At 43.0% G+C, this 72,089-nt stretch overlaps 1 protein-coding gene across 1 annotated transcript; it reads left to right on the top strand.

Moving 5' to 3' along the window:
* Positions 1 to 14,391: 14,391 nt before the first annotated feature.
* LOC134339284 (C-type lectin domain family 4 member G-like) lies at positions 14,392 to 63,581 on the top strand. Its single transcript, XM_063035661.1, is given in 13 exon segments — positions 14,392 to 14,482; positions 15,585 to 15,704; positions 27,013 to 27,084; positions 30,920 to 30,979; positions 30,982 to 31,017; positions 38,887 to 38,958; positions 48,256 to 48,312; positions 51,088 to 51,153; positions 51,480 to 51,485; positions 52,236 to 52,381; positions 54,409 to 54,518; positions 60,330 to 60,431; positions 63,521 to 63,581. Coding segments are annotated over 13 exon segments (999 nt in total).
* Positions 63,582 to 72,089: the final 8,508 nt, after the last annotated feature.

The following is a 72,089-nucleotide window of genomic DNA, read 5'->3' as shown; positions in this document are numbered from 1 at the left end:
AAATCCAGGACTCATCGTTAACACGACACTAACATGAGACAGGAGAGAACATAGACATAGAGCCGGGACTTATACTTAGACAAGACGGGACTCAACCACTCCACATCAAGGTGGGACAGGTCCACCTGTTGGGTAACAGCAGAATGGCCAGACTTACCCAACAGAGGCAAAGACAAAACAAGACATGAACCCCGCAGGGAAACGGGAGAACGGCCTGACTTACCCCACGGAGTTGACGTCAAGACAAGACAGATCCCCCCGCAGGCCAACGGCAAAACAGACTGACTTACCCCATGGAGGCGATGACAAGAAGAGACAAACACCAAAGAACAACAGACAGTTCCATGTCTGCTCCGGCATAGCTCCGAGTCGCAGTTACAGCCAGCAACCTCCACTGGCTGCAGAAACAGCGAGCCCAGGAAACAGGCAAATCCATACCGCAATGACTACTCCAACGAGTGGCAACAAGGCTCCATGAAGCAGTGATCCTCCAACCAGGCCTAGAGATCACAAATGGTTTCATTAGCCTTCCATCAGCAGGTTGCTCCAAGGGGGACGAACAAGAAAAAGACAGCAGCCCACATTCAACCCCAAGGCTACTTATATTCCAAACACCAATATGTGAATCAGGTATCTATGCTTAACTCAGTCAAACGAGGGACAGCTGGCAGACCCGGAGCCCTGAGTCCAGGGACTGGACCATGAACTAGAATGCGGACTTCACGGACCGGACCATGACAGTTGCATCTTAGTATGTTTGGACATGAGAGTGCTAATTACAAGTCTAGGAGGTTAGGGAGTGATTGAGTGGGGAAGAGACAATACTTTTCTGAAGTTAGGGTCACTGAGAGAAATTGTGTGTCCAGCAGATTAGGGAGTAAAAGGCACGAGGAATGGGTAAAATGCAAACTTAGATTAGAGTAGAGGAGAGTATAGAAGTTTGACTTGGTAGATTAAGGAAAAGAAGAGGAACAACAGTGATGATTCGGATTGTAAAAAATGCAAAATTATTGGGATTTACATTTGGAGGCAGATTATTTGTGTTGGATTCCTGTGTGCAAATTGACTGCTGTCTGTGTTGCAACAGTGGCTTCACTTCAAAATTATTGCATTATTAGCAAGCAAAGCACACTAGAATCTACTTAAAGGAACGTGCAAGATACTGTAGAGGAGCAGACAGTAATTATTCAGACAAGGGCATTCTAATCCAGGGCCTCATCCCATCTGAGCAGAAAATTTAAGTCTTGAAAGACACGAGACTTACTGTTCCACTCATTTGAATTTGTTTTCATTATGTTTGAATTCAGAGTTTTTTGTGGCTCAATTCCATTCATCTGCCTTTGGACCTTTTCCTTTGATAAACTTTTCTAATATCAGTCTATCTCTTTGATGTGAAGAATATCACGCATCCCTAGAGTCAAGGAGTGTTCAAGATTTCTACCATGATCATGGTTTTTTCCAGGATATAAAATTACCCTCCTTCCAGCTACCCCTCTCTTTGGAAATGGTTCTTCTTTTTGATCAACCAGAACAGACCAACCCTTATTATGCTTTTAAAATCAGTGCTTTGACCAGCCTGGAATATAATGGAAATGCTATAGTCATACTTTATTGATCCCGAGGGAAATTGGTTTTCGTTACAGTTGCACCATAAATAATTAAATAGCAATAAAACCATATATAATTAAATAGTAATATGTAAATTATGCCAGGAAATAATTCCACGACCAGCCTATTGGCTCAGGGTGTCTGACGTCCAAGGGAGGAGTTGTAAAGTTTGATGGCCACAGGCAGGAATGACTTCCTATGACATTCTGTATTGCATTACGGTGGAATGAGTCTCTGGGTCAATCTATCCAGATAATTTAATACCGTAAACCCTAGTATCAGTCCAGTGAGTTAACGTTCTGCTCTTTTACGTGGACACAGTGCCCAAAACTGAACGCAGTGCTGCAGCTGAGGTCTGTCAAAGCTTTTACCACCTGTGTATTACTTGTACACATTTGGGATTATGTAATGTCATGAAAACTGCTATGTAAATGCAGTTTGGTTTTCTTCATTCTTTGTTCTAAACAGATTCTTAATATTCATTTGGTACACTTTATTTGTTAAGCAGCTATTGGTTTTGAAATTGTAAAGATTGCAGCCACTGTCAGCACTGTCATCGTGTCATAAAGCACTGAAACAAGGTCATTGTGCCACCATCAAGTACCTCAGCAATGGTAGTATTGTTGACCAGCTCTTAGCCCCTAAGCTTCTTTGTCTTGGTGTATCAAAAAGATTTTTTTTTATTCTTCAAAACACTTGTTGTACTTCCTCCTGAGGTGAGGCAAAAGGTTGGGAATCTAATACAATATACTTGTGTTGATCATTAAGTTATTTTTCCCCTTTTTGCATAGAAAGTGAAAGTTGAATTGCTTTGCTAAACCATTTGATTGGGCACAAGTTTGCAAAACCTGCTTTTTAAATGTGTGTTTTAAAAACGCAAACAACAGGAATTCTGCAGATGCTGGAAATTCAAGCAACACACATCAAAGTTGCTGGTGAATGCAGCAGGCCAGGCAGCATCTCTAGGAGGAGGTACAGTCGACATTTCAGGCCGAGACTCTTAGGGGGTGCTAGAGATGCTGCCTGGCCTGCTGCGTTCACCAGCAACTTTGATGTGTGTTGTTTTAGATATGTGTATCTTCTCTTTTACATGTCACAGTGTCAGCATCATCATAAAGAGGAATATATGATGGAAGTCGAACAATCACAACTGAGAGAAGCAGAGGCATTGACTGCACTCAAAGAGATACATTGTAACGTCCTGGAAATGGAAAAGGTGAGAACACCATGGTGCAGCTACATATTTCAGTTCTGAAAATTGGAAGTGCTCTTTGTTTTGCATTGTGATTTCATCATCTCTTCTGCAGAACTGTAAATCTGAAAGTCAGAATAGAATAAGAGAAACAGTGCTCCAGGCAGTTGTGCAGTGCGGAAACTCTGTTAAGATTGGCATTTCAGATTTGCAACCTGTTCGGGAATATATGTATGTTTTTATAGAGGAACGACATTCCACAACCTGAGAGTGCACTGACCCAGGTAAATTAGAGCCAAAAGGGGACAGGCAAAGTGTAGTAAAACAATGCTTTTCATTATAGAAGAGGTGGTTAAGGTATAGCTGTGGCACATTCCGAGTTGAAGCAAAGAAAGAATAAACAATTCCAGAGCTGCCTGTTTGGTGAAAAAAGATGCAGTAGGAGGGGCGCAAAAAAAGACTGCTTGTGGAGCAAAAAAACACTGTCTAATTACAAATGCAAAGACGAATCGGGTGTTCACCAAAACATAAAAATATCAGAGGGTGGAGAAAACTAAAATACGGAGGCTCAGAGAATGTGCACATGAATAACTGCAAACATAGGTTGGAATCCAAGAGTTTACAATGAGCTTATAATGGTACCTGGAGGGAATTTATGCATGGATGCTGAAGACAGCGTTAAGGAACAAAGTGAGTACTTTGCACCTTCTTCAGCAAGGAAATAGATGCTTTTGAAGTAATAGCGAAGAATAAGGTAGTTGATATATAAGTTACTTTGTATTTTCACCATGGAGTTATAAATCACCAAGACGCGTTGAGATATATCCTTGGATCTTGATAGAAGTAACAGAGAAAATTGTGGATGCACTTACTGTGAACTCTTTGGCTATTGTGCTGTCAGGCGGCTGGAGGCTGATGGATGTTACTCCGTTCTTCAGAAAAGCCAGTCAAGATAAAACTAATCCATTTACTGTTTATCCTGGGAAATCTTTCAGAAACATTGATCAGCGACAGAATTTATAGTCACCTACTGGCTAATGGGTTAAATAAGAGAAGCCAGCACATATTTATTGAGGATAAATAATGTTTCTCAACTTGATGCAACACACATAAAAGTTGCTAGTGAGCGCAGCAGGCCAGGCAGCATCTCTAGGAAGAGGTACAGTCGACGTTTCGGGTTGAGACACTTCATCAGGACTAACTGAAAGAAGAGCTAGTAAGAGATTGGAAAGTGCAAGGGGGAGGAGGAGATCCGAAATGATAAGAGAAGACAGGAGGGGGAGGGATGGAACCAAGAGTAGAAGTTGATTGGCAAAAGGGATATGAGAGGATCATGGGACAGGAGGCCAAGGGAGAAAGAAAAGGGAGTGGGGGGAAAAACCCAGAGGATGGGCAAGAAGGATAGTGAGAGGGACAGGGGGAGTAAAAGGAGAGAGAAAAAGAATGTGTGTATATAGATAAATAACGGCTTGGGTACGAGGGGGAGGTGGGGTATTAGCGGAAGTTTGAGTAGTCAATGTTCATGCCATCAGGTTGGAGGCTACCCAGACGGAATAAAAGGTGTTGTAGAGAAAGCAGAATCTCTCAGTGGCCACACATTTTAATTCCACGTCCCATTCCCATTCTGATATGTCTGTCTACCGCCTCCTCTACTGTAAAGATGAAGCGTCACTCAGGTTGGAGGAACAACACCTTATATTCCGCACTGGTTAAAATATATTGACTCTACCTTATCTATGCTTCTCATAATTAAATATACTTGTGTTAGGTCACCCCTCAGCTTCCAGTGCTCCACAGAGAGCAATCTACATCAGGGGTCCCCAACCTTTTTTGCACTGCGGACCGGTTTAATATTGACAATATTCTTGCAGACCGGCCGACGCGGGGGGGGGGGGGTGGTGGTAGTTTTGCCAACGAACAAGAGTAACAGTCAAATGCGTTGTTTATCATTAGACTACAATGACCATGAAGCCTTGCGCGGGCACCAATGCGCATGCGCGTCGTGACCTGCCGATTCCTTCCCCTATCCCCCCCCACCACCAGCAAATCCTTTTTGGCGATTCTCCCCGTGGGGTTGGGTGTTAATCACTACCGGAATATAGGTGATAAGTGGGTAATACACTCAATTTTGTTTCTAAAAGGGTTTATCTAATTAATTTTATATTTAACACACAGCGCATATTTTCCTCGCATGGATATAATGATAAGTCAATTATGCGGGGAGCTTTAAGTGTTGAACAAACTTCCAGTAGCAGTGGTAGAAGCAGGTTCGATATGATCATTTAAAAAAAAATTGGATAGGTATCTGGACAGGAAGGGAATGGAGGGTTATGGGCTGAGTGCAGGTCGGCGGGACTAGGTGAGAGTAACGTTCGGCACGGACTAGAAGGGCAGAGATGGCCCGTTTCCGTGCTGTAATTGTTATATGGTTATATAAGTCACTAGCATCATAACATTTTAAGCAATATTTGGATATTAAACGCACAGCACATATTTTCCCCGTATGAATATATAAAATCACTGCAACACACCAATATCGCTGAATCAGCGGGAGCCCTGGGCTTGTTTTCCTGCAACAAGACTGTACCATCGAGGGGTGATGCGATACAGTGATACTCGAAGGGGGTTCCTGACGTCCGGTCTATTCCGCAATTTAGTTTTTGTTGCATTCATTGCAGAAAACTCCGCTTCGCAGAAAAATGTTGGAAATGGAAGCGACGTTTTCAGTGCTTTCGTGGCTATCTCAGGATATTTAGCCTTGATTTTGATCCAAAATGCCGGCAGAGATGTTATGTCAAACATACTTCTCAGCCCGTTGTTATTTGCAAGCTCGTGGAGTTGATCGCCTTCCCGCTCTGACACGGATGACGCGCGGGTCATGACCTCGCATGCGTAATGGCTGATCAGTGGCCGTGACAGGGAATGAGGAAAAGTGCAGCAAAATCATATCGCAGCCTCGCGGCCCGGTAGCGCATGCTCTGCGGCCCGGTACCGGTCCGCGGCTCGGTGGTTGGGGACCGCTGATCTACATCGTCCAGCATCTCCTTGTAGCCAATCGTGCTGCACAAGGAATTCAAGGTGGCAGGATAAGTTGAGAAAGCAATTGTAACACACAATGTGGTCTTTATCTATAGAGCTCCAGATTATCAACGCTGGGAAATTATGTTGAACTCTTATAAAATTCTGTTCCAGCTTCAGAAGTGTTGTTTCCACATTGTGGGAAGGATATAAGGGCATTAGGGAGAGGTGGCAAAGTTATTGCTCCTGTGCCCACATTAGCCAATGCCACACTGTGATAATCCCGATTTCCAATGATTGAAATGAATGATAACATTGCAATTGCCTTCCTTACCACAGACTCAACCTGAACATTGACTTTTAGGGAATCCTACACAAGCACTCCTTTCTCCATTGCAACTCATATCTTTGTATTTTCCCTCCATCCAGAAAATTGTTCACACTTTTATTTCTTCTACCAAATTGCATGATTGTACCAATCGGAAAACTGTATTCCATCTGCCACGTATTTGTCCATTCTAATTTGTCTTTCTGTAGCTTCTCTACTTCCTGAAAAGTACCTGCCCTTTCACCTGCCTTCCTATCATCCTCACACTTTGCTACTAAGCCACCATCAATTCCATCACCCAATACATTGACTTATGATGTAGAAAGAAGCAATCCCAACACAGACTGCTGTGGAACACCACTAGTAACCTGCAGCCAACCATAAAAGGCTCCCTTATTCCCACTCTTTGCCTCCTGCCAATCAGCCACTATTTTATCCCTGCCTCCATTTTTTCTGTAACACCATGACCTCTTAACTTATTCAGCATCCTCATGGCAAAGGCCTTCTGAAAATCTAAGTACACAACATCAAACGTTTCTCTTTTGTCTGCCCGGCTTGTTACTCCTTTAAGGAATTTCAACAGATCCGTCAAACAAGATTTTCCCTTACTGAAACCATGCTGACTGCGGCCTATTTTATCAAGTACCCCTAAACCAAAATAACAGGGAGAGATTTCCCCTTATGCTACCACCCCACAATCTTCGACATTCTGCATTTCATTTTTTGTAATCTTCACCATCTTGCCAGGGCTACCACTAAACACTTCTTTCCCTACCCCATCACCCTCCAGTTTCTAAAGGGATCATACTGTCTGTTGTTTGCTCATATTCTTCATTCCTTCCCACTGATAAACCTCCTGGAACTTATCCCTGTAGGCAGTACAAATGCTACACCTGTCCATTCACCTCCTCCCTTATGACCATTCAGGGCACCATACAGTCTTTCCAGGAGAGCATCATTTCACCTGCTGGTGTCCTCTACTGTATCTGGACCTTTCTGTGTGATTTGCTGTCTGCATGAGTGAGACCCAAAATAAAAATGGGGACCACTTTGTTGAATGCTTTCGTTCTATCTGCAACAGGTAGGAGTTCCTGGTGGCCACTCATTTTAGTTCTACTTCCCATTCCCATTCGGACATGCTGTTCCATGGCCTCTTCACTGCCATGATGAGCCTTTTCACGGACTGAAGGAGCAACACCTCATATTTTGTCTGAGTTTCCTCCATCTTTATAGCATGAGCATTAATTTCTTTATCTTCCCTATCTCTTTTTTATACCCTGTTCTAGATCCCCATCCAGCCCTTCTCTTTTCATCACTTGCCTATCGCCTCCCTCTCATGCCTCTCCCAATTCCCTTTCTCCAATGATCCACTTTCCTATCAAATTCCTTTTTCTTCAGCTCTTTTTTTCTTTTCCAACTGTCATCTCCCAGCTTCGAACTTCAACCCCTCCTTTCCCACCTACCCGCTTTCAATACCATCTGATTCTAGCTTCGTCTGCCTTCCATACCAGTCCTGACGAATGGTGGCAGCTTGAAATGTCATAGGTTTATTCCCCTCTGTACATGCTGCCTGACTTGTTGTATTCCTCCAGTATTTTGTGTGTATTACTGTGGATTCCCAGCGTCTGCAGAATGTCTTGTGCTTAAGTTTAGATGAGAAGCTTTGTTGACATGGACCAAATAGGTCAAAGGGCATGTTTCTGTTCCCCCGGCTGTACTTATTATCTGAAAATTGCACGTTAAGTCATTTATTAAACTTTGACTTTATTATGGAAGGAAGGTCATTGATGGGGCAATTCAAGGTGGATTAATGGAACGAGCTGATCAATCAGAGATGCGTTGAGGTGGCACCATCTTCGCCTCTTACCTGTGCCAAATAAAGACCATCTGTAACAAAAAATGTAGTGTGCTGATTTGGTTAAGATTTATATGCTGTGAGGTATTTCATCTTAGTCGTCTTCTGTAAAAGCAGCGTGTTCTGCTGGTAGAATGTTTTGGTTTCAGATCAAGATATGGAGAGATGTTGTTCAACTTAGGGTTATTGTGTTCGCCAATCCAGATAGCGGGACCCGGAGAAGGTTCGAGAGAGAGCTGGGCAGAGGGAGATTTGTGACAGATGGTGGTGGGGCTTGTGCTATTTTGGCAGGAGATTTAGGGAAGAGAAATTTGGGAAGAACCGTTCAATCCGATGTGAAGGCACTATTGCAAAAAGTGCTTTGCAAGATTAAGGCGTCCAAAATCGGAAGTTCTACTTGTGATTGCTGATGAGAATTCAGTGCTTTGAGCAACAGTATTCTCAACTTTTCGAAGAGAGGAGCTCTAATGGTCATGTGCACCTTTAGACTGGTCAAACTTTAATGGGCTTTTTTTTCTTTTCTTTCTCCTAATAGCTGTTTGATACTGAAACTAACAAATTCACTTTGTTTATATTCTTATGCTGGCGTATGATTTGCCATTTATTAGCCACCAGTAATTCTGTATGGACAGTATTTACACAGCATTTTGTCAAATCAAGGTTTTGATAATCAGAGCATCCCAACTTTCCTGTTTGATTGAACCCCAAATCATACTGACACTAGATGTATATTGTTGTAGAGGTGGCCTTCGCACCACTGAGTCTCATGGCTGTTAGCAGATTTGGCTATCAAGCCAAGTTTGCATACGAGCCCAGTGAGAAAGCTGCAATAGCTATCAGCAACCTCAGATCACCAGTGAGCAGAACTTCAACTACATCATGGCATGAAGAGCTGTTGACACGTCAGGTATCCTGCACCAAGTGACCTACCATGCCAAGAGTTTTCTACTATGTACATGGCACCTCAGACCTATGCTTCAATAAATCCTTGCAGAACCCCAAACAGTTTGAATTGGCAACAACATATCCCTCTCAACCTTCATCAGCACAGGTGCACCACAAGGCTGTGTGCTTACCCCTCTTCTTACATACCTTTCTCCTTTAACTATGAGGCTAAGCATAGTTCTAATGACATATTTAAGATTCCTGATGACACCCTTTTTTTTGTCTGAATCAAAGTAGGTGATAAATCAGCAGGATTGAAATTCTGACTGAGCGGTGCCACAAGAACAACATCTCACTAAATATCAGCGAGAACAAGGAGCTGATTATTATCCTCAGGAGGAAGAAATTGGAGGTCCAAGAGCCCGTTCTCATTGGCCAATCAGTGATGGAAGGGTCAGGAACTTTAAATACCTCAGTGTTTTCGCATTTCAGAGGATGTCCAAGGTTCAGAACATTAAGTGCTATTCAAAAAATGTGACAGTGCCTCTACTTTTTCAGCATTTTTAGAAGACACAACATGTTATCTTCTCCTCCCGGCTTACAAATAGAAACTGAAACGGGAGGTCACGGTGTCAAATGTAGTGTCGCGTTGGACAGAGGAAACGGATGAGGTCCTCTGTGACAGCTTTGAATCGGTGGACTGGTTAGTACTCAAGGACTCGGCAGCTAACCTCGATGGGCATTCCTCAGCTGTCACGGACTTTATTTGGAAATGCACAGAGGACTGTGTGTCTCGCAAGACGATCCGGGTATTCTCTAACCGGAAACCTTGGATGAATTATGAGGTCAAGTCCCTTTTAAAGGCTAGAGCTGCGGCTTTTAGGTCCGGGGATACCAGTCCCTACACGGAATCCAGGCGTGAACGCCGGGAAAGCCATTAAGGGCGCCAAGAGGCAATATCGAGCCAAGTTGGAAGCCCAGGCTAACCAGAAGGATGCCAGTAGACTATGGCAGGGTCTAAATGAGATCACTGGGCACAAAGAAAAGGCTGGGAATATCAATAACTTGGCGCTTGTCTTCCTGACGAACTTAACGTATTCTACGGAGGATTCGAAACAGAAGAAGAGCGTCCCGCTCCCACTGGATGAACCGGACCTGGTGGCATCGAGATTCATCGTCACCGAGGAGGATGTTAGAAGGGCCTTCCTGAAGATAAATCCAAGGAAGGCGACGGACCCAGATGGCGTCCCAGGACGGGTTCTCCGGGCCTGTGCAAGCGAGCGAGCTGGAGTGTTTGCTGACATCTTCAACTGCTCCCTGCTTCAGTCTAAGGTCCCCTCGTATTTTAAGAAGGTAACGATAATCCCAGTGCCGGAGAAGAGCAAGGTGGCATGCCTGAATGACTATCGACCTGGGGCTCTGACATCAATTGCTATGAAGTGCTTCGACAGATTGGTTATGGCACACACCAACCGCAGCCTACTAGTCAATCTCGACACTTTGCAATTCGCCTACCGGAGCAGCAGGTCAACGGCAGATGCCTTGTCTCTGGCCCTACGATCCTCCTTAGGACACCTGGAGAATAAAGACGCATACGTAAGGCTTCTTTTCATTGACTGCAGCTCTGCCTTTAATACCATCATTCCAAATAAACTGATTCCTAAGCTCCAGAACCTGGGCCTTAGCACTCAGATCTGCAGCTGGATTTTCAATTTCCTCACAGACAGGACCAAAGTTGTAAAAATAGGGGACAAGCTCTCCTCTACAATCACTCTGACCACCGGTGCCCCACAAGGCTGTGTAGTCAGCCCCCTGCTGTACTCACTGTACACACATGATACGGTAGCAAAGTTTCCATCAAACTCAATATATAAGTTTGCTGATGACACAACAATTGTAGGCCGTATCTCGGGTAATGATGAGATTGAGTGCAGAGAGGAAATTAAGAACCTGGTGGCATGGTGCAAAGACAATAACCTATCCTTCAACGTCAGCAAGAGGAAGAAATTGGTTGTAGACTTCAGAAGGAGTAGCGGACCACACGACCCAATTTACATCGGTGGTGCACAAGTGGAACAGGTCAAAATCTTTAACTTGGTCCAACCAAGCAGAGTTCACTGCCAAGAAGACCCACCAGCGGGTTACTTCCTGAGAAACTAAAGAAATTTGGCCTGTCCTCTAAAACCCACATATTTTTTATAGATGCACCGTAGAAAGCATTCTTCTAGGGTGCATCCAACATGGTATGGAAGTTGTCCTGTCCAAGATCGAAAGAAGCTACAGAAGATCGTGAAAACGGTACAGCCAGTGTATCACAGTTAAAGCCCTCCCCACTATTGAGCTCAGCTATGTGGAGCACTGTTGCAGGAAAGCAGCATCCATCATCAAGGAGCTCCGCCACCCAGATAATGCTCTCTTCTCCGTGCTGTTGTTCAGTAAGGAGGTACAGGGGCCTCAGGTCCCACACCACCAGGTCATGAACAGTTATTACTTTCCCCTAAGCCATCAGGCTCTTGCACTAGACGGGATAACTTCACTCAACTTCACTCATCCCAACACTGAACTATTCCCGCAACCTTTGGGTTTTCTTTCAAAGAAGTTTCATCTCATGTTCTCTATTTATTGCTTTTTTTTCTTTTGAATTTGCATAGTTTGTTGTCTTTGTTACATGGCTGTTTATCTGTCTTTTTGTGTGTAGCCTTTCATTGCGATTTTTTGTATTTACTGTGAATGCCCAAAAGAACAGAAATCTCTGGTTTATATATGGTGACGTATATGTACTTTAATATTAAATTCACTTTGAACTTTAGAATTTGAGATGCCCTGTAAAAACAAACCACAGTGGTATCATACAGAGACTGAGAGAGTTTTCATAAAACTCACTCGGTTTGAGATGACAGACTGTGGGTGAATCTGCTTAAGTTTATGCTCCTACTCTTCAGAATACTGGAGCCATCAAATAAATTTTACTTCAGTTTAACGCACCATGGGTACAAATGTTTACTCGTTTTCTTTCTCGTAAATAATTCTTGATTGATTTCTATATTCCCAATAGTTCCACTGGTTTTATTCCTCTTGCATAATCTTCAACTATTTTCCTGACATTTTAATGCATGTTGGATTAGATCATATATTTTAACATTCATCCTTCTGCTCTTGATACACAGAAATAAGGTGCTCAAACTTCAGCACTGTGAAAACTGCAGTTGTAACATGTTTTGCCAAAGAAGTAAAATGTACCTTAAATGCTGAGAAATGTTGAATATTTTCAGAATTGAATTTTAAAGAGGAACTGTGTAGAGAATACAGGAGAAATGCTACTGGTTGGAGCAGCAAGACTTTGTGCTTCCTCAAATATCAACGATATACTGGCAAGCATTTGAAATCTAAGATTCTTTGTTATAAACTTCCTCACTTCACTGCATGATCTCAGAATCTCTGTAATTTGTGACTGTAATGAGAATTGATAAGTCATTAGCCACTTTGTTGCATTTAGTGAACAGGCTGTTTATCTTATCACACACTGCATGTGCTGCACATCTAGGGAACCAAACCTCATGCATTCTGCTAGTCTAGTGACATGATCACATAAATGAGTAACGTTGGGCTTACTCTAAAATTTAAGAAAGAGTTGAAAATTTGGATGTCAGTGAGTTTCAAAGTTTAGTAAGAAATTGTTTCAGAAATCTTCATAGTATGTGCTGTTAGTTCAACCACACTGAAACTTTGTGAAATGTGCAGTCAAATTGAAGGGATATCAGAGAAAATGAATATTTCCCAAATACCAAAAAATATTGCAGTGGTTTAACATTTTCATTAAATCTGTTTCTCTCGAAAATCATGTGCCCCAGATGATATTTATTCTTGATCTGAAAAGTAATACACTGGAACGAATGAGCTTGTATTTCTGTACAATGGTCCAGTGGTCCCTGTGTGCTTTTTGCAGAAAATAAAGCACCCTTTGAAGTGTAGTCCGCAGTATAAAGTAGGAAATACACTAGTCAAGACTTTTGTGCTCAAGTTTCTGGACTGATTCAAGGTGTTAGAACAGAGATGAGAAAATTCCTGGGCTTGCTATATGGAGGAGCAAGACAGGTCCAATCAGTAGTGAAAAAAATAACCTGAGTTTCTGCACATCCTCCTTATTGAACAAATGGACCATCAGAACTCCTAAAAATGCTGCGAGGATATGCTGACATTGTTACCACAACCAGTCTCTTGGTTGCCTTCTGGTCAGTTTTTAGTGCCTTGCATTAAAAGCATGTGGTACAATTAGAAGTAGAAATAAAATGAACAATAAAATCGAGAACAGTACATATTAGAAGGAAAGCCATAATGTCATGAGCTCTGTTAGATATTTAATTTGGTGGAATTCCTGAAACAGATCAATTCACATCTGCGGAGAGAAAAACAAAATTAACTCTTCAGATCTATCACCTCTCCTGGATAAAGGAATTTCGGTCACGCTACTTTCTTTGCCAGTGGCTGGTAAATAGAGAACAAGATATTACTGCTGAACAACATAATATGGCTGCTGAAAAAGAAAGGATGCTTCAACTACTTAGGGCCTGGCTGAATAGCCTTAACAAGTCTCCGGTATAACTGATGTTTTTGTTTTAGTGATGTGTAAATGTGAGGAGGCAACGGAAAGAGTTTAGAGATACCATCCATGACATTTCCATGGCCTGGATAAAAGCCAGAAATTGCAGGCGGCAGGGAGAAGTGAGGACTGGAAATTTAAATATCTGAGAAAGAGCAGGCCACAGTTGTTATGCTGATTATTCCTAGCGGTCATTTGGAGAATGATAACACCAATAAAAGAGTTATCAATATTGTAAAATTCACGGTTATAATCTGGCAATATTGTCCGATTTACGTTGAAGGAGAAGTAAAATCATGAAGACAACTTCGTGCATTTGTGCGAAATGGTGGGAATTGCCCCTTTTATCGAAATAGACCTTAATTTCAGTAATTCGTACAATTTGACATTCAGTCGAATTGACTTCCTGGTCGTAAAGTTGTAGTCGTTTCTCAAATCAATGCGACATGAAATATCAGTTGGCCGTTTCAGTCTGCAGAACGCAGTGTTTAACGCCCTTCCAAAACGAGTTGCATGGAATTCACGTGCAGCTAGCGGGGCGTAGCTAACAGTTGCCACAGTGTTGGGAAGCAGATAGTGATGACTGGAATTCGGTTCCCCTACCGGACGCCGCTAGCATGTCGAGATCCCTAATAGTCTGTGTTGGAACCTCTGTTGTTGATTATTTACATGAACAATTGATCTTATATGGAAGCCAAAGCAGATTTACTTCGGTCAGTTCGTGGTACAAACGCTTCGAATACCAATGCTTAAAGTACAGCTATCTCCATTCCGTTTGCATACTCTAGACTTCTGTCTTCAAAATGCAGCGTTGCAGCTCAGTAAGAGGAAGTGTGGTAAAGAAATTCTGCTTCCCTTTTGTCCCACAAGTTATTCAAAGACAAGAAACCCCGACAGCTGAAAACATGGAACTTGAAAATTTTTATGAAAATGTCAAAGAACATGCTGAATGCCAAAGTGCAAGAGCGGGTGGCCAAGGAGAATCTTCGCAGCCAGGTAAATGCCAACGTGGCCTATTTCACGTGTTACTTCTAAATTACTGAGCAAGAATTTAGCGACTTTTTCAGATCGAATAAAAGAAGTAAAAAGGACATTCGAGAGTATATGCTGTCGGTGGAACTCCTCAAAAGGTTGTATTGATTTAAATGGTAGAAGAGATTTTTCTTCAGAGGGAATTGATACTAACATAACCTGAAATTGCCATGGATATCCCCAAGAACGTCAAGCGTTCTTCTCTTATGACCAATTATATGTGGAGAGATTGAGGTAAAACTGTTGAATGTGAAATTGAGTGAAGGGACACGTTGAAGTGCGAATGATATGAGAGGGAAGAATGCCATTTAATTTTTTATAAGGCTAGTCTGGGAGAATGCATTTACTACCCAAAGGTTCCAGTATATGTATTCCCTGCCCGGGGAGTTTTATCATCTTCCGCAATATTCTGAAGAGGAAGATGAATTGAAGAGTAGCAAATCATACTCCTTTGAATAAAATGCAGAGAAGGTGAAACAGTGAATCCGAGGATTACCAGCTGAAAGCTTTATTCGTAGAAAGATTATAGGAATGTTGAGATGATTCAAGAACAGAATTTAAGAAGTATTAGGCGAATCGGTCCATGGATTATGCTTCTCCATTGGATCATGGTTGGTTTATTTTCCCTCTCAATGCCATTCTCCTGTTACCTCAGATGCCATAAGTGTTCAAGTACTCATCAACCCCCGTTTTAAATAAACCCAAGGATTGCCTTCTACAGCTGTCTGTTGCAATTACTTCCACAGGTAGACCATCTCTAGGTAAAGATATTTCTCCTCCTCTCTGTTCTAAAGCGATCCTTAGATATTAAGGTTGCATCCCCTGGTCTAACACGCTCCCAAAATTGAAAACATGCTCTACTGGAAATATACAGGACATGCACCCGCTCTGTTCCCTGTGGAATTTTATGTCTAACATAAGAATTCTTATTCTCACTATAATAAGAATTTTATAGTGTGAAGTTTGTTGTTGGACGGTCAAATTTCGGCTCTTCCCGTATCCAAATCGGGAAAGATTTGGATTCCACATCTTCCTCTCAGTGATACTTTTCACTTAAATTTTGCAGAGAGCCGTATCCGGCCAATGGAGCCTACCAGAAGAAATATATCTCTCAGGGTGATCTATACCCTCCTGGGTGTCTGCATCTTGCTGTCCGTTGTGGCTATCGTAACCGCAGTTATACTGAGTAAGTTGCGCAACGATACAGTATTTTTTAACATTAGCTCCACAATGTGAATTATCAAAACTATATAAATGCACGTAATATCCAGGACATATGAACAAAGTGGTTTCTATTACTACAGGAGTTAGTAAGACGCAGCGACGTTGTTATAAATCGAGGTTGCTGTGTAAAGGGAAACCTTGAATTAAGTTCCACACAACAATCAGATACTTTTTTTCAAAGATCATTTATTTGCGCATCTTTTTACACTTTTATTTGCGGGTTTTTCATTAGAAGACGACTGATATAATGTCATTGCAGTTCCAGTAGTTAAAGGCTCATTCGCTCGAAATAATGTGGAAGAACTGCGGTTGTTGAAGCAGAAAATCGTGAGAGCATTCATAACTTGCAAGATCACCCCTCCGGCCTGTACTCCTCCCCCATGCTGTTTTCCGTAGTGTGCAGTTAGATTTTGTCAAAAACCTAATGTGCTTAACAAATCCCTAGAAGTAGGAGAGGAAATATCGCCCGAAAACAAGGAAGTGGTCTGACAAATTCCCAGAAGTTGCATAGCTGGAGGCCCACACAGGAAATGTAGGAAAAGTTCAAAAATATCGTGAGCTCAGGATATATGAGTGCTGATACATAGCCCCCACATCCTTCATCTCTCCCTCTCTCTAAATGTGTGTCTGTCTGTCCATCCATCTATCTGCGTTACTGCGCAAACTCTAAGCACTCGTGACATTTTATTTAAATTTTGTTTTAGATTTTTTTATACTGCGCTGTAGTGTCAATAGAAAATGGTAAATTTTAGATTTTCAAACAACCATTTTCAAAAAACAATTGAAAGCTACAGAGACTTTTTTGTATTTCATCAAAGTAATTAACCTAATGCTTAAGGCTTCAGATTTCAAATCAAAACTTGATTACTTTGTCGGTTTCTAGTACAGTGCATGATTGAAGAAAGATAACAACCATGTGCTAACAATCAAATACATGATGCGTTTCATGAAGTAAACTGATTAACTGAAACAGAAACCGGTATAGAAGGAATCAAACGGGCAGAAGTACAACCAAACGCGAAGCAAAAGGGTGTGGCAGAAGTGAAAGTTTAACCTTTAAATAATCAATCCTTACACCATTGCGACAAGACAAAAAGGTGGTCGTACTGCATGAGGAAGTTTTCTTCCAAGCGTAAATTTCGCGGCAGAGAGAATTTCAAGATGTGCTGTCCAATTTCTGCTGAAGAAACACAAACAGACGGGCAATGATCAGGGCCAGAAAAACCATAGACAGCCAAGTTGGAAAGCGACAGATATGTTCACCAGCATGAGTGCTGGATTAAACACGCTTGCTGCGGAAGAATGAATATTATCTCGTATGTCAATGACTTTCAGTGGATACTACTAATAGACCTAAAAGAATATAAAATCCTGTCAACGTCAGAACTAGCTGATGTGTCCTGTACCGATGGACACAGGATTGGCTCGAAATCACAAATGAATGAGTATACGCAATTGTAATAAAGACAGAGAAAGTGAGTTCCCAGACATTGCAGAATTCGGCATTGAATCTGAAAGGCTGTAGTTGCTAGTAGACGGGGAATAGTACTTTCTATTCCTCTTGTTTGTTTCAGGCCTTGTGAGGACAGTAATGTAGGCCAGCGACAGATAAGTGAGAATATAAATGATAACAGTGCATAGTAAGAAACCCGGGTCTTATGCGCAAAGAATGTCTCTGCTCTGCAAAGTAAACATTTAACAGATAGTTTTCCTGTAGTAGGGAGACTACTGTGTGAACTCAAAAAGCATTAGGCTATGTTGGAAGACGTCCGATTGAATCAGTGCTTATCGTGGTAGGACTGCCTGGATTGCTTAATTGTGAGAAAGGAATAGGTAAGAGCGTAGGCACTGTATCTTCTGTGGTTATATTTTTCAAATGGTGCTAGAAAAGAGGGAGTGATTTATGGAGCAATACCAGTGTTAGGCAGGCAAAAAAAGAAACTCACATCGAAATACCGAAAGGCCACTAGGGAAGGATATGTGACTGGGGAATCTTGTTCAAAGTGGCACATATTGCGATGGCTGATCTGTTAAAACTAGAAGCTCTGGCGCTGGAAGAATTAATCTCGCAAGAGAAAATGATATGAAAGGATAGGTGTGGAAATCAATGAATTATGTTCAAGTTGTCTATCACAATGGTGGAATCAAGCCAGAATGAATCTTTGGAACTCTGTTTCAGTAGCAGGAGAGCCATGCCTTTTAACTTTCCTGCCTTGCTACTTTGACATATAGGACAACATAGTGACATATAAGACATTCTGATAGACTGATAGACAGAGCATATAGAGTGCAGGACACAGGAAACTGGGTGACATTCAAGAAGGGAAAGGGGTTAAACAGACAGTGCAGAGTTCCCTGTGGTCATGCCCCACAGCTACAGGCATAACAAATTGGATACTGTTGTGGGGGTGGGGGGATGGTGTAGTGATGTTGACCTAGCAGTGGAAAATCACAGCCGTCGTGTCTCTGGCATTGAGTCTGGCTCTGTGAATTAGAAGGGAAGTGGCGGGAAGAGACAAGCTGTGGTGATAGCGGATTCGTTAATTAGGTGAACAGAAAGGTGGATCTGTGGACGAGAACTAGATTTCTGGATGGTATGTTGTTTCCCGGGTGGCAGGATGCATTCTTTCGTGAGTGAGTGAATAACCAGAGGTCACTGACATCGGTAAGAAGAGTAAGGAGACTTTGCAAATTGAGGTCAGGGAATTAAGTGCTGAGTTCAAGGACACGATATCCAGGATTGCGTTCTCAGGAAAGCAACCCGTACCAACTGCTCGTGAGGCCAGATATTCTGGCGATACTTTATCTGCTATTAAGGAATGCGTCACGGCAGGTGAAAAAAATGTGATCAATCTCGGCTTGCAGCGGGATCGGGTTTGGGAGTTCATGCAGACAAGTCTGAACTGTTGCACCTCCGTACGACCAACTTGGGTAAGTCTTAACAGTAAATGCCAGGGCACTGTAAATGCGGTAAAACAATGGAATCTGGGAGTACAGGGCCATAATTCCATAAAAGTAGCGTCGCATGTGGATAGGGTGGTAAAGAAATCGTTTGACACACTTGTTTCGTAAATAAAAGTATTGAGTACACGAGATGAGATGTTCTGTTAAAGTTGTATAAGGTGTGCTTGAGGCCTAATTTGGAGCATTGTGTGCAGTTTTGGTCTCCTACCTACAGAGAAGATGTTTATAAATTTTAAGGAGTGCAGCGAAACTTACGGGTATGTTGCCTGGTCGGCAGGACCTCAGTTATATGGTAAGATTGACGAGATGAAGGAACTATAATTCCTTGGAATGTCGAAGACTGAAAGGAGATTTGATGGAGGTATACAAAGTTATGAGGGGGATAATAGAGTAAATTGAAGCAGACTTTTATCCACTGAGGATGTGTAGGGCTGCAAGTGGATGTAAAGTGTTAAGGGTAAAATGTGAAAAGGTAAAAGGGAGCATGAATGGAAACCTGTTTGCTCAGAGGGTGGTGAGAGTGTAAAATGAGCTCCCAACGCAAGTGGTGCATGCAAGCTCGATTTCAACGTTTAAAATGCGTTCGGAGAGGTACATAGATGGTAGGAGTACGGAGGGCTCCGGTGCAGGTTGATGGAAATAGACAGTTTACATGACTTGTCAGGGACTACTTGAACTGTTTTTATGAATCTATGACATAATTCTGCCCTCTTCTCTTCACAACTTGTGATGTCCTTGAAACTATGTATGACATGATCCGTCTTCCCACTGGAGATAACTCCTCGCGTCAATGCAGCACAGTCGACATTATTTGTCTCTTGCTATACATCACCACCTACACATTTTACCATTTGTTGCCCGTTGCGCTTGGCACAACGTCCCGCCCCTCCAGCTTGAGAATATATCTCCCATCGTTTGAGGAATCCCTGCTGGTGTTTGATTTAATCCCTCCATCACACCTCTGACATCACGCAGCGGTCAGCATCATGACGTCACCTTTATTTCCCAAAGAACATTGTCACCAATTTGTTGACATTCCCACCTACCGTGTGAGCTTGCTGTCATGCATCAAATTGAGAAGTGCCTGTCGCCCGATATCGCTCTTAATCCATTACATCTTTCTACAGCCTTCTGACAATGGGAAATATTCCTGCAGTAGCTGTGCTCTCATTCTATTCAATGTGGTGCACTGTGAGTGCATTGAGTATACCATCATCATGTACAGGATGCGGCAACAGTCAGTTAACTTTGTTTGAAATGCAGGGAAGTGCTTTATTATGTTGTGTAATGCAACTTCAAAGCCTTCGACTACAAATGGGGATTACATACCACGCCATCGCTGCGCAATCCACATTATTTCTCTCTTTTCCTTTCCATGACAGCCACCACATTCTACCACTTGGCCCCTGCTCTCGGAACGACGTCCCGCTCTTCCGCTTTTTAAAAATATTTTCCATGATTTGATGAAATCCTGCTGGTGTGTTATTTAATCCCTACATCACAAATCTGATATCAAGCAGCGGTCAACATCGTGACCTCACCTTCATTTCGCTAAAGAACAACATCACCATTTTGTTACCATTCTCACCTATCGTGTGACCTTGCTATCACGCATCAAACTGTGAAATATCTGTCTCCCGATATTACTCTTAATCCCCTCAACCCTTGCACTCTATGTCAATACATGACCTCCTCTACTGTCAAGATGAAGCCACACTCAGCTTGGAGGAACAACACCTCATATTCCGTCTGGGTAGCCTCCAACCTCATGGTATGAACATTAATTCTTCTAACTTCCATTAATGCCTTTCCTCCCTTCTTAGCCCATCCCTTATTTATCTATCTATTTATTTATTTATGTATTTATTTACTTATTTATGTATTTATTTATTATTCCCCTTTTTTCTTTCTCTTCCAGTTCCTCTCGCAATCACTCCTTGCCTACTCTCCATCTTCCTCTAGGCTACCCTCCCACGTTCTTTCCCCCTTGGCCTCCCGTCCCGTGAACCTCCCCCTCCCCAGCTCTATAATCATTTTGCCAATCAACTTTCAGCTTTTAGCTTCATCTCTCCCCCTCCTGTCTTCTCCTATCAATTCTGGTCTCCCCATCCCCCTCCCACTTTCAAATCTCTCACTACCTCTTCTTTCAGTTCGTCCTGACGAAGGGACTCGGCCCGAAACGTCGACAGTACTTCATCCTATAGATGCTGCCTAGGCCTGCTGCTTTCCACCAGTATTTTGTATGTGTTATTCTGTGTATTCTTATTCTTTTGAGATAAGAAACCCTCATGAATATGTTTTAGAACATTGAACATAGAACATAGAAATCTACAGCACATTACAGGCCTTCGGTCCATAATGTTATGCCGATCATGTACCCTACTCTAGGAACTGCCTAGAATTTCCCTACCGCATAGTCCTTTGTTAGCTGCATGTACCTCTCTAAGAGACTCTTCAAAAAACCCTATTGTACCTGCCCCAACCACTGTCACTGGCAGTCCATTCCACGCACGTAGCGCTATCTGTATGAAAAGCTTACCTCTGACTTCCACTTTCTACCTACTTCCAAGCACCTTAAAACGGTGCCCCCTTGCATTTGCCATTTCAGCCCTGAAAAAAAAAGCCTCTGGATATCCACACGATTAAAACCTCTTATTATCTTATACACCTCTATCACGTCACCTCTTATCCTCCGTCGCTCGAAGGAGAAAAGGCCAAGTTGACTCAAACTATTCTCATAAGGTATGCTCTCGAATCCAAGATATATCCTTGTAAATCTCCTCTGCACTTTCTATTTAGTATCCACATCCTTCCTGTAATGAGGAGAAAAGAACTGAATACAGTACTCCAAATGGAGTCAAACTAAAGTATTGTACAGCTTTAACAAGACCTCTCTGCTCTTGAACACAATCCCACGTTTGATGAAGGGGATCACACCTTAAGCCTTCTTTACAACATTGTCAAACTGCACAGCTCTGAGTGTCCTGTGGACATGGAATACAAGATCTCGCTGATCAGAGAACATCTGCTCCCAGTTTATTTTCCTAAGCTCCTGCCCTTACCACAATGCAATGCTTTCCCAAATTCTCTGCTCCTGTCCCTCTCCAGCGCCACGGTAAAGGAAATAGAGTTGTGATCACTACGTCAAAAATGCTCTCCCACATAGAGAAATAACATCTGAACAGCTTCATTTCCCAAGACCAGATCAAGTACACCTTATCACCTATTCGGTCAGGAAACATTCTTGAACACATCTAACAAACTCCACCTCACCTAAACCCATTGCTCGGAGGCAATGCCAGTCAATATTAGGACAGTTAAAATTTCCCAGCACAGCAACCCTATTATTATTGCACCTTTCTGTAATCTGCCTCCCTATTTGTTGCCTGCTGTCTCTGTTATTCTTGGGAGGCTATAGAAACACAGAATAGAGTACTTGCCCCCTTAATGTTTCTGACGCCCACACACAATGACTCAATAGACAATCACTCCATGACCCTCTCCTTTACGGCAGCCCTGATGCTATCTCTGATTAATAATGGATCACCCCTGTTGCCGGCCGGATGTTGACATGTAGCAATATCTCTGGCTGCTCACCACCCCTAGAAGAATAGTCTGCAACCGCTCAGAGACTTCTTGGAGCCTTGCACCCGGGAAATTATCCTGGTGTCTCTTTTGCGGCCGGAGAATCTCCTATCTGTCCACCTAAGTATTCAGTTCCCAATGACTATTGCTACATCTGACTTCACTCTCCCTTTCAGAGGCTCAGAGCTGACATCAGGGCTATTAGTCTGCCTTGGCCAGATAGGGCATCCCACTCAGCACTATCCAGAGGAGTATACCTTGCTGATGGGAATGGCCACAACGCAACCCGGCACTGAATTCGTTCTGCCAGTACATTTCTCGGTGTTTACACATCTATTCCATTGTTGGTAGAATCTCAAGTACTGAGGAGAGGGCGTAGAGGAGTGAGATATGCCAACTGCTGCAATGGTGCCGAGGCAACAACCTGGCACTGAACGTCAATAAGACGAAAGAGTTGATTGTGGGCTTAAGGAAGGGTCAAACGAAGGGAAATATACCAATCCTTACAGAGAGATCAGAAATGGAGAGTAAGCAGTTTCAAGTTCCTAGGTATCAAGATCTCTGAGGATCCAACCTGGTCCCACGATATTGATGTAGTCATAAAGAAGGCAAGACAGCGGCTATACTTTATTAGGAGTTTGAAGAGATTTAGCATCTCAACAAATACACTCAAAAATGTATATAGTTGTACCGTGGAGAGCATTCTGACAGGATGCATTACTATCTGGTATGAAGAGGCTACTGCACAGGACCGAAAGAAACTGCAGAAGGTTGTAAATAGAAGGTTGGTAAATAGACGGGAAATAGAAGCTCGGTAAAAAATTGTGGTAATTGACCTATAGATACTGAATCCCTAAAAACTCTGCATAGCCAAGGAGTCAGTGTAGTAGAAAAAAAGTTAAAAAATTCTACTGTATATCCGCCTGGGCCAGGTGCTTTAGTCATAGTCATACTTTACTGATCCCGGGGGAAATTGGTTTTCGTTACAGTTGCACCATAAATAATAAATAGTAATAGAACCATAAATAGTTAAATAGTAATATGTAAATTATGCCAGTAAATTATGAAATAAATCCAGGACCAGCCTATCGGCTCAGGGTGTCTGACCCTCCAAAGGAGGAGTTGTAAAGTTTGATGGCCACAGGCAGGAATGACTTCCTATGACGCTCTGTGCTGCATCTCGGTGGAATGAGTCTCTGGCTGAATGTACTCCTGTGTCCAACCAGTACATTATGTAGTGGATGGGAGACATTGTCCAAGATGGCATGCAACTTGGACAGCATCCTCTTTTCAGACACCACCGTGAGAGAGTCCAGTTCCTTCCCCACAACATCACTGGCCTTACGAATGAGTTTGTTGATTCTGTTGTTGTCTGCTACCCTCAGCCTGCTGCCCCAGCACACAACAGCAAATATGATAGCGCTGGCCACCACAGAATCCTAGAACATCCACAGCATCGTCCGGCAGATGTTAAAGGACCTCAGTCTCCTCAGGAAATAGAGACGGCTCTGACCCTTCTTTACCTAATTCATCAAAAGAATAGCATTTTTTATTTCCTCTACTGTAATAGGTACGTCTAATTTTGAGCGTTCATTAAGTGATAATTTTGGAATATTTAATTTATTTAAAATGTATGCATTATAGTGGAGTCATCAGGAAATTCTAATTGATATAAAGAGGTATAAAATTCTTGGAAGAATTTATTTATCTCGTCATAGTCAACCGTCAAAGTGCCATCTTGTTTACGAATCTTAAGAACCTGTAGTTAAGCCGAGGCCGATTTCAAATGATTAGCCAATAGTTTCCCAGTTTTATCACCATGTATATAGAATTGACACTTAGTTGTAATTAATGGACTTTCAATCGAAGATGATGGCAAGAGATTATATTCTACTTGAAGTTCAACTCTCTGTTTATAAAGCTCCTGATTAGGGGCTATACAATATTTCTTACCAATTTCTTTAATCTTGTCAACCAGTTTAAATATTTCATTCCAAGTTCGTTGTTTTTAAATCCAGCAGTATATCAAATAATTTGTCCACTAATATGTGCTTTGAAGGTATCCCATAATGTCCCACTGGAAATAACCTCTGTAGAAATTGATGTGAAGAAAAAAATAATCTGTTCCTCAATAATCCTGAAAAAATCCGAGTCATGAAGAAGTGGTATTAAATCGCCATTGTCCAGAATTAGTAAATGTATCCCTTGACATAATAGATAATTTCAACGGTACATGATCAGAAACAGCAATGGAATCATATTCGCAACCAGTAACAAGAGGAGTTCATCGAGAATCGATAAAAATAGTCAATTCTTGAGTAATGATGATATACATGTGGAAAAAAATGAGAACGGTTTCTCATTTGGATGCAAAAATCTCCAAATTTCTGAGATTCCAGAGTCAGTCATATAAGAGTTAATAAGGGTAGCCGATTTATTCGGAAGCACTTGATTGGACATGGATCTCTCCATCATAGGATTTAAACAACAATTGAAATCTCCACCCATAATCAGCATATAGTCATTTAAATTAGGAAGAGATGTAAAGAGATCCTTAATAAAACGGGGCAATCCACATTTGGAGAGTAAATATTAAGCATAACATTTTTTTTGCTAAATAACAAACCAGTAATTAATAAAAAATCTACCATTTGGATCTGAAATCATCTCATGGTGCAGAAATGAAATTGACGGATCTGTAGAATAGAAATGCCTTGTACTTTGGCCTGTGAATTCGAATGGTATTTTTCATTCTTCCAGAATCTTAAAAGAACGCTGATTATCTTCTTTCCGTACATGAGTTTCTTGTACAAAGATAATTTGAGCATTCATCCTCTGGAAAGATTCTAGAGGATTCTAGGAAGAAGAAGAAAACAATCCACCATCTTAAAATACAGTACTCCAGTAACATTTCAGAAAGGAAAGGAAACAATCATTAAAATTATAACTAAATAACGTTCAAAAAGAAAAAAAGTATTAAGAGTAAGATATACAAGAACACTTACAGAAAAGCATAATATCATTTAACAATATAGAGCGTACCTACACTACAAGCAAAGGCAAAAACCCACAAAGTACAGAGTTCTACTTTTACAAACTCGGTATTAACTTTTTCCTTTTAAAAAGAAAGGAAACGAAAAAAAAACAAATCAAAGGCAGGGAAGAAGAAGAACGATACATTAATCAATCCTCCGCAGAGGGAGACAGATTGTTAAGGAAACTTTAGACTTCCGTCGGATCTTTATACAGACTACGAGATGTGTCGGGCATAATAACTCTCAAACAGGCTTGAAACAATAATGCTACTTTATAGCCCTGCGATAAAATTCTGTCACCTGTGGTTTAAAAACCATCCGTTTTTTCGATACGTCCTGAGTGTAGTCTTCGACAATTCTGAACTTGAAATCTTGAAACTCAATCATACCTTCCTATCGAGCAGCTCGAATTACTCGTTCCTTATCACGGTCTTAATGGAACCGAACGATGATGGGTCTCGGTCTGGCCAGTTTCTCCCGTTTAAAATGAAAAGTACGGTGTGCGCGATATAATAGTGGGGCTCCTCCAATATATCAAGACCGGACACATCCATTAGCAATTTATAGAAATGTTTAGTAAATCTCCCGTCTCAACATCTTCCGGGAAACCTACTATTCGCAAATTCTGTCGTCGAGAGCGATTTTCAAGATCAATTATTGTAAGGAGGCAAAGGGTGGGAATAAAGCAGCCTTTTTTGGTCAGCTACCGGTGACTAGTGGTGTTCCACAGAGTTGGGACCGATTCTCTTTACGTTATCTGTTAATGATTTGGTCAATGGAATTCATGGCTTTGATGGAAAGTTTGCAGATGAAATGAAGGTAAGTGGAGGAGCAGTTAGTTTTAAGGAAGTTGAAACGCTATAGAAGGACATAAACAGATAAGGAGAATGGGGAATGAAATGGCAGATGAAATGCAGTGCCGAAAAGTTTACGGTCATGTACTTTGGTAGGAGAAATGAACATCTTGATTGTTTTCTAACTGGAAAATAAATACAAAAAAAAACATGCGAGGGGTAAAGCACCTTAAGAGTCCTTGTGTAGGGTTCCCTAAAGGTTAATTTGCAGGTTAAAGATGTGGTGATGAAGACAGATGCAATGTTAGCATTCATTTCAAGAGGACTAGAATATGTAAGCAAGGATGTAACAATGATATGATATAAAACACTGCTGGGACCTGAATTGGAGTTTTGTGAGCAGTTGTAGGCCGCCTATCTTTGAAATCATGTACTGAAATTGGAAAGGGTTCGAAAGAACGTTGACGAAAATAGATCGGGATTGACTTACTTGTCATATATAGAATACCCAATGTATAATGTGAAAAAAAATCCTGCAAATATTTTGCAAATGTTTTGCACCCTGGCGCTAGTGGAACGAAGTGTCATATAGTTGTATACATCTGCTTGGCTGAAAGGCAATAAATTTGAACTTGAACTTGAAGAATGCCTCCGCCTGTCCTTTTTCAATTTTTCAATTCAGAATATAACATCGTCACGGGCCTGACTGCCTGCCTCACTCGCTGTCGGATTCAATATCTGACTGAGATGTGCTCAACACATGGTTCAACTTATAGATTATTCACAATTACACTGATAAAGATTATTATAGTTCTGTAAGTCATTGTAGGCTGAAGAAACGATGATCTACGCGTGAACTAAAACCCCATTATCTGATATGTTGCCATTTCAGCTATAAAGAACTCCAAGCAGATCCTGAGCTCCATCGCCAAAATTCAGGACGAGGTTTCACAACTGAGTAAGAGTAAGTTTAATAATTGTCATTGTTATTATGTCGTATTTTAACACGCTAAACTATATATGTGTTGATTTGGTGCTAAGTGGCGTCGATTGCTGAAGTTGCTTCGCCTACTCCTACATATATCCCAACTGCAGTCCCCAAACCAATCCTGCTCATTTGCTTATCTTTCAGAGACTTATCTCATTCTTTACCTTCAACAGTAGCTACATCCCATCACTACACAAAAACATTGGGTAGAAGCTGAAGAGAGATAGAGCTCAAAATCACAAATCAAAGCAGAAATTGTTAGAAATTGCACTGATCCTTGTCGAGTAAACTTCAGGCCGAGTTTTTGCGGATTATCCAAGCCCATAAGAGCATAATATATAGGAGCAGGAGTAGGTCATTCGGCCCATCAAGTCTGCTCTGCCATTCAATCATGGGCTGATCCAATTGTTCTAGTCATCCCCACTTGCCTGACTTTTCCTTAAACCATCGGGTACCCTAGCTAACCAAGAACCTATTTAGCTCAGCCTTTAATACACACAATGACTTGGCCTCCACAGCCGCTCGTGGTAACAAATTCTAACTTAAGTAATTTCTCTGCATCTCTTTTTTAAATGGATGTCCTTCAAGCTTGAATTGTGACCTATTCCCCTAAACTCTCCTACCATGGGAAATAACTTTGCCAAATCTAATCCGTTCAGACATTTTAGCATTCGGAATTTTTCTATGAAATTTTGAGAGTACAGAATCTTTACGTTCTTGTTAGGTTGAAAGGAAAGATTAAAAGTTTGAGAGAGCCATGGTTTTCAAGGGGTATTGGAACCTGGTTCGGAAAAAGAGAGATAGCTACAATAAATATAGGCAGCATGGAGTAAATGAGGTGCTCGAGGAATATAAAAAATGTAAAGCGAATCTTAAGAAAGAAATTCGGAAAGGTAAAGGATGCTACGAGGTTGCTTTGGCAAGTAAGGGGAAAATATATCCAAAGAGTTTCAACCGTTATTTTACAGCAAAAGCGTAGTGAAGAATAAAATTGGTCTCTCAGAGAATCAGAGTGGACAGAAATGTGTGGAGCCAAAAATGATGAGGGAGATGTAGGGAAACAAGTCGGGAAGTTATGGAAACTATGATGATTAAAGAAGAGGAAGTACTGGCGCTTTTAAGGAATATAAAAGTGGATAAGTGTCCGGGTCCTGACAGGATATTCCCCAGGACCTTGAAGGAAGTTAGTGTAGAAATAGCAGGGGCTCTGACAGAAATATTGCAAATGTCATTAGAAATGGGGATAGTACTGGAGGACTGGCGTATTGCACTTGTTGATCCATTGTTTAACAAGGGTTCTATGAGTAAACCGAGCAATTATCGGGCTGTAAGTTTGACGTCAGTGGTATGTAAATTAATGGAAAGTATACTTAGAGATGGTATATATAATTATCTGGATAGACAGGGTCTGATTAGGAACAGTCGACATGGATTTGTGCATGGATGGTCATGTTTGACAAATCTTATTGAATTTTTTGAAGAGGTTACTAGGAAGGTTGACGACGGTAAAGCAGTGGATCTTGTCTATATGGACTTCAGTACGACCTTTTATAACGTTCCACACCGAAGGTTAGTTTGGAAGTTTCAATCCTTAGGTGTTAATATTGAAGTAATAAAATGGACTCAGCAGTGGCTGGATGGGAGATGTCAGAGAGTAGTGGCATCTGTTTGTCAAGTTGGAGGCCGGTGACTAGTGGTGTGCCTCAGAGATCTGTACTGTGTCCAATCTTGTTTGTCATATACATTAATGATCTGGATGATGGGGTGGTAAATTGGATTAGTAAGTATGCAGATGATACAGGATAATGAAGCAGGTTTTCAAAGCTTCTAGAGAGATTTGGGCCAGTTAGAAGAGTGGGCTGAAAGATGGCAGATGGAGTTTAATGCCGATAAGTGTGAGGTGTTACATTTTGGCAGGACTAATCAAAATAGGATATACATGGTAAATGGTAGGGCATTGATGAATGCAGTAGAACAGAGTGATCTAGGAATCATGGTGCATAGTTGCCTGAAGGTGGAATGTCATGTGGATAGGGTGGTGAAGAAAGCATTTGGAAAAGCATTGAGTACAGTAGTTGGGATGTAATGTTAAAGTTGTAAGGAATGTTAAGGCCAAATTTGGAGTATTGTGTACAGTTCTGGTAACCGAATTATAGAAAAGATGCCAACAAAATAGAGAGAGTACAGAGATTTACCAGAATGATACCTGATTTTCAGCACCTGAGTTACAGAGAAAGGTTGAACAATTTAGGTCTTTATTCTTTGGAGCGTAGAAGGTTGAGAGAGGACTAGATAGAGTTATTTAAAATTATGAGGGGGATGGAGAGAGTTGACGTGGATAGGCTTTTTCCATTGAGAGTAGGGGAGATTCAAACAAGAGAACATGAGTTGGGAGTTCGGGGGCAAAAGTTTAAGGGTAACACGAGGGGGAACTTCTTCACTCAGAGAGTGGTGGCTGTGTGGAACGAGCTTCCAGTAGAAATGGTAGAGGCAGGTTCGATATTGTCATTTAAAGAAAAATGTGATAGGTATATGGACAGGAAAGGAATGCAGGGTTATGGACTGAGTGCAGGTCGGTGGGACCAGCTGAGAGTAAGCGTTCGGCATGGACTAGAAGGGCCGAGATGGCCTGTTTCCGTGCTGTAATTGTTATATGGTTATATAGTTAAACATTTCCGGTCGAAATAGAAGAATAAATGCGGAAGACCGTTCATCAGAATTGTGAAAGAGAGGAAAATAAACAGATTATTTCGAAGTTCCAGAGAAACAGCAGCGATCTTGATGCGTAAAGTACTGCCCCCATGCCCAGGAGATAGAGCAGTTGTGCCATTAATACTTTTGTCCATATGTTAATCTAGAAAAAGAGCTTTGACCAGCGACCAAACCGGACATCGGATGTATTGAGAGAAGGGATTTTCACTCAGGTCCATTGCCCTAGCAGAAATGTCAGCCGTGTGTCCGTACAGTGAAAAGGAGCTTTGAGCAGCAACTAATGCGGATATCGAAAGATTTGGAAGGAGGGGATTTCTGTCTCGTTCACTGACCGAACAGAAATGCCAGCAGAGGGTTGCCAAAGTGAAAAGGAGCTTTGATTAGCGAACAATCAGCGGTTAGGATTGATTATCAAGATCAAATTAAAGGAAAGCAGTTGCAAGCGCATTGTCGCACCAGCCGTTGTCTGACTGGACAGAGTCAGAATGGTTTTATTGAGGCTTTAGTTCTTCGAGGCGAAGACAAGCTTGAGTCCGAGCAAGATTAAGTTTCATTTTCTTCGCTTCTTTATATGTGATTAGCTTGGATAGTAGAAATGCCAGACAGGACGCTCCTCTTGCGGGATGTAGGAAGACGGAGACACGTCCTGAATCCGTTCCGACCACATCTGTGTGAGCAGCATCCAACTTCAGCTTCTAACAATCCGCGTTAAGGAATTGGATTGAACTCCGAATCACTCGGGAGGCTGAAGAGATGACAGACAGAGCATTTAAAGTGGTAGTTACTCCCTATGTGCAGAACACAGGAGATTGGGTGACAGTCGGGAAGAGGAAAGGGGTTAAGGAACCACTGCAGAGTACCTTTGTGGTCATCTCCGTCAACAACATATATCAGTTTTGATACTGTTGGAGTTGCGGGGTTCACCTAACAGACGAAAGTCCCAGTGGTCGGGTATCTGGGACTGAGTCTGGCTCTGCGAGTCAGCACCGAAGGGGACAGAATAGGCATGTTATGTTGACAGGTGATTTGTTAGTTAGGGGAACAGTCAGGAGGTTCTGTGGGAGTGAGCGAGATTCGCGAATGGTATTTTGTCTGACAGGTGCGAGTGTCCAGACTATCTCTATTCGAGTCCTCAGGATTCTTAAGTGGAAATGTGAACAGCAGAAATCGTGGTCCATGTTGATACAAATGCTATGGGTAAGACGAGTAACGACTCCATAGGGGTTTCACGCAATTAGGTGCTAAATTAAAGGGTAGGACGTTCAGGGGTTGTGACGTCAGGATTTCTATGCATGCCTCGCAGTAGGAAGTAGGAAAATTATACAGCTTTATATGTGGCTAAGGAGTTGGTGTAGTAGTGAGGGCGTACAAGTTTTAGAGCATTGTGCTCTCTTCCGGGGTATACGGGACCTATACAGTCGGGACGGTTTGCACGTGAACTGGAATGGAACTAATATCCTAGCGGGAAGCTTTGTTAATGCCGCATAACAGGATTTAAACCAGACCTGCAGGGGCATGGGAACCAGATTGCCAGAGCAGTTTGTGGAGAGCATGTGGAGGCAAATGTTGGTAAGAATTCAAACAAAGTTAGCAAACAAAATGTTGAGCGTGGTGGGACTAGTAGCCTGAGATGCACATTATCTCATTGCAAGAGGTATCATAGGAAGGACAGATAATAGTGCTGAACATAAGGTAGCTGGTTTACAAAGAGAGACAATGTGTAGTGTGAGGAGGCTGCTGATAGGGTAAAGTTCCAGTAAACAAGATGAGCTGCAATGATAAAGGAGGACAAGATCAAAAAGGGTGAATGCGGGACAGAAGGTGTTATATTTGAATGTGCACATTATGCAAAGTGAGGTAGATGAACCTGCAGCACAGATAGGGATTGGCAGGTATGATGTTCTAGGCATCACTGAATCACGGGTGAAAGGAGATTATAACTGACAGCTTAGTGTCCAAGAATAGACAATAGACAATAGGTGCAGGAGTAGGCCATTCGGCCCTTTGAGCCAGCACCGCCATTCACTGTGATCATGGCTGATCATCCACTATCAGTATCCAGTTACTGCCTTATCCCCATAACCTTTGATTCCGCTATCATTTAGAGATCTATCCATCTCTTTTATGAAAGCATCCAGAGACTTGGCCTCCACAGCCTTCTGGGGCAGAGCATTCCATATATCCACCACTCTCTGGGTGAAAAAGTTTTTCCTCAACTCCGTTCTAAATGGCCTACCCCCAATTCTTAAACTGTAGCCTCTGGTTCTGGACTCACCCATCAGTGGGAACATGCTTCCTGCCTGCAGCGTGTCCAATCCCTTAATAACCTTATATGTTTCAGTAAGATCCCCTCTCAGCCTTCTGATTTCCAGAGTATACAAGCCCAGTCTCTCCAATCTTTCGACATATGACATCCCGCCATTTCGGGAATTAACCTTGTGAACCTACGCTGCACTCCCTCAATTGCAAGAATGTCCTTCCTCAAATGATACACATTGTATCACGAGGGACAGGCAAGAAGGCGTTGCTCTGTTGGTTTAAAAATAATGAAATCCAAACACTACAAAGACGTGACGAATGGTTGCGCGATGTTGAATCATTGTGGGCAGAGCTAAGTAACTGCACCACATACTGCTCCAGTCCACCCAGCTGAAAATGATTACCGGCAAAATGCCGGGGGTTAACCTCGTGATAGACTGGCGTCCTATCCCGGGGTAGTCTCGTAGTCTCGTACTCTCAGTCGCTTCACGCAGCAGAAACCGGCATAAGCACCGTCCCGATGGACCACAAAGGCTCGGGACAGACTTTAACTAAACTAAGTAAATGCACGGGTAAAATGACAGGAAATGTATACAGACGCCCAAACAGTACTAAAGATGTTGTCTACAAATTACTCCGGGAAATAGACGATACAGGCCAAAAGAACAATGTTACAAAAGTCCAGGGGATTTCAAATTGCAGGTAAGTTGGGAAAATCAGGTTTGTGCTTGATTCCAAGAGGGGGGATTTCTTTTGAGCTTCCGCGATGGGTTTCAAAGTGGCTCGTGGTTAACACCACTAGAGAATCAGTTATGATCGATTGGGTGTAATGTAAATACCGGAATTGATTAGTGGGGTTATCTTGAAAGAACCCTTAGGGGAAAGTAATCATGATATGATCGAATTCACACTTTAATTTGAGAAGAAGCTAAAGTCCGATGTATCAGTGGAGTAAAGGGAATTACAGAGGCCTGGGAACTGAGATGGCCAGAATTGCTGGTAAAACAGCACCGGTGCGGATGACGGCAGAGTGGCAAAGGTTGGAATTTCTATTAGCAATCTGGAAAGCACAGGACATATACATTTGCAAAGCGGAAGAAGTATTCCAAAAGCATGATGACAGAACCGAGGCTTAAAGAGAAGTCAAAGCCAATATAAAAGCCAACAAGTGGGCCCATAATAGGACGAAAATTCGTGGGAAGTTGGAGGATTCGGATTTTTTTTTTTAAATCAGAAGGCTAGCCAGTAATATTAAAGAGGATGCCAAAATTTCCTCAGATACATAAAGTGTAAATGGGAAGCGAGAGTGGAGATCAGATCACTAGAAGGTGATACTGGAGGTAATAGAAACATAGAAACACAGAAAACCTACAACAGAATACAGGCCCTACGGCCCACAAAGTTGTGCCGGACATGTCACTACGTTAGAAATTACTAGGCTTACCCATAGCCCTCTATTTTTCTAAGCTCCATGTACCTATCCAGGAGGTCTCTTAAAAGACCCTATTGCATCCGTTGCTGGCAGCCCATTCCCCACACTCACCACTCTCTGCATAAAAAACCTATTCCTGACGTCCCTTCTGTACCTACTCCCCAGCACCATAAATCTGTGTCCTCTTGTGGCAACCATTTCAGCCCTGGGAAAAAGCCTCTGACTATCCACATGATCAATGCCTCTCATCATCTTATACACCTCTATCAGGCCACCTCTCATCCTCCGTCGCTCCAAAGAGAAAATTCCGAGCTCACTCAACCGATTCTCATAAGGCATGCTCCCGAATCCAGGCAACATCCTTGTAAATATCCTGTGCACCCTTTCTATGGCTTCCACAACCTTCCTGTAGTGACGTGACCAGAACCGAGCACAGTACTCCAAGTGGGGTCTGACCAGGTCCTATATAGCTACAACATTACCTCTCGTCTCCTAAACTCACTCTCACGATTGATGAAGGCCAATACACCGTAAGCCTTCTTAACCACAGAGTCAACCTGCGCAGCTGCTTTGAGCGTCCTATGGACTCGGACTCCAAGAACCCTCTGATCCTCCACGCTGCCGAGAGTTTTACCATTAATGCTATATTCTGCCATTCCATTTGACCTACCAAACTGAACCACTTCACACTTATTTGGGTTGAACTCTATCTGCTACTTCTCAGCCCAGTTATGCATCCTATCATTGTCCCGCTGTAAGCTCTGATAGCTCTCCACACTATCCACAACACCTCCACCTTTGTGTCATCAGCAAACTTGCTAACCCATCCCTCCACTTCCTCATCCAGGTCATTTATAAAAATCATGAAGAGTTAGGATGCTGGAACAGATCCCTGAGGCACTCCACTGGTGCCCGACCTCCATGCAGAATATGACCCTTCTACAACCACTCTTTGCCTTCTGTGGGCAAGACAGTTCAGTATCCACAAACCAATGTCCCTTTCGATCCCATACCTCTTTACTTTCTTAATAAGCCTTGCATTGGGTACCTTATCAAATGCCTTGCTGAAATCCATATGCACTACATCGAATGCTCTTCCTTCATCAGTCTGTTTAGTCAAATCCTCAGGAAATTCAATCAGGCTACTCAGGCACGACCTGTTCTTGACAAAACCATGCTGACTGTTCCAAATCATATTATACCTCTCCAAATGTTCATAAATCCTGCTTCTCAGGATTTTCTCCATCAACTTACCAAACACTGAGTTAAGACTCATTGGTCTCTCATTTTCTGGCCTAACTCTACTTCCTTTCTTGAATAAAGGAACAACATTCGCAACCCTCCAATCCTCTGAAACCTCTCCGGTCCCCATTGAGGATGCAAAGATCATCGCCAGAGGCTCAGCAATCTCCTCCTTCACCTCCCACAGTAGCTTGTTGTACATATCATCCGCTCCCGGCGAATTATCCAACTTGGTGCTTTCCAAAAGCTCCAGCATATCCTCTTTCATAATATCTACGTGCTCAAGCTTTTCAGTCTGCTGCAAGTCACCACTACGATCACTAAGATCCTTTTAAATAGTGAATACTGAAGTAAACTATTCATTAAGTACCTCTGCTATTTCCTCCGGTCCCATGCATACTTTCCCACGGTCACACTTGACAGGACTTATTATTTTACATCTTATCCTCTTGCTCTTCACATACCTGTAGAATGCCTTGGGGTTTTCTTTAATCCTGCCTGCCAAGGCCTTCTCATGGCCTCTTCTCGCTCTCCTAATTTCTTCCTTAAGTTCCTTCCTATTAGCCTTGTAATCTTCCAGATCTCTAATATTACCTAGCTCTCTGAACCTTTTATAAGCTTTTCATTTCTTCTTGACGAGATTTATTACGATCTTTGTACACCACTGTTCCTGTACCCTACCATAACTTCCCTGTTTCATTGGAACGTACCTATGCAGAACTCCACACAAATATCCCCTAAACATTTGCCACATTTCTCCGTACTTTTCCCTGAGCACATCTGTTTCCACCCTTAAGCTTCCAATTTCCTGCCTCATAGCCTGATAATTCCCCTTACTACAATTAAACGCTTTTCTAACTACTCTGTTCCTATCTCTATCCAATGCTGTTGTAAGAGAGATAGAATTATGATCACTATCTCCAAAATACTCTCCCACAGAGAGATCTGAAACGTGACCAGGTTAATTTACTATTACCAAATCGAGTGCAGCCTCTCCTCTTGTAGGCGTATCTACATATTGTGTCAAGAAACCTTCCTGAACACACCTAATAAGCTCCACCCCATCTAAACCTCTTGCTCCAGGGAGATGCCAATCGATACTTGGGAAATTAAAATCTCCCATACTGGGGTACAAGAAAATGATGGAAGAACTGAAAGTACTTTGCATCTGTTTTACTGTGCAAGACACTAACAGTATGGTGGATGCTTCAGGTGTTAGGGGTCATGAGGGGTAAAAAGTTACCACTGCTAGAGAGAAGGTTCTTTGGAAAGGGAAAGGTGTGAAGGTAGATCAGTTACCTAGTACAGGTGCTGAACGAGACGGCTAACGAGGCATTAGCAATAATCTTTCAAAAATCACTAGATTCTGGAATCCATAAGTCCATAAGACCATAAGACAAAGGAACAGAAGTAGGCCATTTGGCCACTGGAATCTGCTCCGCCAATTTACCATGAGCTGATCCATTTTCTCCTATTTAGTCCCACTCCCCCGCCTTCTCACCATAACCTTTGATGCCCTGGCTACTCAGATACCTATCAATCTCTGCCTTAAATACACCCAATAACTTGGCCTCCACTGCTGCCCGTGACAACAAATTCCATAGATTCACCACCCTCTGACTAAAAAAAATCCTTTGCATTTCTGTTCTGAATGGGCGCCCTTCAATCCTTAAGTCATGCCCTCTCGTACTAGACTCCCCCATCATGGGAAACAACTTTGCCACATCCACTCTGTCCTTGCCTTTTAACATTCGAAATGTTTCTATGAGGTCTCCTCTCATTCTTCTAAACTCCAAGGAATACAGTCCAAGAGCGGACAAATGTTCCTCATATGTTAACCCTCTCATTCCCGGAATCAATCTAGTGAATCTTCTCTGTACCTTCTCCAACATCAGCACATCCTTTCTTAAATAAGGAGACCAAAACTGCCCACAGTACTCCAAGTGAGGTCTCACCAGCGCCTTATTGAGCCTCAACATCACATCCCTGCTCCTATACTCTATTCCTCTAGAAATGAATGCCAACATTGCATTCGCCTTCTTCACTACTGACTCAACCTGGTTAACTTTAAGGATATCCTGTACGAGGACTCCCAAGTCCCTTTGCATCTCAGAACTTTGAATTCTTTCCCCATTTAAATAATAGTCTGCCCGTTTATTTTTTCTGCCAAAGTGTATAACCATACACTTTCCAACATTGTACTTCATTAGCCACTTCTCTGCCCATTCTTCCAATCTATCCAAGTCTCTCTGCAGACTCTCCATTTCCTCAGCACTACGGCCCCTCCACCTATCGTCGTATCGTCAGCAAACTTAGCCACAAAGCCATCTATTCCATAATCCAAATTGTTGATGTACAATGTAAAAAGAAGCGGCCCCAGCACTGATCCCTGTGGAACACCACTGGTAACTGGCAGCCAACCAGAATAGCATCCCTTTATTCCCACTCTCTGGTTCCTGCCAATCAGCCAACGCTCTATCCACGTATGTAACTTTCCCGTAATTCCATGGGCTCTTATCTTGTTAAGTTGCCGCATGTGTGGCACGTTGTCAAAGGCCTTCTGATAATCCAAATATACAACATCCACTGCATCTCCCTTGTCTAGCCTACTGGTAATTTCTTCAAAAAATTGTAATAGGTTTTTCAGGCAGGATTTTCCTTTAAGGAATCCATGATGCGTTCTGCCTATCTTGTCATGTGCCTCCAGGTACTCTGTAACCTCATCCTTCCAACAACTTCCCAACCACCGAATCGTTCCAGAAGAATGGATTATTGCAAATGGCACTCCAGTCTTCAACAAGGCAAAGAGGCAGAAGTTAGGAAACTATCGGCCAGTTATTGTGATCTTAGTGTTTGTGAAGATGTTGCAGTCGATTATTAATGATGAGTTCTCGTGGTACTTGGAGACAGATCATGCAGTAGGCTGTATTTAGCATGACTTACTCAAGGGAATATTTTGTCTGAGAAATCTTTGGAATTGATTGAAGAAATAATGAGCAGGATAAACAAAGGAGAATTGGTTGATGTTGTGTACATGCATTCCCAGAAGGCCTTTGACATGATATATCAAGAAAGATTCTAGCACTGTTAAACCTGTGGATGATTGTAAGGACGCAAATGGTGGGAATTAAGTGAACCAATTTTGGTCAGCTATTGGTGACTAGTGGTGTTCCACAGTGTTGGGACCGACTCTCTTTACGTTATTTGTAATACGTTAATGATTTGGTCAATGCAATTCAAGGCTTTGATGCAAAGTTTGCAGCTGAATAAAGATAAGTGCAGGGGCAGTTAGTTGTGAGGAAGTTGAAAGGCGACAGGAGGACATAAACAGATTAGGAGAGTCGGCAATGAAATTGCAGGTGGAATATTGTGACGAGGAGTTTACGGGCATGCACTTTGGTATAAGAAATGAACGAATTGATTGTTTTCAAAGGAAAGAAAATACAAAAGATATCTAGATGTAAAGGGACTTGAGAGTCCTTGTGCAGGGTTCCCTAAAGGTTATTTTGCTACTTAAGTCTGTGCTGAGGAAGGCAAATTCAATGTTTGCATTAACTTTAAGAGGACTAGAATATAAACGCAAGAATGTAATGTTTGAGATTTTGTGAAACACTGCTGGGACCTGAATTGGAGTTTTGTGAGCAGTTGTAGGCTCCGTATCTTCGAAAGGCTGTACTGAAATTCGATAGGGTTCAATGGACGTTGACGAAAATAAGTCAGGATTGAATGAATTGTCATATGTAGAACACCCAATGTACAGAGGGTAAAAAAGCAAATCTTGCAAACATTTTGCAAAGCTTTTGCACCCAGGGGCTAGAGGAACGATGTTCCATATAGCTGTATACATCTGCTTGGCTGAAAGGCAATAAATTTGAACCTCAACTTGAAGAATGCCTCTGCCTGTCCTTTTTCGATATTTCAAATCAGAATATGACATGGTAATGGGCCTGACTATCTCACCCGCTGACAAATACAATATCTAACTGAGATGTCCTCAACACATTGTTCAACTTTTATATTATTTTCAATGACACTGATGAAGATTATCATAGTTTTTTAGGTCATTGTAGACTGAAGAAAGGATGATCTACGTGTGAACTAAAACCCCATGATCTGATATGTTGCCTTTTCAGCTATAAAAAGCTCCGAGCAGACTCTGAGCTCCATCGCCACAATTCAGGACGAGATTTCGCAGCTCCGTAGGGGTAAGTTCAATAATTATCATTGTTATTATGTCGTATTTTAATATAGGAAACTATATATGTGTTGATTTGGTGCAAAGCGACATCGATTGCTGAAGTTGCTTCACCTGGTCCTACATGTATCACAACTGCAGTATCCAGACCAATCCTGCTCATTTGCTTATCTTCCAGACACTTATCTCATTCTTTACCTTCGACAGTAGCTACATTACATCACTCCACAAATACACTGGGTTGAAGCTGAAGAGCGATAGAGCTGAAAATGATAAATGAATGCAGAAATGGTTAGAAATTGATACAGAGGCATGTCAATCATTTTTAGTGGAACTGGAAAAAATGGTGGTTACAGGCTGTTGATTGCACTGAATGTTTTAGATTGGGTGCTTTATAACTTGCTGAGTAGTTTCGTTTGCTGCCAGCATGTTATCCCTGTACTTCACCAGCGCCACCTAAACTCGGAAGACAAGTTAAATGGAGACAGAAAGACTGAGTTAAGCTCACAGATGGAGGATGTTCTGATAATTAAGATAAGTAGACATTGTAAAATATGCGATTGAATCTGAAAGATTACATTTTCCCATACAGCGTATGGTCCTGTTATCTTGTTATCATTTTTTCATATTTCTGATCTTTCAGGAGGAGCGGAACAGGTGAGTCAGAATGGTTGGAGCACTCTGAATCTCGCTAGCCGCCTGGTAATTTCACACATCTGCAGCAAATTGCTTCTAAGTTTCATCAGCCTATCCGATCTCCAGAAGTACTATTTCCCAGTCCTTGCAAATGGTTGTGAATCTCTGCTGCAGACATTATTGTTCTACAGACTATGTCGGAAAAGTCGTGAGCAGAAGTAGATACCAAGCCTAAGCAATGTTTTAACTGGAGTCATATTCATTTCTACTACAATCTCCACCTTCCACATACTTTGCCAAGCTGATAACGTTCTGGAGTATTTAAGGAATGGCAGAGGCAAACCACTTCAACATTACCTTTTTGAGGCACAACACAAGTCCTTCTTTCAATTTCAGTGTCACTGGCAGATGAGCAGCATTATTAGCAGTGCGCAGAGAATGAGAGCTTGCAGAATCACCGAGTTGCGTTACTAAACAGTAGTTATGGTACAGGAGAAGAGCACTTAGTTCATCACATCAAGAATATCTGTGCTGTCTTACTTGTTAACATAGTCGCACATACTGCTGGTGTGACATGTAGTTTTGGAAAATAATTAAAAATACCACTGGCATTGTGTGTAAGATGGGAAAATATTACGAATGGAAACAAGGGGAAGCACACCCCATTTCTCTAGCAGGAGAAATCCTCTGCGCTCATAAACAAAATCTGAAGCTGTTAGAGAACAGATATAAATGACTGCATCTCAGAGTTCCGTTTCTCCTTTTAGTTGTTTACTTTGGCTCAACATTTTATCTGCATCGGCAGAGATTCTACGCCTTTATTTTCAAACGGCAGAAACGATCATTCACTGATTCTGTATAAATGGACATCGCGCATGCTGAGCTATAGGGTTAGAGCCAAGGATGTTTTCTAATTGTAGAAGAACCAGATGAAACTTATGGAAAAAGCGTTTCTTCAATCAACCTCGAAGTATAGAGTGCCTTAAGAACGAGCCTTATTATAACTCTTACTAGTAGGATGTCATGGTCCGGTCCGTGAAGTCCGCATTCCGGATCGCGGTGCGGTCCGTGGACTCAGGACTCCGGGTCTTCCAGCTGTCCCTTGTTTGGTTGAGTTAATCATAGGTACCTGATTCCCATCTTTGGGCTTGGAATATAAGTAGCCTTGGGGTTGAGTGTGGGCTGCTGGATTGTCTTGTCAGTCCCCCTTGGAGCAACCTGCTGAAGGAAGACTAGTGAAACTATTCATGATCTCTAGATTTGGTTGGAGGACCACCGCTTCATGGAGCCTTGTTGCCACTCATCGGAGCAGTCGTTTCAGTAGCCAGCCAAGGTTGCTGACTGCCTCGAGTCTCAGAGCCACCCTGGATTGAGCTCCTTTCCTGTCCTTGCCTCCACTGGGTAAGCCAGGCTGTAATTGCCCTTACCCAGCGGTTGGTTCTGTCCCTTCCTATCCCTTGCCTCCGTCGAGTAAGCCAGGCCGATGCCGTTAACCTTTGGGTTCCATCCTGTCCCTTGTCTCTGTCGGGTAAGCAGGACGTTTGCCGTTACCCTGCGGTTGGGTCCGTCCCCCATTGTCCTTACCTCCGTGGGGTGAGGTTCCACGTCCTGCCCAGGAGAAGCTGCAAGAACCCAAGCCACGAGGATCCCAAGCCAACATCTAAGATCACTCGCCTCGAGGATCCCAAGCCAAGCTCCAGGAACACGAGTCTCGAAGATTCCAAGCCAAGCTCCAAGAACACTAGCCTGAAGTCCCCAGCCTCCAAGCTCAAGACCCAAGGCCCCAGCCTGCAGCCAAGCTCAAGTCTCGGGCTCGGAGTCGAAGCCTTGTCTCCTAGTCCATGGTTTCTAGTCCTGGACCCGCTTTCCCTAGCCCAAGTCTGCGTTCCGGTCCCTGCTCCTGGTCTGAATCCTGTCACGTCCCTACTCTGGTCAAGTCCTGTTCCTTGTACTTCAGTGTCTGTGTCTTGCATTTGGGTCCGTTACCAGCACCCCATGTGACACGGGATGACGAAGGATAGTTTAGATTATCCCAGCGACATTAAGTTGCACAACCATCGAATATCCCTAGACAGAAAGAGGCACAGGCCCATCCTATCAATGACGATCGAAAAATTTCCAACATGCCAAACCTGAATTTGCAACATAACGCCACTTCACTTGAAACACCTACCAGAGTGCTGTTATAATAGGTTGAACGCTTATGGCTTTCATCAGTTTTGAATGTAGATTCAACACCGCACTATAGTACGCACAAGAAGCCTGCTTCCTCAAATCCCCCAAATTGCTTGAAATATATTGCTCTTAACCTTTTTTTTCTCCTTACTTCACTCGACCTGGTGTGGCAGACGCTTAATATTTTTTTTCTGAAATGTCCATCACAGGTTTTATACTCCCCGTGAAAATATCTTGTTAATTTTCGTATTATTGCTTAAAGCAACCGCTCCGACCGTCAAAGATGCAATTTCCGTATCCGAAAAATAGCCTCCAGAATCAGCTGCCCATCCGTTTCAATTCTTAATCGTATTGCGTATAATGCAGTGAACAATGTTTTGCATGCAACCACAAAATGTTGAACTCGTGCAATGTGCCTCCCTAGCAAGATGCCAGTTGCTACAAATGTCCTACTGCCTAATAATGATGTCAATAGCTAGTGTGAAGAATGAGCTTTCTCAGTGGAAGAGTAATTGTGAGTATAAAATAGAATTTGCTGAATGGCTGTACATACAGATAGTTCATATCCTGCATTTGATCTCCCGAGACCCGCTGTCAGTTCGGGCTCGAACTGATTTCCAGGCTGAAGGACATTGTCTCCACCTGTGGATAATGAAAGAAAAGAAAGTTAATTCGAGTGTGTGTCAGTGTCACTACAATGTTTACTCTATCAGGTCCCACCTCACTGAACCCCATCCACCCATCCTATTAAAATTGTTACTGTTTTGCCCCAGGCCTACTCAGGACGTTACTCGAACTATTTGTGTGACAATGTTGCCCGCAATTCGCTCTCAGTCATATCCCATGTCCGAACCTGCTGCTAGTGAACACGCTGTGAAGTTCTGCCGCGTATTATCAGGCTTTCCTTCATCCACCATCAACGCTGCCCTCACCCGTATTTCTTCCATTTCGCACACATCTGTCTCACCCCATCCTCTCGCCAACCCACCAGGGAGAGGATTCCTCGTGTCCTCACCTACCACCCCATTACTGCAGATCATGCAGTAGGCTGTATTTAGCATGACTTACACAAGGGAATATTTTGTCTGAGAAATCTTTGGAATTGATTGAAGAAGTAATGAGCAGGATAAACAAAGGAGAATTGGTTGATGTTGTGTACATGCATTCCCAGAAGGCCTTTGACATGGTATATCAAGGAAGATTCTAGTACGGTTAAATCTGTGGATGATTGTAAGGACGCAAAGGGTGGGAATTAAGTTAACCAATTTTGGTCAGCTATTGGTGACTAGTGGTGTTCCACAGAGTTGGGACCGACTCTCTTTACGTTATTTGTAATACGTTAATGATTTGGTCAATGCAATTCAAGGCTTTGATGCAAAGTTTGCAGATGAATAAAGATAAGTGCAGGGGCAGTTAGTTGTGAGGAAGTTGAAAGGCGACAGGAGGACATAAACAGATTAGGAGAGTCGGCAATGAAATTGCAGGTGGAATATTGTGACGAGGAGTTTACGGGCATGCACTTTGGTATAAGAAATGAACGAATTGATTGTTTTCAAAGGAAAGAAAATACAAAAAATATCTAGATGTAAAGGGACTTGAGAGTCCTTGTGCAGGGTTCCCTAAAGGTTATTTTGCTATTTAAGTCTGTGCTGAGGAAGGCAAATTCAATGTTTGCATTAACTTTAAGAGGACTAGAATATAAAAGCAAGAATGTAATGTTTGAGATTTTGTGAAACACTGCTGGGACCTGAATTGGAGTTTTGTGAGCAGTTGTAGGCTCCGTATCTTCGAAAGGCTGTACTGAAATTCGATAGGGTTCAAAGGACGTTCACGAAAATAAGTCAGGATTGAATGAATTGTCATATGTAGAACACCCAATGTACAGAGGGTAAAAAAGCAAATCTTGCAAACATTTTGCAAAGCTTTTGCACCCAGGGGCTAGAGGAACGATGTTCCATATAGCTGTATACATCTGCTTGGCTGAAAGACAATAAATTTGAACTTGAACTTGAAGAATGCCTCCGCCTGTCCTTTTTCAATATTTCAAATCAGAATATGACATGGTAATGGGCCTGACTATCTCACCCGCTGACGAATACAATATCTAACTGAGATGTCCTCAACACATTGTTCAACTTTTATATTATTTTCAATGACACTGATGAAGATTATCATAGTTTTTTAGGTCATTGTAGACTGAAGAAAGGATGATCTACGTGTGAACTAAAACCCCATGATCTGATATGTTGCCGTTTCAGCTATAAAAAGCTCCGAGCAGACTCTGAGCTCCATCGCCACAATTCAGGACGAGATTTCGCAGCTCCGTAGGGGTAAGTTCAATAATTATCATTGTTATTATGTCGTATTTTAATATAGGAAACTATATATGTGTTAATTTGGTGCAAAGCGACATCGATTGCTGAAGTTGCTTCGCCTGGTCCTACATGTATCACAACTGCAGTATCCAGACCAATCCTGCTCATTTGCTTATCTCCCAGACACTTATCTCATTCTTTACCTTCGACAGTAGCTACATTACATCACTCCACAAATACGCTGGGTTGAAGCTGAAGAGCGACAGAGCTGAAAATGATAAATGAATGCAGAAATGGTTAGAAATTGATACAGAGACATGTCAATCATTTTTGGTGGAACTGGAAAAAATGGTGATGAAGACCATTCATCAGTACTGCGACAAAGAGAGGGGCACACACAGATTCATTCTAGGTTGCTGAGAAACAGGAGGAGTGATATTGAGGTTCAAGTATCTTCAACAACGGATTGAATTCTGCCATGGCGTCACTAATACGTTTGCCCATATGTTCATCTATCTGCTCATTGCAGTAAGCGGGTAGACATAATGTGGGTATGGAATATAAAATGCTGCAAAATGTAGAGCTAGTGGATATTTTCAAAGATCAAAACGTCCTAAATACATTTATCATGATAAGTACATAAATAATTGTACAATAATAAAACAAAGCAAATAACCTTCATAATTTAAGTGCACTAAAGTGAGTGCACAGCCTGAAGTCAGTCATCACTGCAGACAATCCAACAGCATATTACTTACATGCCATCGACTCTGTTCACCACAGAAACGAGTACCTCCCGGGTGCATCGAACTGCACCCCGGCCGTTACCTGTCCTCCCGCCCCGACACCGACTGAAGCATCAAACTTATCAAGCTTTCCAGGTGCTCATATCGGCCAAACAGCATGTCTTTCCCCGGTATAAGTTCCGGTATTTGACGCTTCGGTAGGGTCTCCTTCCCAGGACCTTCATCTCCACTGGGCCTGTACCTGAGTTTCCTAACTGGCCCGGCGCTTAAATTGGTCAAACATCGGCTGATTCCTCGCTCTCGGGTCCTGCCGCTTCGTATCGCCTCCAAGTCGGCTCTAGCGACGGCCTTATATGGGTTCGTTGCCCGTTCACGCGTCTGTGCTCTGCCGCCTTGATTCGGCCCGTGTACACCACGTTCTTCAATTACACTGCAAAAATACCAGATCGTACAGGCTGTTCAAAAGCTCAAATAGTAAAGGGAAGTTACTGGCTGTTGATTGCACTGAATGTTTTAGATTGGGTGCTTCATAACTTGCTGAGTAGTTTCGTTTGCTGCCAGCATGTTATCCCTGTACTGCACCAGCGCCACCTAAACTCGGAAGACAAGTTAAATGGAGACAAAAGACTGAGTTAAACTCACAGATGGAGGATGTTCTGATAATTAAGATAAGTAGACATTGTAAAATATGCGATTGAATCTGAAAGATTACATTTTCCCATACAGCGTATGGTCCTGTTATCTTCTTATCATTTTTTCATATTTCTGATCTTTCAGGAGGAGCGGAACAGGTGAGTCAGAATGGTTGGAGCACTCTGAATCTCGCTAGCCGCCTGGTAATTTCACACATCTGCAGCAAATTGCTTCTAAGTTTCATCAGCCTATCCGATCTCCAGAAGTACTATTTCCCAGTCCTTGCAAATAGTTGTCAATCTCTGCGGCAGACATTATTGTTCTACAGACTATGTCGGAAAAGTCGTGAGCAGAAGTAGATACCAAGCCTAAGCAATGTTTTAACTGGAGTCATATTCAATTCTACTACAATCTCCACCTTCCACATACTTTGCCAAGCTGATAACGTTCTGGAGTATTTAAGGAATGGCAGTGGCAAACCACTTCAATATTGCCTTTTTGAGGCACAACACAAGTCCTTCTTTCAATTTCAGTGTCACTGGCAGATGAGCAGCATTATTAGCAGTGCGCAGAGAATGAGAGCTTGCAGAATCACCGAGTTGCGTTACTAAACAGTAGTTATGGTACAGGAGAAGAGCATTTAGATCATCACATCAAGAATATCTGTGCTGTCTTACTTGTTAACATAGTCGCACATACTGCTGGTGTGACGTGTAGTTTTGGAAAATAATTAAAAATACCACTGGCATTGTGTGTAAGACAGGAAAATATTACGAATGGAAACAAAGGGAAGCACACCCCATTTCTCTAGCAGGAGAAATCCTCCGCGCTCATAAACAAAATCTGAAGCTGTTAGAGAACAGATATAAATGACTGCATCTCAGAATTCCATTTCTCCTTTTAGTTGTTTACATTGACTCAACATTTTATCTGAATCGGCAGAGATTCTACGCCTTTATTTTCAAACGGCAGAAACGATCATTCACTGATTCTGTATAAATGGACATCGCGCATGCCGAGCTATAGGGTTAGAGCCAAGGATGTTTTCTAATTGTAGAAGAACCAGATGAAACTTATGGAAAAAGCGCTTCTTCAATCAACCTCGAAGTATAGGGTGCCTTAAGAAAGAGCCTTATTATAACTTTTACTAGTAGGATGTCATGGTCCAGTCCGTGAAGTCCGCATTCCGGATCGCGGTGCGGTCCGTGGACTCGGGACTCCGGGTCTTCCAGCTGTCCCTTGTTTGGTTGAGTTAATCATAAGTACCTGATTCCCATCTTTGGGCTTGGAATATAAGTAGCCTTGGGGCTGAGTGTGGGCTGCTGGATTGTCTTGTCAGTCCCCCTTGGAGCAACCTGCTGATGGAAGACTAGTGAAACTATTCATGATCTCTAGATTTGGTTGGAGGACCACCGCTTCATGGAGCCTTGTTGCCACTCATCGGAGCAGTCGTTTCAGTAGCCAGCCAAGGTTGCTGACTGCCTCGAGTCTCAGAGCCACTCTGGATTGAGCTCCTTTCCTGTCCTTGCATGCGTTGGGTAAGCCAGGCTGTAATTGCCCTTACCCAGCGGTTGGTTCTGTCCCTTCCTATCCCTTGTCTCTGTCGGGTAAGCAGGCCGTTTGCCGTTACCCTGCGGATGGGTCCGTCCCTCACTGTCCTTACCTCCGTGGGGTGAAGTTCCGCGTACTGCCCAGGAGAAGCTCCAAGAACCCAAGCCACGAGGATCCCAAGCCAACATCTAAGATCACTCGCCTCGAGGATCCCAAGCCAAGCTCCAGGAACACGAGTCTCGAAGATTCCAAGCCAAGCTCCAAGAACACTAGCCTGAAGTCCCCAGCCTCCAAGCTCAAGACCCAAGGCCCCAGCCTGCAGCCAAGCTCAAGTCTCGGGCTCGGAGTCGAAGCCTTGTCTCCTAGTCCATGGTTTCTAGTCCTGGACCCGCTTTCCCTAGCCCAAGTCTGCGTTCCGGTCCCTGCTCCTGGTCTGAATCCTGTCACGTCCCTACTCTGGTCAAGTCCTGTTCCTTGTACTTCAGTGTCTGTGTCTTGCATTTGGGTCCGTTACCAGCACCCCATGTGACACGGGATGACGAAGGATAGTTTAGATTATCCCAGCGACATTAAGTTGCACAACCATCGAATATCCCGACAGAAAGAGGCACAGGCCCATCCTATCAATGACGATCGAAAAATTTCCAACATGCCAAACCTGAATTTGCAACATAACGCCACTTCACCTGAAACACCTACCAGAGTGCTGTTATAATAGGTTGAACGCTTATGGCTTTTTCATCAGTTTTGAATGTAGATTCAACACCGCACTATAGTACGCACACGAAGCCTGCTTCCTCCAATCCTCCAAATTGCTTGAAATATATTGCTCTTAACCTTTTTTTTTTTCGCCTTACTTCACTCGACCTGGTGTGGCAGACGCTTAATATTTTTTTTTCTGAAATGCCCATCAGTGTTTATACTCCCCGTGAAAATATCTTGTTAATTTTCGTATTATTGCTTAAAGCAACCGCTCCAACCGTCAAAGATGCAATTTCCGTACCGAAAAATAGCCTCCAGAATCAGCTGCCCATCCGTTTCAATTCTTAATCGTATTACGTATAATGCAGTGAACAATGTTTTGCATGCAACCACAAAATGTTGAACTCGTGCAATGTGCCTCCCTAGCAAGATGCCAGTTGCTACAAATGTCCTACTGCCTAATAATGATGAAGGATCTTTGGATAGCAGACCATTTTCCTCTATGACTCTGTGATGATGTGTTGGTGAGCATTTTTTTTTCCATTACAGATACAGAAACGTCAATAGCTAGTGTGAAGAATGAGCTTTCTCAGTGGAAGAGTAATTGTGAGTATAAAATAGAATTTGCTGAATGGCTGTACATACAGATAGTTCATATCCTGCATTTGTTCTCCGGAGTCCCGCCGTCAGTTCGGGCTCGAACTGATTTCCAGGCTGAAGGACATTGTCTCCACCTGTGGATAATGAAAGAAAAGAAAGTTAATTCGAGTGTGTGTCAGTGTCACTACAATGTTTACTCTATCAGGTCCCACATCACTGAACCCCATCCACCCATCCTATTAAAATTGTTACTGTTTTGCCTCAGACCTACTCAGGACGTTACTCGAGCTATTTGTGTGACAATGTTGCCCGCAATTTGCTCTCAGTCATATCCCATGTCCGAACCTGCTGCGAGTGAACACGCTGTGAAGTTCTGCCGCGTATTATCAGGCTTTCCTTCATCCACCATCAACGTTGCCCTCACCCGTATTTCTTCCATTTCGCACACATCTGTCTCACCCCATCCTCTCGCCAACCCACCAGGGAGAGGGTTCCTTGTGTCCTCACCTACCACCCCATTACTCTCAGCGTCCTACATAATTCACTGTAACTACTGAATCTCCTACAGGATCCCACCAGCAAGCACAACCTTCCCTGACACACCCCAGCCCACTGGCTATTTTCCGCAGGGATAGCCCCTACGCGGCTCCCTTGTTCACTCATCTCTATTCACTTATTCTCCTCCTGGTACTTACCCTTCCAAGCGGAACAAGTGCCATACTTGCCTCTACCCCTCTTTCCACACTAACATTCCGGGCTCCAAGCAGCCCTTCCAGGTGACGTGACACTTCAGCTGTGAACCTGTTGCGGTCACCAACTCGATCAGGTGCTTCTGCTGCAGAATCCTGTACATTGGTATAGCCGGACACAGTTTGGGAGAACGCTTCGCCAAGCACCTTCGCTCAGTCCGCCAGAAAAAGCCGAATCCCCCTGTAGCCACCCATTTTAAATCTCCTTCCAATTCCCGCTCAGACATGTCAGTCCATGGTCTCCTCTATTTCCACGATGCGGCCTGTTACGTACCCCGTAACTGGGTTGCCAAACCAGCAGAAATGGAACACTCGATGGAGTCTGGATTACTACGCACTGATAAAGTTTTATTAAAGAAACAAATAACACAGTACTCTAATCGTAAGGATATAAATGTAACAGGTTAGCAATGATAATACACACCTGTACACAGAAACAGGCCTTTTTGGCCCTTCTTGGCTGTGCCGAACCATTTTCTGCCTAGTCCCACTGACCTGCACATGGACCATATCCCTCGATACACCTCCCATCCATATATCTGTCCAATCATAAGGATATAAATGTAACAGGTTAGCAATGATAATACACATCTATACACAGAACTAGGGTAATAGGAATCAACCAAGTTCTATCGCAGTCTAGGGGTAAAATGATCAGTCTTACAGTGACGCAGAGTTCATTTCAGTTTAGCGCTGTTCGCAGTAATCGCTTTTGTACCGCGTTGCGGGGGGAGGAGGAGAGAGAGAGAGAGAGAGAGAGAGAAGAGATGACGCAATTTGTTTCAGGCAGACTTTTGATGTCTTCGCAGTTGGTTTCGGGCAAACACTTTTTGATGTCTTCTATCCCATTCTGGTCACTGACTGTGACCCCTCCGTTCCGGACACGATCGTTCTTCCGCGGTGAACCCGGCACCCAGGCAAGGGCGGACAGACACACCAGATTCCCACCGATTGTACCTTTACACCCTGTGAGCCTATGGTCGGTTCACGCAAACCGCACCTGCAAACTCTCACCACTTGTGGGGGCACACCGCTCTTTCCAGGGTCTCGTTGTCTCGTGGTCTCGTGGTGTCCCATGCCTTAGCGAACCTGCTCTGTTTATCCCCCTGCTGGGATATCACCTGTCCATCAAACTTCAAACATTTCAGGTTCAAAGCAACCGGTCTGTCAATATTCTGAATTGTGTTTCTTTTCCGTTAATCCTTCTCTCCTCTCTTATTAGCATTTTGAATGTTTCTCCATTGTCTCTCTTATCTCTCTCATTAGCATCAATCGTCTGACAGCTTGGTTTGGCGTCACAGGCCACACTCAGGTTGTAGGAACAACACCGTATATTCCTTCTAGGTAACAGCCAACTTGATGGCATGAACATGAATTTCTCGAACATCCGGCAATTGCACACCCACCGTCTTAATCTTTCCCCATTCTTGTTTCACTCTCTTCACCTTTTTCTTACCGCTCCATCACCCCCTTCTGGTGCCCCTCATTCTTCTGTTTCTTTTATGGTCTGTTTCTTCCATGCCCCTCTCTGATCAGATTACCCCTCCCCTTGTCCTTTATCTCTTTCACCAATCAACTTCCCAGTGTTTTCTTCACCCCTCTCAATCCCCTGATTTCACCTATCACCTGCCACCTTGTATAACTTTCTTCCCTCTCTGCACCTTCCTATGTGACTTCACGACGTTTATTTCAGTCTTGATGGACGGTCTCAGTCCGAAACATCCACTGTTTATTCTTTTCCATAGATACTGCCTGACCAGCCCTGTTCATCCAGTATATTGTGTGTGTTGCCAGGGAAACACGTGTCTGGCACAATATTGGTTTACGTCTCCACTTTCATAGAAAACGAAATAGTGTAATGCGCCTGACTATCTTTCTTGCTGACTGATTCAATACCAGACATAGCTGTGAGCAACATAGTTTCACCTTTTATTTTATTATCAATGATATTGATGACAATTGTCATCGTTCTTTAAGACATAGACTTGAGCTGGATGGGAACGAAAGAATCTGATGTGATATCCTCATTCAGTTGTAGTGAACCTCGCGAAGACCGGCAGCTCCATCACCAAACTTCAGGTCGATATTTTGCTGTGGAGTAACGATACGTTAATAATTATCAGCTAGAAATATACGTCCAGCTTTTAAGCTTGAAACTACACGAATATTGATCCAGCGCAAAGCGGCGTTGTTCGCTAAAATTGTTTCAACTGCCCCTACCTATACCACAAACATCATACTCTAACCCTTTGCTGCACCAAAGTCTCCTGTTCATCTGAATTTCTCTTCCCTTCCGACGCCCATTCTCCATCCATCCTGCTCCGACACTTTCCAATAACCACCAGACCCAATATACATTTCAAAAAAAAACACTTGGGGTTCAAATCCCTTTGCCTAAACAACTCCGCTGGAACAATCCCCAAGGCAACTGTACATTATAAAATAAATTAAATTATAGCGCAAAAGAGGGGGTTGCTGTTGAAGTGAACATGCTTTCATTTTCTATTCAGAAATATGATGGCCGACGGCACAAAACTGTTCCTGAAACATTGAGTGTGTGTCGTTAGGCTCCTGTTCCTCTTCCTTGATGGTAGCAAGGATTAGGGGACATGTTATGGGTGATTTGGGTCCTTAATGATGGATGCCGCCTTTCCGAGCCATCATCCTTTCAAGGATGTCCCCCTTACACTCCACAACCAAGTATCCCCGAAATATGCCCATCCATGTATAAGAATCAGAATCAGAATCTGGTTTTATATTAACAATGAATTTTGTTTTTTTTATGGTAGCGGTACATTGCAACATACAATAATAAAACGATAAATTATAACAAATGTATATAACAATAAAGTAAATAAGTAGTGCAAAAATCAGGGGAGATTTGTTGAGTAAATTTTCGTAGGTTCATTGTCTATTTATAAACATAATGGCGGAGGAGAAAAAGTTGTTCCTAAAACGTTGAGAGTGTGTGCTCAGGCTACTGTTCCTCTTCCGTGATGGTAACAATGAAAAGTAGGCATGTGCTGGGTGATGGGGATCCTTAAAGATGGATGCCTCCTTTTTGAGGCATGATCCATTCAGTGGTTTCTCCTTACGCTCCGCATTCAGGTATCCCTGAAATATGTCCATTCAAAGCAGCACACTGCATCAGACATTAACAGTACCTCAATTTCTTCACAGATCTGCTACGATGCCCCACAGGATGGACTCGGTTCAGGGAAAGCTGTTATCAGTTTTCTTCAAGTGAAAATACCTGGGTAGAGGCCCAGAGACAGTGTGCATCGGTAGATGCTCACCTTGTTGTCATTAACAATGGCTATGAACAGGTAGGAGTTTTGTTTTGAACGGTTAAGCTGACCAGCATCTTCAGATTGCTCCTTGATTCGTAATGGCATTGAGTCACAAAAGCATTGAGAAGCCATAAATAACTAAGTACTGGGCTGTTGCTAGTCACTGTCTGGATAAATCTTTGTTACAGCTCAATGACAGCTCTTATCCATTTATTTATACGTTCTTATTTAAACATGTTGCTATTCATTTTTATGTTATAACCTCTGAAAATCGAGTTCACTGGTGTTCCATGCCACGTTCCTGCCGCAGTATTTCTTGAGATTAAACAGTGTGATACACCTGTATTCACAGACTGAAATATGGCTGGGGGCAGACACAGACTATTTGTTTAGTTCCACAGGGATACTCTTTCAATTCTGACCTTCGCTATTCCTTGCATTGCAAGAAATGATGGAAAATGTGCACTGCTCCATGTCACCCACTGTGCCAATCGTCTGAGCTCGTGACCTGGTTTGTGCTCGAGCCCAAGTTGTTCCAAGAAATGTGCAGCAATGTCACATACTGTGCAAACGTGGAAACTGCCCGATCTAAATTATGCACAATAATATGGAAAATATTGTCATGAACTCCCCCGTAACTGATTTACTTGTAGTCGTTAAATACGCGAAAAGTCCAAAGCAATCTTCATAAGCAACAGTTAGTCTTCAATAATGTGTTCGCTGTTAGTTATTTTGGGTTTCACCAGGAACACAGTGCATTGCAGCCTTGACTAATCAAACCCTAAGATTTCGACATTTGACGTGAAAGAGACTTTTCGTATCAGACCATATTTGGCTGATTCTCCACCACCCCAGTCTGCTGGACAAAGTCACTGCATGCACCGATCAAAGTGGCAGAGTTTGAATTTGCTGGATGTCAGTCATCTGAGCATCAGATCATTCTGACAGAATCCCGTAAGGCAGAGACTAGCACGGCACCACGTTCAGCTATTTTCTCATTAACCTTCTTCCAATGTGAAATCAGGAATGAGAATATTTAGCGTCGATTTCGTAAAGATCAAAAGCTTTTTCCAAGTCCTCGGCAATTTATTCAATTCGGATCTGAATGCAGCAACAATTCTTCAGGTGCTGATAAGTGGTCAACTTTTGAAAGTAAATGGCCTTACCATTAATGAATAACCCCCCAATAATCAACATTCTGGGAGTCAACTCCGACTAGAAAATCGTACACAAGCCATATTTGTATCATGGATGTAAGGTGTCTCTCTGAGGCTTTGTATTCTATTCTTCTTCTTCTTCTAACCAACATGAAAAGACACAAAACAGATCTGCGATAGAACAATCTCCTATAACTTTGCAGCTCCTAAACTACACAAGAAATTCAGCACCAGTGCAAAATGCAGATTCCTTCATCATCTGCGTATCAGTCGCTCTGATACATTAATTCATTTAAAGGGCCTCAAAGGAACATTTCTAATTTGTATATTCCTCGTAAAACTGTAGGGAGAAAACCAGCAGATGTAGGGGACACGAGAGACTTCAAAACACCCCTAATTTCTCAAAGCAATGACTTCAAATGTAACTTCTTAGTCCAGGTACCTCTGTTTTTCTACATAGAGGCGCTCAAAGGCCAGCCAGCCAATAGCATGTGTGAAAAAGTAAATGCAGTAAAGGTTCAGTGCAGGAACTCGTCCACAGAAGTCAAAAAGAGTAGAGGTTCTTAGTTACCAAAGCAAAGCTGGTAGAAGGGCTGGAGATGTAAGACAAGTGACCGCTTGGAGTCTGTTTAAGCACTGCTACGAAAGGCTAGCTAAGTTACGCCTTCTACTCATGTGATTGCCGCTGAAATTTTGAGCTGTTTAAGCTGCCAAATACACACCCAGGGAGAAAATACTTAAAAAGACGATCCGGTATCATTCTCACCCACTTTCATTTGGCCATTTATCTACTTTGAAATGAATAATTGAGCTTTGTTTATTAGTACATCAATTATGGAGTTGGTCAATACTATTAAATTGGTCATTGGTGCTACATACAATGAGGCATTTCCGTTTCCATGACAGGGCTTTTTGACAACGACCCTTAGAGTTCGACATTGGATTGGCCTCAGTGATGCTGCTTCTGAAGGTGATTGGCGCTGGGTGGACGGAACTGATTATTTTTCCTCTTCAACGTGAGTTTCTTTCTAGTTTGTCCCATCTCTCTGGCGTTGAATGATAAACGGAAAACAAAATACCTCAGTACTTCTTGTTCTGGGAGATATTTACAACATAACGATATAACCAGGTTTTCTAATTTCAGGTAGCCTTTAGCTCCTGTACTAATGTTTTACGCGGCTTGTGATTCACCAGTTTTTCTCTCATATTTGTTCTATTTCCCATACCCTCTCAAGCCCCCTTCCCTCCGTTACATCACCCGCCTTCCTATTTCCACCCACCCGCAACCCACATAGTTTACTAGATTCCTCCTCCAGCTGCCATCCACTTATCTATCTTAATGGGCCGCTTTCACGTCATTCTTACGTATCGCATTCGCGCACTTTTAGTCCGTGTGTCCTGGCCTGTCACTATCCAACCTCTCCGTCTACGTCTGCAGCTCTCCTTCACTCACCTGATTCGTTCTGCCCACTATCCCACAAGGTCTACCTGTATCACCTCACGTCCCCTCCTCTTTATACGGTTTAGCTCCTCCCTCTACTCCTATTCCAGATATAGGGTCTGGACCCTAATTGTCGACAATTCCTTTTGCTCTGTTGATGCATCCTGAAATTCCTGAGTTCTGCAGCATTTTGATTTTCCATCAAATTCCAGCATCAGTAATTCCTTTTTTCTCCAGCGCTCTGCAGCACCAGGTTGGATTTTGAGTTTAAACTTCAGACGTAGCTCACAGAATTGATTTGGAGTTTTAATTTGAAGCTTTTAGCCTCCCTAGAGCTCATACATATGAACAAAAATTCGATGACAATGCCCTCACCGTTGCTATTTAAAGCAAACATCATCTACCCAAAGCTCAGTTACTTGGCTATTTATACAGACTGCCATTCCGTTTCTGATTTTTTAATGCTTTAAGATTACATCTCCTTACTGTGGTGTGACTGGTGAATCACGGCCTTCTTTACTGACAAAAGGTCTCGCTTTAAAATAGATCCAAAAATTGATCTGCAGATACCTTATCCGATGGGTAGTTAAAACAAAGATTTAAGGCTAGACAAAAGACTTGGAGCTACCCAGAGTGAAGCGTGGATCTGTGGTCCCTGAGAATATTGAAAAGATTGCATTAACTGGTTTTATCCAGAGAGCGTTGACTTGTATTGGACATCGGTTGAGTGCAGAGCCCAGAAGAATGAACGGGGGCTCTACAGTATGTATACGGATTTAATGCCTGGACAGAAAATTGAATTTTGTAAAATGTTGAGGGTCTGGTGTCGCGGAATCAGTAGGTCGGTGAACACAAAGACTACAGACCTACTGATGTTGGAGGTATTAGGCAAAAAAAAAACAGCAGTTAAAAACGGCATTGGCGAATATGAAACAGTCTCGCACAGAGAATGAGCCTGAGGAGCAGGCAGTGGGCGTTGCCGTAGAGGGAATAATCTGCACCATCGACCATTGTTGTTGTCGCGTACCGCTGTAACAGGACAACCTTGAATACAAAAGGTAGGAAAGAGTCACGGAGATAGAACAAGATTAAGCCCTGAGATGAGAATCATGGAAGCCAACTCATTCATAAAATACATTAAATATCACTGAGGATTCTATTACCCCAGTCTGGGGCTCATTCTTTAGCAGCGCCAATCGGAGATCGGAAGCATGAGAAGAATTAGCTCACTCATCTTCGCTGGTTGAGCACATAATGCATCGATTCACGATAGTTTTCTGTTTTTGAGCAGCGGCCAATCAGGATCAGGAAAATTCGGCGGGGAAAGCGGACCGACCATTGTTATGGTGGCCAGTGTTAGAGTGGGGATTTTAAGACTTCAGCTCTTTGAGACTTCAACGAGGAGAGGCCTCAGTCAGAAAATGCGAATACATGTTTGTAGAATTTTCCACATGTCTGTTTATTGTTTTTTTCTATCTTTGTATTTGCTCAGTAAGAACAGTAGGGATAGCAGGAACGGTAGTTGAACGCTCCTGTGCAGGTTATGGGAAAACAGGGAGACCTCCAGGCTCCCTGCTGACTACGCAGCGAGAACTGCACCCGGCTACAGCTTCTATCACTCCCTGTTAAGGATATGGAGCTGGTAATGGAGAAGTCCGGATCATTTGGGACGCTGAGGGGTGATAGTTAGGACATATAGAACGGTACTTACCACCAAGGTGATGGACAGGTGAAACTAGGTAACAGACAGGAAGGAGCAAAGTTTTAAATAACCAGTGCAGAGTACACCTGGGGCCATCTCCCTGAACAACACGTTGGAGAGTGTTGAGGGGTATGGCCGAGTAGAGGAAAGTCACAGCTGTCGGGTGTCTGGAACTGAAAGTAAGGGGGAGGGAGATTCTGCGACCTGCTGGTGATAAGGGATTCGTTAGTTAGGGGAACAAAAAGGTTCTGTTTACGAGAACGATATTCCGGATGGCATGTTATCCCCCTAGTGCCAGCGTCCCGGATATCTTGAATGTAGTCCTCAGCAGCTCAGGAGGTGAGCATCCAGAATTGATGATCCAGTTAAGTACCAATGGCATAGTTAGGAAGCGTGACGAGATTATGCAAAGTGAATGCAGTATATTAGGTGCTACGTTACAGTGCAGGACCTCCTGACAGCTCTTTGAAATGCCATAGCCCTGTCTAAGATAACAATGATCTGTGCATCTGCAAGCAATATATTATCTGAGTTGTTCTATCGTGTCCACAGAACCTTACCTTTATTCTTCTAATAATGGAATCTCCTATCATTACTGCAGTCTTTTTCACCTTCCTTCTCTTCGGATCCACAGTGCCAGAGTAAGCGCCATACATCTGGTCGCTACGGCCTCTTCTGATAGGTGGTCCACCTGAAGAATATCCAAAATGGTACACTAATTTTTGAGGGGAATGGCCACAGGTGAACGATATTCTTGCTATCCAATTCCCTTTCGTCTTCTGGCATTCACCCAGTTACCTGCTTCTGAAACGTAGGGGTGATAACAACCCTACAGCTCATATCTATAACTTACTCATTCACCAGTATGAGCAGAACATCATCGAGCTGCAGCTCCAGTACCTTAACGTTCTGTGAGAAGTTCTAGCTCGAGGTACCTGGTGCAGATGTGGTTATCTGGGAGATTGGATATCTCCAAAAATTTCTGCATTTCAATGACGAGAAAATATAGTTCCTGTAACTATCTTCCTTGCACTGACTGTGGCATAGTAGACGAAGAATCAAAAATAAAGAAGACGCTTATCACATACTTACTTCACTCAAACCTGATGAACTGAAGTCGCTCTAACACTGGCCCACTCACACAATTCCTGCTCCGCCTGCTCCTGCCTTATCCTTATTCTCTTTTTTTTTTAACGAATCCTCTTTAGCGATTGGACGCAGTTCTACTCCGTAAACTGCCGCGAAGGGTGTCATTTTTAAACTTTAACCACGGATTAGGTATTGGCTTTGTGGGAGAAGCCAGAAAATGATAGCAGGTGGTTACTTCCTTGACTGGATGCTTGTGACTCTTAGAGTGCCGCAGCGATCTGTACTGGGTCCGTGGATTCTTGTCATCTACTTTAACTCTCTGGATGATAAAGTTAAATGGGTCAGTACATTTGCGGATGACTGCAAGATGGGGGGTTTCGTGGACAAAGAGGAAAACTATCAGAGCTTGCAGCAGAATCTGAACCTGCTGAAAACTGGGCTGAACAGTGCCGCATCCAATTTATTGCAGACAATTGCGAGGTGCCGTACTTCGTTAGGACATGCCAGGGTAGGCCCACCACAATAAACGCTCGCGCACTGAGGTGTGTTGGAGAATAAAAAGATCTGGAATACAGGTTCATAAGTTATTGAAACTGACATTACAGGCAGAGAGTGTCGGAAAGAAAACTTTTGTCACATTGGTCTTCATAAATCAAAGTATTGAATACAGCAGATGGAATGTTATGTTAAAGTTGTATAAGACGTTGGTGAGGTCCGATTTGCAGTACTGAGTGCAATCTTGGTTACCTACCTACAGGAAAGATGTAGCTAAGGTTGAACGAGTACAGAAAAAATTTACAAGGATGTTGCCAGGACTGAAGAACCTGAGTTAGAGGACAGTTGAATAGGTTAGGACTTTATTGCATGGAAGATAAAAGACTGAGAGGAGATTTCATAGAGATGCACTAAACTATGAGAGGTATAGATAAGGAAAATACAAGCAGGGTTTTTCCACTCAGGTTGGATGGGACTAAAACTAGTGGTCATTGGTTAAGAGTGAAAGGTAAAGTGCTGAGCGAAAAATGTGGAAAATTCTTCACTCGGAGCCTCGTGAGCATGTGGGATGTGCTGCCAGCGCAGGTGGTGAATGCGAATATGTACCTGTATGATAGGGGTATACAGGTCTATAGTGACGGTACTGTTGGATGGTTCTGCACGGACTGGATCGGCGACGGGCCTGTTTCTGTGCTGTGCTGTATGATTCTATTACGGGTGTGCTGGTTTCGCAGCCGGATATCGGTTGTTGAGATCGGTTGCCTGACCCATTCTTCGGCTTAAAAAAATGAAGATCGCTGGCGGAATAGCAGCCAGTGGTAATATGCAGTCAAAAGTGGAGGTTGATAATTCAATCATCAAGTCACTTAGTCCAGGCATATGCCGCTTTGATGCAGGCGAAGAGTCAGCCCTGAAGACGGATGCAATGGTTTGGAGGGGTTTGATGTTCGGATGTTCACTGAAATATAAATTGGAAAACAATAATGTTCGAATAAACTGATGTGAATTTACGCACTGGTCAGTGAAAGCCAAATGCATGTCCACCAAGTTATTAAGAAAGGAAACGTTTGCTTGTTTTTATTCTGAAGGTATTTGAATTCAGCAGTAAGTAGTTCGTTACATTAGCTGGAGTATTGTGAACACTTTGTTCTATAAAAAAAAATGAATATACTTTCCACAGAGTGAGACATTAAGGTCCAAAACAACTGGTGCAGAGTAGCGAGTTTGCTGAAAGAGGTGACTGCGAATCATCATCATCAGAATTCAGAAGAATGAAAGATCTCGATGAAAACTGGTGGTTGCATGCAATAGACAGAGAGAAATAGCTCTAAAACAAATGCGTTATATTAATAGCATACAGCCCCAACACATCCATTTATAACTGCTGATTAATAATGTATTTACTAAACGGCGGTGGACATTTCTGTTCTGTGCAATTACCAAGAAAGAGCTCTGTGGCCAAAGTTATGATTAGAGCAGTTGTCGCCATCTTCACCTGGAAGGGACAAATGACAGATGCCAGGTGAAGCCTTTCTATGTGAAAGTAACAAACGCATCAGATCACGGAAGAGAGAAGCAAAGGATAGTCCATGAGACCGAGTGGATGTTTCTGTTGTAGTGATGATAAAAAGCGCTACAGACCTAGCATTACATAGGCATAAATTTCTTATACCATTTCACCTTTCAGTGGCCTCTACTGACAATATGCCCAGTGCCATTTACAGCTTCTGCGAAAACAAAACAAAGTCTGCCTGCAGGAGTAAGAACTGCATTACACTCAGGTATAATGTAATGTAGTAAGTAGCATTTGTACCATATTGCTGTTGTAATAACCATCTATACTGGATATTCAATGTAGCTAATTTCCTTCTACTGAAATAAAGTCCTAAACTCCAAACCAAACTAGTTTATAGTAACACTTCAGCAGAAAATTGTCATATTGAGAGTATTTCCATTTCCAAATTCAGAAGCTGGGTGAAAGGTGGCAGCATATGCTGGTCTTCTAGCTGCACCATAGCCTGGAACATGAATATGGAACTAAAGCCGAGATTGAATTCGGAGTCCAATGAATAATACCGCTTTCCTTGTGCGTTTATTTAGATACTGGGATGAAGGGGAACCCAATAATGATAAGGATGCCGAGGACTGTGTGGAGATACTTGACACTGGAAATTGGAATGATTTGCCATGTGATGAAAGAAGGTATGGGATCTGTGAGACATCTGCAATGATTCCCTCTTCAATATAGCAGTTGGTACCAAGAGAGCAATGACTCAATTTGTCAATATTGAATATGATATACAGATGTTATGTCGTATAAGCACAGATTTTTGACTATCCAAAGAGTGCTGATGTTTTAAAAGATATTATAGTAACTCGTTCTTGTCCTTTTCTGTTGAGACATATTTTCAAAATCCCGCATGTGTCGCTTTTTCCACTCCAGCTGTAATAAATTTAGATCATGACTACAATGAAAGTATAAAAGTATTCTCCGTCGTTTGTAAACCTCACCACTTGGAAACTCTCTCCAGGCTTTAAATTATCTAGTAACTGGAGCTGCTCCAGCTTCCTCAATGAACCCTTTGAGCTTGAAAATGCGTTTTACAGAAAAGTGGGTACATTTACCCTGGAAGGAGATATGCATCCCTGATTAATTGAGTGGGAAAATGGGAAATATGCATAATGAAATAAGACTGACAGAATGCATATGGGACAAGGGACAAGGCAGATAAATTTGCACTTAAATAGAAACATTGCTTTTTTTTTTATTGTCAGTGACCTACGACGTGATTTTTTTTTGAGCCAGAAGTCAGCAGTGGTGCAGTGCTAGCCGGAGTGCACTGGACCTTGTCCGGCACATCTTTAAGAAAAAAGCCAACATAAACAAGCTATCTAATTAGGTACCACCCAGGGTGATTAGAGTATCTCAGAAACCGCTGATCTCCTGGGATTTTTACGCATAACAGACTCTGGCGTTTACAAAGTATGGTGCCAAAAACAAACAAAAAATCCAGCGAGTGGATTTAACAAGATGTTTTCGCTCACAGAACAGCCACTCGCCGGATTTTTTTTTTTGATACAGCAGGCTAAATTTGTATTCCTTCTCATCTTCTTGCGATCCCGTTTATGGCAGGCTCCATACCATTCAGAATACTCTCTGCCTTACATCTAGACGAATTTGTAATACTTCGGCAAAAATCAAATCTGCTCAAACGTTTCATGTTTTGGAGGAAGGATATATTCATATATCTCCAATCACAGTAAATCAGGTTAAACGATGGTTAAAATAGTCGGATTGGTTGAGTTTAGCTATTATCCCAGAATAACAAGCAATGCAAGGTGTACTGGAAATAGCAATATGTACTTCCCTCTCGGTTTGAGCATTGCTTGCAATTCCGATCACAGGCATAAAAGTTGTGATTGGATTGGAGAGGTCTAGGGGAAGCAAGCAACGATATTGTCAGGAGTGGAGCTGTAGCTACGTGGACTATTTGAATAATTGAGGATTGCCTTGGAACAGAAGTGGCTGATTGGATATGTAACTGAGTATATTAGGAAATATATTGAAGCTGTTATTCGATAGGAACTATTTCCCTTGGCAGAAAGACGAAGAACTAGGTGATATGTTTCAAATAGGAAACACTTCTTTTTCAACCAAATGCGCTGTGGAATTCGTTGTTTGAAAGGGTACACGATTTGGAAAACCTTACAACATTTGAACAACAGAAAGCCGGAGAGTCCAGCTTCTCTCGACCAATTTGTCCATCCGCTATTCGCTGTTTTTTTATTCTGCCGGCAAATAATGACAGAAGTCCGTCGATGTAAACTTCAAATAAAGCATATCGTATAGACCCTCAGTTTTAATGAACTTCTGTGTGTGTTTTGTTGTATAATGTTGTTTCCCAACACTGGAATACGTTGATAATTAGGCGCATATAAAATCTCTAAGATAGATAATCTTCCACTGAAAATTAATGATATCCCCAATGTATTCTTTCCACCATAACGCACTTCTTTCCTCCCACGTTCTCCAATTTTTGTGCGACCATTTCAAATCAACTGAAACTTTATGTCCCTTTTTATTGCCTACCAGACTGTTAATAAAAGATAAATGATATTTCCTGTTTCTGAATCTCGGGTCTCGATGTGTTTTTTAAACCATTTATTAACGTCAAGAGAACACAGTAAAACGTTTGCTGTATCTATTGACTGTTTGCAGAGTACTTCTGATATCTGTTTATGCTGAATCCAGCCACCCTGCATTAATCCGTGCTACAGACAGCTGCTCATTTCTATAGCCGGTATTCAGTTTGAACACACAACTACGTTTAACAAGTAGCTTCATGCACCTGCAGAATAACGCTCTCAAAGACCAATTGTACAAATGAATGCAAATAGTGTTTTTCGTTATTAAAATGACAACTTAATGGCAGAAAAGTCCAAGGGATTCCAAAGTCTTCTCCCTTTGTTACAAGCACAATATATTCTACAGATACCGCAAATTCAGAGTAATACACACAAAATGTATTCAGCAGTATTGCAGCGGCTATAAAAATGAATAAATATCCGATGTTTTACGCTGAGATCTTACATCGGCGCTGGAAATAAAAAGAGAACAACCCGGAATGAGATGGTAGGCGATGGGAAAAGTGTGTAACCCAGGCAGATGATAGGTGAAACCAGGTGAGAGGGGATAGTTGGTTTGGGGAGAGTGGGTAGCGATTCAGAAGCTGGGATAGATGGAACGTATAAGAGGGCTTACGAAGGAATCCGATAGGAAAGGAGAATTGTTCATCGGAAAAAAAAGAAAAAAGGAGGGACATTAGAGGGATGTTAATGTAATGGAGAAGAAGATAATGGGTAAAAGGGGTGCCAGAATGGGGAATATTCAAAGAAAGGACCGGAGGGGATAAAAATTACCAGAATTTAGAGAGATCAGTGTTCTTGCAGTCAGGTTGGAGGCTACTAAGACGGAATATGAGGTGTTGCCTCTCCATTGTGAGAGTGGCCTCATCGTGCCAGTAGAAGAAGCCATCGACCTACATGTAATAATGGGAACGTGCAGTTGTATAAAATGGTTGAACATAGGGAATCCCTGCTGTTTGCGAATGCAGCAAACGTGCCTTCCTTTTCATTTCTGATGAAGCTCGAAATTTCCTCTCATTAAATGCTGCCTGTCCTGTTAAGTTGTTGAAGCATTTTGTGCGTGTCGTTCACCTTAGATAGACATATATTATAATTTGTCCCCTAAAAACGCATGCACAAACTTCAACATCAATCTTTCCCCACAGGGTGTCCGTCTACGCTTGCCGTCAACGGCGTTGTGGGTGGGCGGTGGAAGGAGGAGGATGATGGCATTCTCTTCTTCCTGACCATTCTGTTCTCCCTTATTTGAGAAGTTTCCATTTGGGTCCTCAGTGGGACCATGCATAAAGAACCAGGTGTATGATTTGAAGTCCAACCCTACAGATAGATAAACTGACTTGAGACTAGTGCAGATACTATTCATAGCATTAATTTTGACTCTGAACAGGTAACGTGTGGAGGTGAAGTAAGACTACACTATTATGGCTGGGGATGGGAAAAACAAGATGTAAAAACTCTGCAACAAATGAATGTGATTGGGATTTGAGTGGAAACCGCTGTGATGATGTTTCCATCGGTGAAAATCACTCGACCTGAGGAATCTAGTCCAGCCGTAGAGTTCTCTGGGTAATATTATGCTCTCGCTATTTCGGCCTGAATCTCTTGATTGCCAGATGTGCGCTCAGATTTAGCGATTGGTTGTGGATTTCCCTCCATTTATCATAAACTTCAATCCCTTATTTATGACACATTGACAAACACCGACAAATTCTTCAGTGGATAAAGATGGAAATCTGTTCCAATACACCGATAGTCGCGATGACTATTTCGATATGTAAAATTAGCAAACTAAATATTTTTTCTTTGAAATGGGACCGTATTTTGGGATATGTGCGACAATATTTGTCAAGCAGTCACAGTAAATGTGTTGAACTTTGTATAAGGTGAGTTTCTGTTCAACCCTTGAGTTCGTTAACCAAAGGATATAAGCTTGAGTGGAGGGAATCGATCTATTATGAAGACCAAAAAAAAAAATGCTTTGCTAATGTTGAAATGCTTCGGACTCAACACCGAGAGAAGAATGCTCAAAATACTCCGGTCTTTGTTGGAGAGCATCAACAGTTTGTTTGTGTGTTTGTTTTTTCCAAAAAGCCCAGTAGTTCTATAAGTGTAAAAGTAATACCCAACAATATTGCCTCTCTAGCGGTATTTAAACGCATAAGCGTTTAATCTGGCAGCATATAGACGGAAATTTTGATCTGGCCAAAGAGGACAGCGTTAAAAGGAACAGCAGCTGAAACAAAGCAAATTTCTGAAATGTAATTACTTTTGTTCAGGTTGCTGTGTTTCAGTTACCCGTCTGAGTTTCATTAAAACCTCCAGATCGATGAACAACACCCAAGAGAATGCATTACCAGGAAATGCTGTTCTATCGGTTGGAAGGGATCTGACGGTAACAGATGCCACATGTCCACAACTTGAATTATTGATACTAAGTCACTGTGGAACAAAGTAATAAAGCCAGAAGTATTCTTGTCCGATTGTGAACGCCATGAATTTAATATAAAATAAAGATGTTGTGTGAGGGGAGGGTGAAATCTATATTTCTAGCTGTACCTTGATATTAAACAACACACACCCAGCATTTATCAAGGTCAAGGATGTGATAACAGCACATTTGGAAAGCGGTGAAATGATCGGACAAAGTCAGCATGGATTTGTGAAAGGAAAATCATGTCTGACGAATCTCATAGAATTTTTTGAGGATGTAACTAGTAGAGTGGATAGGGGAGAACCAGTGGATGTGGTATATTTGGATTTTCAAAAGGCTTTTGACAAGGTCCCACATAGGAGATTAGTGTGCAAACTTAAAGCACACGGTATTGGGGGTAAGGTATTGGTGTGGGTGGAGAATTGGTTAGCAGACAGGAAGCAAAGAGTGGGAATAAACGGGACCTTTTCAGAATGGCAGGCGGTGACTAGTGGGGTACCGCAAGGCTCAGTGCTGGGACCCCAGTTGTTTACAATATATATTAATGACTTGGATGAGGGAATTAAATGCAGCATCTCCAAGTTTGCGGATGACACGAAGCTGGGTGGCAGTGTTAGCAGTGAGGAGGATGCTAAGAGGATGCAGGGTGACTTGGATAGGTTGGGTGAGTGGGCAAACTCATGGCAGATGCAATTTAATGTGGATAAATGTGAAGTTATCCACTTTGGTGGCAAAAATAGGAAAACAGATTATTATCTGAATGGTGGCCGATTAGGAAAAGGGGAGGTGCAACGAGACCTGGGTGTCATTATACACCAGTCATTGAAAGTGGGCATGCAGGTACAGCAGGCGGTGAAAAAGGCGAACGGTATGCTGGCATTTATAGCGAGAGGATTCGAGTACAGGAGCAGGGAGGTACTACTGCAGTTGTACAAGGCCTTGGTGAGACCACACCTGGAGTATTGTGTGCAGTTTTGGTCCCCTAATCTGAGGAAAGACATCTTTGCCATAGAGGGAGTACAAAGAAGGTTCACCAGATTGATTCCTGGGATGGCAGGTCTTTCATATGAAGAAAGACTGGATGAACTGGGCTTGTACTCGTTGGAATTTAGAAGATTGAGGGGGGATCTGATTGAAACGTATAAGATCCTAAAGGGATTGGACAGGCTAGATGCAGGAAGATTGTTCCCGATGTTGGGGAGGTCTAGAACGAGGGGTCACAGTTTGAGGATAGAGGGGAAGCCTTTTAGGACCGAGGTTAGGAAAAACTTCTTCACACAGAGAGTGGTGAATCTGTGGAATTCTCTGCCACAGCAAACTGTTGAGGCCAGTTCATTAGCTATGTTTAAAAGGAAGTTAGATATGGCCCTTGTGGCTACAGGGGTCAGGGGGTATGGAGGGAAGGCTGGGTTCTGAGTTGGATGATCAGCCATGATCATAATAAATGGCGGTGCAGGCTCGAAGGGCCGAATGGCCTACTCCTGCACCTATTTTCTATGTTTCTATGTTTCTATTTCCAGCATCTGCAGAATCCCTCATGTTTATGTACATTCATCTTTCCTCGGGAAATGATTAGAAAATTTCGTAACGTAAACCGCCTCCAAATTTCTGTGTGGGAATGTTGTCGGAATAACAGTTAAGTGTTCGACGGGTACGGTGGACAACCAGCAGCAACATAAATAGAAGCAGGCACAATATTTCATGCACTGACATACTGTATTTCTCACTCCCTTGTTACAATCAACCCAAATGAACAGAGGTCAGTCAACATAGAACATTGAATGGTATCGTGCACGTGTTAGACATTCAGTCAACTGTATCTGTGCCGACCACTATACTAATTTCAATTGCAAATCTGTCTGCAAGCAGTCTTTGTACTGAATATTACCTGCTTCTCCATGTGCTTATCGACTTCAATATCATGTTAGTTTTCACTAGCTTCTCGTATATAGCCTTCCAGGTAACGACCACTCTGTTAAAATGTTCCTTCTTAACATACTATGGTCTGGCTTCAGAAAAGTATATTGTGTTTTTTTTTCCAAATTAAAACAACTTCAATCCTTATTGCTCACCTGGCTTTTGATAGTCCGCTGTATGGAAGAGTCAAGATTAATAAACAACACAGATGTTTCCCTCGTTGTCTTTACTGTGCTGCCAACACAGCGAAAATAGTTCAGGTGAGGATGGGGAATGGGTGGGGACAATGAAATATGTGAAGTGTTATGTACCCCGTAACTGGGTTGCCAAACCAGCAGAAATGGATCACTCAGTTGGAGTCTGGAGTACTAGAACTAAGAAAGTTTTATTACAGAAACAAGCAACACAGTAATCGAAAGGATAATAAATGCAACAGTTCAGTGATGATAAACACACATGTGCACAGAATTAAGATAACAGCATCAATCAAGCTCTATCGTTGTCTAGGGGTAAATGACCAATTTCAAAATGACTCAAAGTTCAGTCCAGTTTAGTAGTTCAGTTCGCAGTAATCGTTGCCATGGCGGTGGACAACGTGGGGGAAGAGAGAGATAGAATAGGAACAACTCATCATTCAGAACGGCTTCACTCACAGACCAGCAAGATGGCTCACAGACCAGCGAGATGGCTCACAAACAGCTTTTGGGCGGGTCCTTGGTGATGTCACCTGAGGTCACCGACTGTGACCCCTCCTCCAGATGCGGTCGATCCTCTGCAGTGAACCCGGCACCCAGGCAAGGGCGGACACACACCGGGTTCCCGCTGATCGTACCTTTCCACCCTGTGCGTTGTCCGATATTTCTCACCACTCGTGAGAGGCGCACCGCTTCCAGGGTCTCGTTACCTCGGGTGGCGTGTGTGTGTGTCTTAGCGAACCTGTCCCTTTTTATCCCCCTGCTGGGGTATCGCCTGTCCATCACTTCAAACAGTTCAGGGTTCAAAGGGGGGAGCCGCTCCAGACAGCTCTCCCTCCCACATCCCTTCATTACACATCTCCAGACGCTGCTCCATTGTTCCTTATCTCTCCTTCCCCTGAGGGCAGGTGGCAGACCAACTGCTGATGCCACTGATGCTAGCCCAGGCCAGCAAACATCTTAATTTTATGTGTATTCTCGTAACACTTCCCCCCTTTAAGGATTTTTACCGGGAGGTAAAAATTACAAACATGACTACATTATCTGATACATACACAATATACATCTTTATCAGCTATTTGGCTAATACAGAGAATTTGAAGCTGTCAACACCTTGACAGACAGTCATCACATTTTCTGTTCCTTTTACACGTGTTATTTATAATCCCTTAGACCAGGCTCCAACTCAGCAAACTTCATAGTGGCCAAAAACACTGATGAATTGCGACCAATGTAACCTCTCATTTGGTTTTGTCCCGGACCACAACAACAAGGGTCGTCCCATTCCGACTCAATTTTCTCTCGCAAGGGCTTAGTAGGAGGGGGACGGGTATTGACCGCAGAGTTATTGCAAAACTTCCTGCAGTACCCCACCATCTCCAAAAGCCTTCTGAGGGCCCTCTTGTCTGTCGGGGTTGGGAGGTCAGCGATAGCCTGCACTGTAGCTTGCATCACTGCCAGCTGCCCCTGTGTCACCACAATTCCCAGGTAAGTGACTCTCGTGTGGCCGAATTCATTTTTTTCAAGGTTCACTATCAAACTGGCTTCAGACAGCCGTGTTAAATTGCCAATACACACCTCTGTGTTCATCAGCCCTTTAGTCACTGAATTACTCGAAAAATATGGGTGTTGTTTACTTGGCTGCCCTATTGTAACAGAGATAACCCAACGTCCCAGTTCTTTGCATTTCCTCGGGACAATCAAACACATGGGTGCGAGTCGTTTAATTACTCCTTCGGGGATTAAGGGAGAGACCTTATCAGTAGACCTGGCCAAAACAATAGCCTTCTCCCATCTGACCGATCCCATCCTAATCTTTTCAAAATGGTTCTTTTCTCTTATCAGGGGGCCCCTAGCTTCATTGATTTCCACGCTAACACCGACTAGGTTTGTTAGCATATCAAAAGCCTGTGACCGTCTCAGTTCGCGTCGGTCATGATCAATAACATTTTTCCCCCTGGGCAGCCGGTAACTCTCTTTCATGATTCCACCAACTGTTTCCTCCAGCACCGCAAAATGTCCACCGGGGGGTACCTCGTGGGCCATGTTAAAAACCTCATCCCCATAACTCTTTTGCACCACCCCCCACTCCTCATCTGCGGATGCTGTACTTGATTTCCCTTTCTTCCTTAGCACTTCCTCATCCGCACAATAGCTTGTCAAGGCTGTGTCAGAGAGAGCGGTCTCGGCAAAAACCATCAGCCCCTCGTCTCGCTCCTGCGTCTGCACAAATTCTTTCCTGGCTACTGCTACGTCTGTCCCAGCTCCCTCACTACCTCTTATCTCACTACACCCTGTCTCATACAAGGTTGGCAGAAATGTTTCAGCCAAATTCACCATCGCGGGCGGGGCCTCCATGCTGGCAGGCTGACCCGTCAATCTCACGACTGGGAACACGATTCCTCCGGCGATGTCATTACCGAGCAAGACTTCCACGTCTTTCATCGGTAATTCGGACCTCACCCCGATCGTGACTAGTCCAGAGACCAGGTTGCTCTGTAAATGTATCTGGTGCAAAGGGACTGACTCTGTCCCTTCCCCAACACCTTTGACCTCTACCTCCCCAGTCTGGGTTTCTGAGCTAAACTCTAATACACTCTTCAATATCAATGACTGACACGCTCCCGTGTCTCTCCAGATCCGCACTGGAACTGGTTTTAACCTCTCCTTCACTGACACCAGTCCGGCCGAGATAAACCTCTCGCGCCCTTCCTGGACTTTTTCAGACCTGTCCTTCCCTAGCGGTTCGCTTAACAGCTCGATACAGCCATTCAAAATTTCCGCTTTTCCTTTCCCCGTCTCCTTCCTTGGGGCAAAGCACCTGGACGCAAAGTGTCCGACTTTCCCACAATTATAACAGACGACCCCAGGAGACTTCCTACCAGGCTGCTCCCGGTCTACCTTATCCTTTTCACTAGTCCCCGGCTTACTTTCTGACTTTTCCGGCGGACTCTCCCCGCCGTCCTGACTACCCTTCTGGTAGCCTTTACTCGGGGCAAACTTCATTTTATGCGTCAACGCATACTCATCCGCTAACTTAGCAGTTGCGGCTAACGTGGCTGCCTCTTTCTCATCGAGGTAGGGTCTCATACCCTCAGGGACACAACCTTTAAACTGCTCAATCAGAATCAGCTGCAGCAGTCTGTCATAATCCCCCTCTACCCCCTTCGAGGCGCACCAACGCTCACAATATGTTTGCATCTCGCGAGCAAACTCCAAATACGTGCGGTCCCACCGCTTCCTCGCATTCCGGAACCTCTGCCGGTATGCCTCCGGGACCAACTCATAAATCCTGAGGATGGCCTCCTTCACCACCTCATACTTCTGGGCATCTTCCGCGGATAAAGCGGAGTAAGCTTGTTGGGCCTTCCCTTTCAGTACACTCTGAAGTAAGACAACCCACTTATCCCTCGGCCATTCCTGACTTATGGCCACTTTTTCGAAATGGAGAAAGTACCGATCCACATCGGTATCGTCAAATGGGGGAACCAGCCTAACCTCCTGGGTCGCCCGGAACCCTCCACCTTGGTTCGGCACGAGCCCCTGCTCGGCCCTTATCTTTAACTTCTCCAGCTCAAATTCCCTTTCCCTCTGTTTCTCCTCTCTCTCCAACTGTCTGTCCCTCTCTCTCTCTTCTCTCTCCAACTGTCTGTCCCTCTCTCTCTCTTCTCTCTCCAACTGTCTGTCCCTCTCCTGCCTTTCTAACTCTCTCTCTTTCTCCTGCCTTTCTAACTCTCTCTCTTTCTCCTGCCTTTCTAACTCTCTCTCTTTCTCCTGCCTTTCTAACTCTCTCTCTTTCTCCTGCCTTTCTAACTCTCTCTCTTTCTCCTGCCTTTCTAACTGCCGTACCCGGAACTCGTGCTCGAGTCTCAGTTTTTCAAGCTGTACCTGTACCGCGTCTCCAGCAGGTTTTTCAATAGACACCTCCCCCAGCTCACCTTGGGGAAACACACCTTTAGATACATAGTGCTCTACAATAGCTCTGTGTATCTCCTCTCTCCTCATTGTCGACTTCACCTTAGCAAGATTCACCCGTTTGGCCACAGCTATCAATTCCGATTTCCTGGCATCCTCTAATGCCTCCAAGGTCGGTGCCTTTATAAATTCCTCAACCTCCATTTCTGCTGTTTGTCTTTTCTTTCTTTCGGGAATTTTAACCCAATCAATTTACTCCGTCCCAAATTTAGCGTTCAAAATCGCGGACGAGAACCCCACTTATGTTACGTACCCCGTAACTGGGTTGCCAAACCAGCAGAAATGGATCACTCAGTTGGAGTCTGGTGTACTAGAACTAAGAAAGTTTTATTAAAGAAACAAGCAACACAGTAATCGAAAGGATAATAAATGCAACAGTTCAGCGATGATAAACACACATGTGCACAGAATTAAGATAACAGCATCAATCAAGCTCTATCGTTGTCTAGGGGTAAATGACCAATTTCAAAATGACTCAAAGTTCAGTCCAGTTTAGTAGTTCAGTTCGCAGTAATCGTTGCCATGGCGGTGGACAACGTGGGGGAAGAGAGAGATAGAATAGGAACAACTCATCATTCAGAACGGCTTCACTCACAGACCAGCAAGATGGCTCACAGACCAGCGAGATGGCTCACAAACAGCTTTTGGGCGGGTCCTTGGTGATGTCACCTGAGGTCACCGACTGTGACCCCTCCTCCAGATGCGGTCGATCCTCTGCAGTGAACCCGGCACCCAGGCAAGGGCGGACACACACCGGGTTCCCGCTGATCGTACCTTTCCACCCTGTGCGTTGTCCGGTACTTCTCACCACTCGTGAGAGGCGCACCGCTTCCAGGGTCTCGTTACCTCGGGTGGCGTGTGTGTGTGTCTTAGCGAACCTGTCCCTTTTTATCCCCCTGCTGGGGTATCGCCTGTCCATCACTTCAAACAGTTCAGGGTTCAAAGGGGGGAGCCGCTCCAGACAGCTCTCCCTCCCACATCCCTTCATTACACATCTCCAGACGCTGCTCCATTGTTCCTTATCTCTCCTTCCCCTGAGGGCAGGTGGCAGACCAACTGCTGATGCCACTGATGCTAGCCCAGGCCAGCAAACATCTTAATTTTATGTGTATTCTCGTAACAGAAGGTAAAGTACCATAAAACGGAGAGAAACAGCAAATCTGAGCAGTACCCATATCTGTAAACAAATAACAGTGG

Source organism: Mobula hypostoma, chromosome 29, assembly GCF_963921235.1.
Source record: "Mobula hypostoma chromosome 29, sMobHyp1.1, whole genome shotgun sequence".
Classification (NCBI taxonomy): Eukaryota; Metazoa; Chordata; class Chondrichthyes; order Myliobatiformes; family Myliobatidae; genus Mobula; species Mobula hypostoma.
The sequence above is the reverse complement of the archived record's forward strand: the minus strand, read 5'-3'. Positions and strand labels throughout refer to the sequence as shown.